The sequence below is a fragment of the Diceros bicornis genome, chromosome 21, assembly GCF_020826845.1.
Source record: "Diceros bicornis minor isolate mBicDic1 chromosome 21, mDicBic1.mat.cur, whole genome shotgun sequence".
Classification (NCBI taxonomy): domain Eukaryota; kingdom Metazoa; phylum Chordata; class Mammalia; order Perissodactyla; family Rhinocerotidae; genus Diceros; species Diceros bicornis.
The window spans coordinates 19,285,895-19,357,983 of NC_080760.1; the positions used below are offsets into that span (position 1 = coordinate 19,285,895).

A 72,089-nucleotide genomic window follows, 5' to 3' on the forward strand; every position below is an offset into this window, starting at 1 on the left:
CAGAGCTGGACGATGGATTCAGAGTCAGGGAGAAGGAGAGGAAACTGAAAAACAACTGAAAGTTTCCAGCCTGTCGAGCTGGGCTGATTGTGGTGCAATAAACACAGTATATCTGAAGGGAAGCCTTTCGGCTGAGGTCAACAGTAGGGAGGTGGGGACAAAAACGGGATGAGCTACGGTTTTGAAGTGCAAAGTTGAAGGTGGTGCAGGATGTTTAGTTGAAGGCTTGTAGGCAACCAGAGAAACAAGTCTAGAAAGAAGGTAAGAAGTCAGAGTTTATATTGTGTCATTTTTATTAACCTCTGACTCTCTTTCCCAAACTGCACACTTGCTGCCCACCCACACAGTCTCAAATGCTCTTTTCTTGGCAATTCACTATTGAGAAGAATTCACATTTATAGATTTGGATATTTCCTTTTGAACTTTTTCTATGGTAGCATAAAAAAAGAAAAAAGAAAAGGAAAGGATTTAAAAAATGCTTTAAGACTTTTCACCCTGAAACGATTATTTAGAAGTTACTTTGGTTTTAAAAAATAATATTCATTACTTTCAAATTCAAAATCTTGTGCTTAAGCTTTTGTATTAAATATATCCATTTTATTATTCTATTTATAAATCTAGCAAATTGATATCTGATCCACTTGGTTAATCATTTTAAACTGCATTTATTAGTTTAATAATTTGATTATTTTTTTCAAACACGTCAATTTTCTAATTAACAAACCCTCTCAAATTCCTAAGTAATTCTCATAAAACTAATAATTAAACAAACACATGGGGTAAGTGGTAAGTATTCTTAAAAGTTCCAATATAGCATATAAACTTAAAAATTTTTTGGTTTTTTTGGTGAGGAAGATTGGCTCTGAGCTAACATCTGTTGCCAATCCTCCTCTTTTTGCTTGAGGAAGATTGTCCCTGAGCTAACATCTGTGCCAATCTTCCTCTATTTTGTATGTGGGATGCTGCCACAGCATGGCTTGATGAGTGTTGTATAGGTCTGTGCCCAGGATCCAAACCTGTGAACCCTGGGCCGCAGAAGTGGAGCTCACAAACTTAACCACTACACCACTGGGCTGGCCCCTAAAAATTTTTTAACTTAAAATCAAAAGTCTAAATCAAGTAGCCAGTTATGTACTTTAAATCAGCATTACAAGATTACTTTTCAGATATTTTATTAAACATTACAAATATTTCTATTAAATACTATTAAACATTAAAAGTATTTAAAACATCAAGCATTAGATGCATTTAAAATACCAAATATATAGATTCCTTAATACAAAAAAAAATAACACTATGAGGTTTTATTTCCTTCATTATATCTCTGTTTAATTCTAAATCTTCCCGGGACTAAGAGATGTATATCCACTAAAACAATAATGTCATCCCAAGCAAATCTAGGAACACCTTCCCAAGAAATGTGTGGGTTTACATTCTTACCTAGGAAGTTTCTCTACGGTCAGAGTGTCTCTTGGCCTCTGGGGCTTCAATTCTTGCTTTCTCTCTTTCGTATCCTGAAGGAAGGGTTCAGCTTTCTCCGTGGAAGTGGAGTCAGCCAGACTCCAGTTCTGTACTTTCTTCCCAGCCACTTCCTTATAGGCTGGCTCCTTCCCTCTCTCAGGATTCCGGAGCGCTCGGGAAGCCTCTAGGCCCTGAACTCCTGCCTGAAGTCCTGGACTAAGCCAGATCTTGTTGATAATTCACTGCAGTCTGAACCTCGTGGATCCTTCATCAGCCTGTAGTGGGGAGAAAAAAATATGTTGTTAAGATTAAAAGCAGTCAACAGACTTCCCCTAAAAGAAAGAACTGTCTTTAGCTAAAGAATGAGACTTAGCAATGCCCTGTCTCAGGCCGTTGTGATTGTCAAAAGGTAATCCTAGGGGATGGCAGGAATAAGTGAGAGTCAAATGGCTTGACACGATGAAGAATAAAGTGTGAGTTCCAGAGGGCAGTCTGAGAGGGAAGGGGAGAAAAATTAGAGTGAATAGGGAGAGAGAGGAGCCAAGCTCTGGGGATAACGTGGTGGATGGACTCTATGGGAAGGGACCTGTGAAAATTCTTGGTGACAGGAATGGTTCCTTTAGGAATAGGGATATGTAATGTTCATGATAGTTTGTTCTGCAGTGTTCCCTCCCTGTCGGGACCATAGTGGTGTCTTGTGAAAATTAATCTGATAGTGACGAGTTGTGGCTGGATCAGAGCTAGGAGAGACTTGAGGTGGAGAACAGTTGAGAACCAATCCCAATTGTTCAGGAATGAAGACTTTAACTATTGTGGTGTTGACTGGAAAGAGGTGGAAGCAACAGATGGAGGAGACTCAGGGACATCTGTGAGAGTAGGAGGCGGAGCTAAAGTGAGAGAGAAGGAATTGTGAGAGCATTTCGGTCAGACAGTGGGGGTCAGGGTGGGTAGGAAGGAATGGAGGGGATAGAGGGCATGGGGTGGCCATGTTGAATATGATATGCCAGGACCTTCAGTGGAATTCTATGACTGGAAGTTATACCATAGCAGTGATATTTGAAACAGTGTGAATTTAGAGGGACTGAATTGAGGGAGGAAAGAACAGACTGTGCACATGGGACCTTTGAGAGCTCTGTACATTAGAATTAGGGAGATGGGGAAAGGAGAAAAGAACCCCTGAGGAAAGGAAAGAAATGGTGTGAAAGAGTGGAGATCTTGGATATTGCCAAATGGTAGAGACCTGGTGACAGAATAAATGAACTTATCCCAACATATGTAAAAAATGCAGTTCAGTTTAGTTCATTAGCCATGTGTTAAACAACTTCCGTGTGCTAGGACTAGAGAACACAAATATAAACAAAACAAGGTCCTTGAGGCTGACCCAGGTAACGCCACCTCCTAACATAAGGGGGAATCCATCCGGAAAACAGGTCAGCCTGAGTGTGGGTAGGGGTGTGTGCGGGGGGAGGGCATGGGTCAGTTCTCAGATTTTACTGCATATCACACTCACCCTGAGGGCTTGTTAAAACGTAGATTACTGGGCCACACTCCTAGAGTTTCTGATTCAGTAGGTCTGGGGTGGTGCCTGAGAATCTTCATTTCTAACAAGTTCCCAGGTGACACTGATGCTGCTGGTTCTGGGACTGTACTTGAGAACCACTGCTCTGGGTTGATGGTGGGATGGGGCTGGAGTGTGAAAGCACAGGAAAACCTGTGCTATCTTTTGCCTTCCTTCTCTACAGTTCTCAAGGTCTGACCACTGAGGTTCCACCACATCCTCTACTGTCTTCTCACCACAATGTTAGCAATGCTGGTGGCAACTTCTAACTCTAAAGGATTGTTTAAAAGGCTGTTGCTTCTGCACATTGTGCCGGGTTGGAAGTGGAGGAGGGGAATCACTCCTTAAACCTCCCTCTAATCCCCCTACCCCCTCACCTTGCTTCCCCTGCAAGGCCCTGGCCCCTGCTTCTGATAATGACAGATAAATGTGAAAGTTTCTAGTTTCTATTTGGCCGCTACAGAGAGGCCTCCATCAGAACCTGGAAATACAGTTGAGTTCTTAAACTATGAAATCCACTTTTAAAGGATCACAGCATAGACCACAAGGATGGCCTTTGCTACAGGCCTCTTCAGTCACTTCATTAAAGGATTAACGAGAGAGAAGCGCCCAGCCCAGGAGGCCGGGTGACTTAGTCAGCCAGGGAAGGGAAACAGGATTCCAGAGGCCAGCATTGGCAGTGACTCTCCAGGCTTGGCCTGGGAACAGGGACCATTAGTTAACTGACTTCTAACATTATGGTCCCATTGGCAAGCTCAGTCTTGACGTGGAGATAGAGGCTTCAAATTTTTTTAGCCTGATTCCACGAGTTGTTGGATTTATCCAGCTTCAGTGGTTCTGATTTTCAGTCATCTCCAAAGGTAGGTCTCTTTGCAGGGAAAGAATGCACAGGTCTCTCACACTCCAGTGTCACAGTCCTTAGGCAAGTTATAGTTCTTATTGTAGTTAGCTGTTGGTATTCTGACTTTATACATTTTTCAAGAAGTGAGTGAATTTGAGTCTGCCCCTAAGAGGTGGCTCTGTTCTCGATATGCTGATGAAATCAGGTTCTGAAACTGCCCAGTTGAGTACCAGACTCTGGACTGGTAAATTCACCAAGGGAACATCTTAGGAGACTGCTAGTCTTCCAGATTATTCCCTGGGACACATGATCACAGGGTATGATGACAGGGAGCACCAACCCACCATGAGAGTTTAGAGGAGGGTTCTTGGAGATGGTAACATCTGAATTATATCTTTAAGGCTGAGTAAGAGTTTTTAGGTAGAGAGGCAGGAGAGGGCATTCTCAGCATAATCCAGGACGACACAGAAAAGAGAATTAGCGTGGTGAGTTGTAGGAATTGAAGTATAAATTAGCAGGTGGCTGGAGAAATAGACAGCAGTCAAATCAAGGAGAGCCTTGAGTCTCATGGCTAAGAGAAAGTCATTTGAGTTTTTTAAGTAAGAGAATGACAGGGCAAATTTGGATTTATCACTCTAGCTCTAGGGTGGAGTATGATTTTAAGAAGGAGCTAGTCCGGAGGCAGTTAAGGCTTTATAGTCCAGAAGAAAGATAACTTGTTCTGGACTATTATAGTGGAGAAGAAACATTTAGGAAGCAAACACCAGCAGGATTAGTATTTGGACACACAATGTCAAAAGGAAGGAGAAGGGAGATAGAGGAGTCTAAGAGGACACCCAGGTTCAGGTTTGGGTATTGGAGTGGATGACAGTGCCATGAACTCATATGGGATACAGGGAGAATTTAGGGGGTGGGGGATTAAGTGGAGTGAAAATAATGAGGTTAGTTTTGAAAATGTTAATTTTGAGATATCTGTGGGATTTCCAAGTGGACATGTTTAGCATTCAGTTACGTATAGTTATGTATAGTTATGTATAGTTTCTGGGTGCTCAGAGGGGAAGTCAGTGCTAGCCATAAAGATTTGTAAGTTATCCACATGGAGGTAGTAGTTCAAGTCTGACACTGGACGAGGTTGTCCAGGCAAGACAGAGAAGGACAATGGTCCAAGCAAAAATCCCTGGGCAGCAACTTTTAGGGGGTGGGTAGAGGAAGAACTCATGAAGAGGAGCAAAAATCCTGACACCAGAGAAGGAGAAGCAGAATGGAAGAGTTTCAGGAGCCAAGGGAACAACTTCAAGGAAGAGCGGTGGCAACTCCTGAGAGAGATCCAGGAAATAAGGACTTAAAAGTGTCCATTGGATTCTGCACAAAGGGAGTCTTCAGTATCCCTGGAAAAGGAGGTCCCAGGGATGTGGCGGGAGTGAATGGGAGAGGAGGAGCCTTTCATAAGCCTTGCTGAGTTTCTCACCCTGAGATGCTGGTGTAGACCACAGTCATTTCGGTGGGCCCCCTTTTCTTTCTGCCTTCCCTCTTGCCTAGGAGCCAAGCGATTGGAAGCAAGAACTCTAGACAGGAAGAACCCCTGAGGGCAAGACTGGTAGAGGATTCAGGGTGATCCTTTTGCCAACGTCACTCCGCTTTCGCTAGACGGCTCTAACCTTCTCCATCTTTTGCTTCCCTCCACTGGTGGATGATGGATTGCAGTCTCTCACTCCAACAGAGACCCCTCTCCTGGGGGAGTAACAACCCAGGGGACTCCGCAGGCATGATTGCAGCTCTCAGTGATGCAATCTGGGTGGGAACAAGAGGAAGACCATCTGTCGACCCCCGGAATCAGCATGCTTTCATGAGCCCCTTTCCCTGAGGTTAGAGCCCCTGCTCTGATTTCCGCATACCTTGCCCAGCCCCCCACTTTCTAGGGTCTAGAGAGCCACCATATTGTGGAGTATGAGATTCTCCATCATTCCCCCGGGGCCCAGGCTTGTTCCTGCTCAGCCTTGGGGGAATGGCTGGACAATGGCTTTCTGGAGGAGAGACTGACTAAGGATGGGACTTGGGACTTATCTAAAGTAGGGTCCTCTAACTTCAGGGTGAAGAGGGAGCCCCAGGATGTCCTTCCCTCCCAGGTCAAACTTGAACTCAATCAAAATGGTGCGTATGACCCTTCAGAAAGAAGGCTGGTCTTTCACCTGGAATCTCCCCAGGCTATTAAAAGCAGGGAAGAATGAAGAGGAAGTGGGCCCCTTCCCTTTGTCGCTGGTCACTGTTGAATCCTTCCCACCCTGCTCCAGGCCTCAGCTGGAATCCAAAGCCTTCCCCACTAACCACCAACATGGAAAGAGGAGGGAGGTCTACTTAGCATGTAGCCTTCAGCAGATTCTGGAAGTTCTGTCCCAGCCTGAGGGGTGTGACCAGTCACCCAGGCTCTTTAAGTTTGTTTATTAAAACTTTTCATATTAGGGCTGGCCCTGTGGCTTAGTGGTTAAGTGCGCGCCCTCCGCTGCTAGAGGCCTGGGTTTGGATCCCGGGCGCGCACCGATGCACCGCTTCTCCAGCCATGCTGAGGCTGCGTCCCACATACAGCAACTAGAAGGATGGGCAACTGTGACATACAGCTATCTACTGGGGCTTTGGGAAAAAAAAAAATTATAAAAAAAGAAAACTTTTCATATTAAAAAAAAACTTGTTAGAAAAGAAGGCAAAAGAGTGGGAGGTGGTAAAGGACACAAGATTCACTGATAGACTTTTGTTTTTAGTGTGAAAGACTTGAGCAAGCCTGAGAGCAAAGAGCCGACGGACGAAAGAGACTCAAGATGTAGGAGAGACAAAGTTCATGATGGAAGCAGGTACTGGAGGAGACAGGTTGAGAGATGTGATGGGATCACCTGCAGAGGGGCTGGCTCCAAACAGGAAGAGAGAGACTCATCCTTAGAGACCAGCCGATGCTGATGTAACATAGAATCAGGTGGGACCAGTCACACAGGACACTCTTGGGAGAGGTCATCTGAATTTTAAATGGATCCTAAGTCATTTAACAAACCCGAGAATGCCTACTTGGTGAGAGCCATTCACATATCTTTACATTTAATCCTCACAACAACCCTGTGAGGTAGATATTGTTCTGATTTTACACCAGAGGAAAGAGCCTCAGAGAAATTAAGCAACATGTCCTAGGTCACACAGTTTACAAGAAGTAGACCTTGGCTTTGAATCTAGGCCTGTTGAGCGCATGTTTTTGGATGACCCCATGTCACACCCTGGTGCCTTAGAGCAAATTGGAGGGAGTTGTGCCTGTCATAGAAAGGCCATGTGGTGAATCTTTTAATCTCTGAGATCACCACAGGGGTGTTATCTAGGTGTAGATCTTGTTCTGGATTCCAGATCTTCTGGTTTGTCTAGAAATCTGTCCAACTTGAGCAAACCGCGCAGGCCTATCCAGGGCCTCAAAGAGTCTAGCAATGGCCTGGTTAGAATTTGAGTTAAAAATCAGTCAACTGCCTCCTGATTTTGTGCCTTATTTCCATTACAGAGTGTCTTTGTGATAGTTGAAAATGTGGGAAGGGCTGGAGAAAATATTTGCAGTCCTGAAGATTCTTAACCAGTACCCATGACTAAATCCCATGAATTAAATGATCATCTATCAAACTGGTAATAGTGGTTACATCTAGGAGAAGGGACCTAGGGGATGCCCAGGGGATATTGGCCTATGTACATATGTTATTGAATCAAATGCATTTAAAATCGTATCTCTATACGATGGCAAAACTTAGTTACTAAGTGCAGAGTCCTCAGGTAACACTATCAAAAGGCAGGACTTTTGTCCGTGGTAGTTCTCCTCAAGCACAGTTACTAGAAGAGCAGCCAGACACCACATGGGGCTCTGTGCTCCACAACACAAGGTGTGCGGAGTCTCGGGACTGGCATTCAAAGATCCTTAAAGTACACTGCCAAAACATCTCTCCCGCTCACGTCAGCATTTCCCACGTGGAGCAGCAGGGAAAGGTGGAGCGAGGAAGATATCCAAGTTTCCTTTTGGAACCCTGAGTGTTCCAGACATTAATGCTAGAAGGAGGACAGCCGGTTCCTGGGCTTACATGTTGTTATATGAGGCTCTCTCCTGAGGCTGGACTAGGGAGCAAGTGATTAAAGGGCTAAGGACGGGGAATGCAGGAATTTAGCGATAAGAAAGAGTAAGGACACTATGGAGAAAGTTTTTTAAGAAAGTGTCTGGAAATATTGGAAAAGCTGGCTAAAAAGGTAGGTTGGGGCAAGTTTGTGGGAATTTTGAACCTCCCCGAACCTCACCTTTTCCATGAAGCCTCTCAGAATTGGCCAGAAGAAAGAATTTTGCTTTCCTTGGCCTTGATGAGTCTAGACTTGGAATTCCATTAGTCACCCTCCTCCTAACCTCTAATTTATTCTAAAATATTGGGCAGCTCCTATGTGCTGGGCTCTGTTCTAGGTTTTTGGAATCCAGGCGTGAGTAAGAAGGACAAGGACACTCCTCCTTACTTTCTGATGCAAGTAGCTAAAAATAGAAAATATCAGGTGTTATAAAAAATGAAATCAAAATCAGAGTGATGAGCTAGAGAGAACTGGCAGGCTACTTTAAGATGGTCAGCAAAGTCCTCTCTGAGGAGGTGATGTTTAAGCTGAGACCTGATTGAGAAGAAGGAAATGGCATTTGAAGATCTGTGGGACGAGCATTCTAAGGCAGAGGGAACAGCAAATGCAAGCTCTTCCTAAGGTGAGAAAAGATAGAAGGACAATGTGGCTGGAGTGAAGTGAGCAAGGGGAAGAGATATAGGAGAAGAGATTGGAGAGATGGGCTCTGGCTGGGGTGAGGAATCTGGATTTTGGTATAAGGGCAATAGGGAGCCATTGAAGGTTCTAGGCAGAGGACAGACATGATCCTATTTGTGGGTCAAAAGCTCTCTTTGGTTACAATGTGAAGAAGAGATCATATGGGGCAGAGAATGGAATCAGAGGAATCAGGAGGTTATTGCAGTGTAATTCAGGTGATAGGCTTGAACCAGGGTGGAGGTGGAGGTAGAAGAGAGATGGTGAGATTCTGGATATGTTTTCGAGACAGAGTCAACACAGTCTTCTGATAAATTAGGTGCAGGAGGTAAAGGAGAAAGGAATCAGGGATCATGTTGAGGTTTGGAACTGGGCAACTATGAACTTTTCCTTATTTTCTATTGCTATTATATACCTTAAGAAAATTTAAATTTTTTAAATTTAAAAGCAGTATATCTTCATGTAGAACATCTAGAACACACAAAAAGTAAAATTAAGAAATATAAAATATTCATGAGCCCATAATTCACAGATAATTACTGTTAATCTTTGGTTCATTTACCTCTAACCTTTTTTCCTTTTTGTTAAGGAAAACATTTTCCTATGTAATAAAATAATACATATTAATAGGGGAAAATACAGAAAAAATAAACATAGAAATTAAAATCACCCAAATATAACCAGAATTAATGTTTTTTGTGAATGATATATACATATATATTCAACTCATTTTGAACATTCTTAATATATGGCTTTGTATTCTGCTTTTTTCTTTTAATTTGCCATGAACCTTATCTCATTATCATTAAAATTATTTTAAAATATTATTTTATTGGTTTGCAGGCACTTCTTCTTGATCTACATGGAACGGTCACATCAGCCACATCTTGCCAAAGGTCCCCAGGTTGCTAGATTTTAGGAACTTTGCCTTCACATTAACCTCCCCCCATGCCCCCCATCCCTATTTAGGAATAGCTGACTCGGAATCCTACACTTATCCAGAGATACCTAAGCCTGATGTAAGGTCTTCTCAATGACTCGTCTCAGCCCCCTCGTGCCGCCACTTGCCATTACCACCATCCACTCACCCCTACCGTGAAGCAGAGCAAGCCCTGCAGAGCCCTTGCTGGTGGCCTGCCCCGCACATTTTTTGCAATGCAGAAGGAAACCATACCTAACTGTGTTTCGGGTGAATCACTGTGTGAGCCCTCAAGTGTAACCTTTTTTCCAGGAATGAGTTCTAGGTGGCTGGTTTTGAGGCACACGCCTTCCCAACACTCTTGGGACCGTCTGCTAATGACACAGGCAGGGTCATGCCCACTCACCACCTAAAGCCACCTGGATCGCCCCAACCACATGGCTGCAGGCCCCCGTTAAAGAGGAACATGAGTGTTTTCTCCCTGGTCTGTACCCTGGTTCTGAACTGCTTTCTGAACTGCTCTCACATCCACCCTGCTTCTGACCCCGCCTCCCCCCTTTAATCTCGCCACCTGCAAACAGGCAGGAGATGATAAGGCTGACATCACTGCTCATTTGGGGGAGGTAGATAAGAAAGTCCAGTGCCACCTGAAGAGAGGTCCTCAGTGCCTGCTTCGTGATTGATTGATTGAAAAATACACCCTTTTCATTTGCATTGTAATTACTTTCTTACCATAGGCAAAGAGTGCCCCAGTTGTTATCCCAAAGAGAATTTGGTTTGTTTTTAAACGATAGATGAATCTGAGTTTTTCTAATCACCAGTCTGAGCAACTGCCACAAGCAAACACTTCAGCTGCATGAATCTGAGCTGCTGCAGAGTGGAAAGCCGATGGATAATCACACTTTATATTTGTACCACGTGGTGCACGTTTCCACGCTCTCTCCCCCAAATTATCGCATTTGCTCATTACAACAACTTGTGGAGACAGGCAGAGTTGACATTTTTATTTCCATTTCATAGGCTTAGTTCATCAAACATTTATTGATCCCTTTTTATATACCTGGCCCTATGCTGAGCACTGGTGATATTGAGAGGAAGATGATACAGTTTCTGTCCTCAAATTGCTCACAGTCCAGTGGGAGACACAGATATGGCAACTAACTAAAGTATGATGTGATGAGCATTACACAAGCGGTATGAGCAAAATGTTATGGGCATCAACAGGAAGGAAAAAGAAGGGGCTGGGAAATAAATATCATTGAGTACCTACTAAGTGTCAGGTACCGGGCTAGGGTCTTGCTACTCAAAGTGTGGTCCACGGACCACCAGCATCTATATCACCTGGGTGCTTGTTAGAAATGCAGAATCTCAGACCCCATCCCAGACCCACTGATTCAGAATCTGCATTTTTACAAGATGTTCAGAATACCTCTATGCCCATTAAAGGTTGAGGAGCAGTGGCCTAGGTGATTTACAGATTTTAATTCACAACCCAGTGAGGTAGTTATCATTAGCCCCATATTATAGGTAAGCGATGGAGTTACATAATTCTCTCCATGTCACACGGAGCTGGAATTTGAACTCAGGCCTGACAGATTCCCAGGCTCCCTTCACTACTCTATGCTATTCCTTTCTCTCTAGGGGACTCAGAGAGGCTTCACAGAGGAGATGATGTCTGCAGTAGACTTGGAAGGCCCTCGTTGGAAGGAGGGAGGGCATTCTATCAAAATACCACTTGAGCAAATGCTTGGTATGGCAGTGGAATAGGGCTTGTTATGGGGAGTGGTGGGAAGTAAGGTGAGCAAAGAAGACTGAAATCAAATTACAAAGGGCCTCAAATGCCACCCTAAGGAGTGTGAATTTATCCTGTGAGTAGATTTTGCAACCTGCTGTGGAATTGTGATGACGGGCCGGCTGCTTGTGTCAGAACCCAGCCTCACCACTTACTAGCTACATGACTCCGGGCAGTGTCACAGCTCGGGTTCTCTGGAAGCAGACACTGAGACGGGCTTTGGAATGCAGGATGATTATTAGGAATCAACACCCGTAAGAGAAAGAGGGCGGAAGCAGGGTTGGGCAGAGGAAGAAGTCAAAGAGTGACGCATCCAAGTCTCAGCCAACCTGACAGGAAGCTCTGGAGTGAGGATGGGCTGTCCCAGTTGTTCTGTATCAGGATGAAATGGCCAGCCCTTTATCCCCCACCTGGCCCAGTCACCAGATGCCCAGGCAGTGTGTGACCTCAGGTGATGTGGGTCTCTGCAGCTGGAGCAGCCCCTGGAGGAGGAAGCTGTCTGCTGTCTGCACGTCCCACAGCTGGGCAGCGAGTCCTTGCCTGGAGGGGCTCTGAGCTGTGCACCTCCGTGTCTACCATAGGCAGTTTCCTTACTTCTTTGTCTCTGTCCCTTCACTGGCAAAATGGAAATAGTAGTAGTAGACCCCCACAGGGCAGTTGCCAAGCATATAATCCCAAGGATGCTAGTTATTATTATTATCTGCTCTGACAAGATATTCACTGTATACTTTCTCCCTTGGGAGAACTCAGATTTTTAAAATCTGAGGAATATGAGAAGGTCATGCCCAATTCCCAGCTTGCCACATGGAATTCTGCCCCTTTCTCACAATGTCCCAGGTCTCATCATTTGTCAGGACATCCTGGTTGAGTTAAGCTGTGCTAGGCAATAGGAAAGATTGGAGGAATGTAAAGCAGGGGAATGACATGTCAGATCAGTGGTTGGAAAAGATCATGTAAGTTGAATCATGAAGGACGGACTAGAGGGTGTATTATTCGGGTATAGGCTAAGCTTCTGTAACATAGAGATTCAAAATGAGACACAAAGCAGAGAGTTTCTTTCTTTCTCATGTAACGGTCTAAAAGTGAGTGGTCAAGGGCCACAGAAGTGGCATTACTCCACGAAGGCCACTCAGGGGCCCACGTTCCTTTTAATCTTGTTGCTCTACCATCCCTTACAGCAGTGGTTCTCAAAGTGCAGGCCCTGGATCAGCAGCCGCAGTATCACCTGGGAACTTGTTAGAAATCCACATGGGTGGGGCCCACAGTCTGTGTTTTAACAAGCCCTTCAGGTGATTCTGATGCACGTAGAAGTTTGAGAAACACTCACCTAAGATTTTGTCCTCATCTGTCAGGTCAAAACTGTGGGACCAGCCTGTGGAAAGGTGGAAATAAAGCAAGAAGAAGGCAAACCATTTCCTTTTCAAAGACAGTGCCTGCAAGTTGATGCATCACTTCTTCTGCTGATATTCTATTGGCTGGAACCTAGTCATGTGGCCATGTGGTCACGTGGCTTACCTAGCTATGAGGAACCTTGGGAAATGTCTCTAATGAGGAAGCTGTGTGTCCAGCTAAAACTTTGGGTTCTATACTAAAAGAAAACTCAAGAAGTGAATACTGGCAGAAAATTAACAGCCTCTGTCACTATTGCAATAGGACAGGCAAAAAAGTGAGGGGCAGAACTCAAGTAGTGGAAGTGTATTGGAGAGGAAAGGATGTACTTCAGAAACAGATTCTATTTCCATGACTGTTTTGATCTTATGGTGAGAGAGGAAGGAGAAGTCGACAACTTTTAGATTTCTAGGTGAGTGGGTGGTGATGGTGTTAACTGTAGCAGAGATTCTAGGGGAAGAGACAGGAGAGGAGAAGATGAGCTTGGTACTAGACAATGAATTTGAGTTAACTGAAGAATATTGACGTAAAAATGTTAAATCCTGTAGGAAGTTAGAAAGACTTGTCCAAGGAGCCTGAGAAAGCTGGGTACTGGAGATAGAGACTTGGCAAGCATGGTGGTAGTCAGAGCTTGGATGTAAACAGGATTGCCCAGAGTGTGACATGGGAAGAGGAATCAGTGCTGGGGAACACTGGCATTTAAGGTGAGCGCCAGAAGAGAAACTAATGAAAAGGGTCCGAGTGGTAGGAGGGCCAGAGACCAGGAGATGAGAGAAGTCAATGGAAGGCGCTTTAAAGTCAGGGTGGGTACCAATGTCAAGTGCTACAGTGGTGACACGTAGGGCAAGGACTCAAAAGTGGGCTTTGGTGACAAGTGAGAAAAACTGAGACTCAGTTTAAGGAACATGCTCTATAGCTAGTAGGTGGCAGAGCCAGGATGAGCCATGTCCCCTGGTTCTAGCCTTCCCATTAGAAGGCGCCGAGGCAGCCGTTGTTGCTCTCCTCCCCACACTATCGCTGTGCAGGGAGCCTTAGCATTGTCTCCCACACCAAGCTGCGGTATGAAAACTGTCTTCTGTTTGTGGCTCTCTGTCCGTCTGTAGGACTGGTTTCCAAAATTATCGTGGTTCTTTCTTTATTTTATTTTTTAATTTTTTGTTTATTGCAGTAACATTGGTTTATAACATTGTATAAATTTCAGGTGTACATCATTATACTTCTATTTCTGCATAGATTACATCATGTTCACCACCCAAATACTAATTACAACCCATCACCACACACATGTGCTGAATTATCCCTTTCGCCCTCCTCCCTCCCTCCTTCCCCTCTGGTAACCACCAATCCAATCTCTGTCTCTATGTGTTTGTTTATTGTTGTTATTATCTACTACTTAATGAAGGAAATCATATGGTATTTGACCTTCTCCCTCTGACTTATTTCACTTTGCATAATACCCTCAATGTCCATCCATGTTGTCACAAATGGCTGGATTTCATCGTTTCTTATGGCTGAGTAGTATTCCATTGGGTATTTATCCAAAGAACTTGAAAACACCAATGCATAAAGATACATGCACCCCTGTGTTCATTGCAGTGTTATTCACAATAGCCAAGACTTGGAAGCAACCTAAGTGCCCATCAAGGGACGAATGGATAAAGAAGATGTGGTATATCGTGGTTCTTTCTGCCTCCTATTTGCTTGAGCTGACCCACCCTGAGTCTAATTGTGACACATCAGGCTGGTTTATGGGCTTTCTTTTCCTCCTAAGCATTCCACAGTCATATGCCTTTTGTCCTGTGGCGTGCCTTGCCTGCATCACAGCTTCAGAGCAATGCAAAGTGGTTGTTGTCACACCCCTCTACCCACCACACTCTGTAGGCCCAGTGTTGGAAAGAGGAGACTGATGACCAAAAAGCCTGACTGAAGTTCCAATCCGTGGCACTGCTGATCCTACCTTCCATTCACTTTAAGGTGCAGACAGCTTGATTTGCTGGAGATGCTGGACACTTGTGTCAAAGACAAATCCCACCAATGTGACCTTATTCTCTAGGCTCCCTTTTGGTCTGGAGGTTGACCTTGGACTCGGCACCATACAAAGTTGTGTATCTCCAAAGTGCCCAGTTTGATTTTTGTTCTATATTCCTAAATCTTTGACAGCTGTGCATCAGGGTGCTTTCAAGGTAGCTGAATTCCACGGCAGCTTTCAGCATCTTGCTATTGGTGAATGTTTTTGCCTGTTGGAAGGACTTTGCAGCTACAGGCAAACTCCCACCATCCACCAACGGACTTACTGTCAATTCATAATCGTGTGCTGACTGCAAAGTGGCCCCGGGTTTTTGCATATCTTGTGAGATCACTATGGGGACACAGTCATTATGATACAGCAGTTCCTGTCTTGGGTACTTTTGATAGTTTTATTTTTTATGGTTTCATTTCCTATTGATACGAAAGAGACTCTTGATAACCCAAAATAAATATAATCCACAAATTTCAGATCCCTTGTTTCATATATGAGCATGACTTCATAATCTAAATTGAGTGAGCACAGGTCTGTTATGCAGCTGTGTACTCTGGTAACAGGTGAGTCAGACAGGACTCTGGCAACTCGGATGTGTCAGATAACTTTGAGAATTTAGTGATTTTGTGTGACGTAGAACAAACCAGGTTAGTAGCTGCCAGCAGAAGCCAGGAGTAAATACCTCTAGCAAATGCTACTACTGGTTCTAAAATACATAATGAACCCACTCACATCTCACTTTCTGCTGCTGTCACCAAAGTCCATGCCATCATGACACTATCACTAACCTGGACTATTAACCAGTCTCTCTGCTTTCGTTCTGAACCCATCAATCTGTTTTCCACACTGAAGCTGGAGTAAATCGGATCATGTCACTCATCTGCTTAAAACTCATCTGCGTTCCATCTCATCTCAGAATAAAATCCAAGCTCATTCTCATGGTCTCTGAGGCCCTGTGTAATCTGGCCCCTGCCTGACTCTCCAATCTCATGTCATGCCACTCTCCTCCCCCATGTAATAATCTGTCTACACTGGCTCTCCCCGACCTTGTAATGATCTACCCACACTGAGTTTTCTGTTTCTCACACATGGGGCCATCACGTGCAGACATGCAGGTTGCACACTGCATAACTCCAGAAGGGGCGTTCAGTAGGTGAATGCAGGGTGAATGATGCCCCAGGAGATGTGCAGTGTGACGGCCCAGCTCACACATGCCAAACTCTTTCACACTGCAAGGCCTTGGCACCTACTGGTCCTTCTGCAGGTTCTTTGCACAGCTGGCTCCTTCTTGTCATCCACTCCACAAATATTCCAAAAAGCACTACTCTATACCAGGCAGAACTGGCTACACAATTTGCAGAGCCTAGTGCACCGTGAAAATCAGGACCTGTTATTCAAAAATTATTAGGAATTTCAAGATGGTACCTGCAGAGCATTAAACCAAGCACAGGCCCTTCTGAGTGTGGGGCCCTGTGTGACCACACAGTCACCCCGTGAAGTTGGCACTGGCCTCAGTCTCAGCTTAAATGTCACTTTCCCAGAGGGGTCTAACCACCCATATCAAAGGATCCTTCTGATCACTGTGTGAAGGCAAGCTAAGGACGCCCTTTCCTTTCCAGGTAAAAGAGTGGCATTTTAAATTGCAGATGAAACAAGTATCCTTGGTTCCACCAACACGGTGTTTTTAGGCTAAACATCCAATCAACATAAAAGGTTTGTGTTTCTCTTTAATGAGATCTTAGACCAGTTCTCATTTTTCTATAAATTAGCCCTGAAGACAATGACAGGCCTCATAAGCCGAGGACAACTTTGGTGTACAAAGATCAAAAAGGACCCATTACAACATTGTAAATTTGAAAAGGATACTATGTTTGGATTATTTTTCCTAATAAAAAACAACAAGGTACATTTTATGGAGCTAAGGATTTCATATATAATAATGAACTCAATTGTATTTTGAAGTTTAGTAGAAATTGCACAGTTACTAATTGGCTAGCATATATTTCCCTCTGCTTTTGGAAGTTAAAGTTTTTGCTTTTGATGAACTAAAACAAAATTATTTAAGTATAATTTCATCCTCAAAAAGTCAAAGTTTTGTTGTTTTGTAACACTGCGAAGTTTCTTGTTTACTTATTTATTTTTAAAATTTTTTTATTGAGGTAACATTAGTTTATAACATTATATAAATTTCAGGTGTACGTCATTATATTTTGATTTCTGTGTAGGTTACATCTGAAGTTTCTTATTTAAAATACAACTAGTTCAAAATATATTTATTGCTTTCATTCATAAGGCATTTATAAATATTGGATTTTAAAGTACCACATATGGTATTTGACTCAGAAAAAAAGGATACATAGAACAGCTTCTTTAAATATAAGATCTTCTCACCTTGTTATGGGTTTTTTCTCTTACTCCTAGGAATCCAATACTCTCAGTACAAATAATAGGAGAAGCAGAAAGTTCAAGGATCTGTGACAGTGAGATAAGGCAAGAACACGTAATTTTCAGAGAGACTGCCATTGCTGCCGCCGTCCTCAGGCCGGGCAGTGCCATCTGGGGCTTCAGATATGGTGTTCTGTGGTAGATTACCGGGAGTCACTGCCAGCAGCAAGGCAGCTGTAAAAATGCAACATCCTGAAAGCACTTGAAAACAAGGAAGAAAACAAGTTTCTGCCCCAATTTTTGCTAATTTTGTAAGCAACGATTAAAAGAGAAGAAGAGGAAGGAGAAAAGAAACAGGCCTATGAAGGATATTTGTTTACGCTTGTGTAATGTAAAGAATGAAAGCAAAGCTGGACACGCGTGAGGTCCCTCACCCTCGAAATCTAGTCCTGGACTAAATGAGGAAGGAAGCAAACCCTGACTTCCGCCTTCTTGTCCCACTCGCTCTCAGAAAAGTAGCTGATACACCCATTAATACTAAGGTATAAATGACTAGAAGGATTAATGGATTATCTCTGTAGGAGCATTTGCTTTAGAGCAGGGAAAAAGTCTCCTCTCAAAGAGCTGACAGTTTTAGTGGTAGAATTTCAGCAGAGCCCAAAACTCATCCACAGACAAGCTATTCTATCTTTAGAGAGTTGTCTATATTCGCTTTTCCCTTTTCATCTCTTCTCATTCTCCATCCTCTGCCCCCCACCAACTTTTTTTTTTTTTGTGAGGAAGATCAGTCCTGAGCTCACATCCATGCCAGTCCTCCTCTTTTTGCTGAGGAAGACAGGCCCTGAGCTAACATCTGTTGCCAATCCTCCTCCTTTTTTTCCCTTTTTCTCCCCAAAGCCCCAGTAGATAGTTGTATGTCATAGTTGCACATCCTTCTAGTTGCTGTATGTGGGACTCCACCTCAGCACGGCCGGAGAAGCAGTGTGTCAGTGCACACCCAGATCCAAACCTGGGCCGCCAGTAGTGGAGCATGCGCACTTAACCGCTAAGCCACGGGGCCGGCCCCTCAACTTTTTGTTTTGGAATAATTTTAGATTTACACAAAAGTTGCAAAGACAACACAGAGAGCTCCCATATGCCTCTCACCCAGTTACTCCTAATGTTAACATCTTATATTACTATGGAATATTTGTCAAAACCAAGCAACTAACATTGGTACTTTACTATTTGCTGAACTCCAGACTTGATTAGGGTTTCACCAGTTTTTCCACTAATGTACTTTTTCTGTTTGACCCAATCCAGGACACCACATTGCACTTAGTCCATTCTCTCTAATACCCAATCTAATCAGGCTTTCATCTCCAGAACTCCACAAATACAGCTCCTGTCAAGGTCATCAGTGACCATCATGCTGCCGAAGTCAGCATGATGCCGAAGTCAGCATGATACCGAAGTCAGCATGATGCCGAAGTCAGCATGATGCCGAAGTCTTTTCTTGGTGCTCCTTCAGCAGCTTCGTTTGACATGGCAGTTCACTCTCTCCTTCTGAGAACCCTTTTCACTCCACTTCTGAAATACACCTTTCTCTTGGCTCTCCTCCCACCTCACTGCCCAATCATTCTTGGTCTCCTTTGCTGCTTCTCTTATTCTTCCCTACTGCTGAGCAATGGACAGACCCAAGGCGCAGTCCTTGGTCCTCTTCTCTTCTCTATCAACATACTCCCCAGGTGTTCTCATCCAATCACATGTGGTAAAAATCACCCTTTTGATGACACTGGATTTATGTCTCTAACGCTGATCCCTCTGCTGAACCCCAGACTGATCTATCTAAAGCTGCCTGCTCGATATTTCTCTTGGTTCTACTAGGAGCCTCAAACTCAGCACCTCCCACACTGAACTCTGGACTTGCGCCCTTAAACCTGCTCCTCCCCTGGTCTTCTCCATCTCAGAAAATGGCAGCTCATTTCCACCAGTTGCTGAGGTCAAAAATCTTAGAATTATCCTCGACTCCTCTCTTTCTTTTATACTCCACATCCAGTCCATCAGCAAATCCTGTCAGCTCTACCTTTGAAGCTATCCTGATTCTAACCACTCTCCACTATATCCGCTGCCATCATCCTGGTCTAAGGCACCATCTTTCAACCTGGATTATTGCAACAGCCTCCAAACTGTTCATCCTGCTTCTGCTCTTATCCTGCCCCTGCCTCCCAACCACTCCAATTTATCCTTAACACAGGGATACATTTTAAATTGAAGTCTGATCATGTTACTTCTTTACTCAAACCATCCATTGGCTTCCATTCTCAGTCAAAGTAGAATCCAAAGCCATTACCAAGGCTGCAAGGCACTAAGTGATCTGCCCACTCCTCCAACTCTCTGCCTTAATTTCCTACCATGATCTCTCCCACTTACCCCACTCCAGCCACACTTGCCCCCTGCTCTTCCTTCCATTTACCAAATAGATTTTGTCTCAAAGCCTTGTACTTGCTATTGCCTCTGCTTGGAATGTGTTGCCCCTAGATGTATTCTTGGCTTCCAGGGAAGGGAGATAAGGTAGGGTGAGCAAGATAGGGTGACCAACTCCTCCAGGTTTTCCAGGAACTGTCTTGACTTAAAAACTGAAAAGCCCTATATCCAGGGAACCCCCTCAGTTCCTGGCAAATCAAGACAGTTGGTCACCTAGCAGGGGTAGGTGTGTGTAGGGGGTTTGCAAGCATTTCATATGGAGGTCAGAGCAAGCCTCGGAGACAGGGAGACATTTGGGCGAAAGCTTGACGGAGGCCAAGGATTGAGTTTGCCATTCCTCAATGTTGTATGATTTCCGAGGGCCTGTCTACAGAATCCAATGAGCACAACAGATAAGGGAAACCCAATGATTATCCAAAAATACATTTAAAAATGTTGTTTTTAATAATTGGATGCTCAGATTTTATGAGATCTGCAAAGAATAGTGGCCCAAAGATGCTTTGGAGCCCAGCAAATTTGAAGTCTTGGCTCTGCTGTATAACCTTGAAGAAGTTATTTAATTTCTCAAAGCTTGATTTTTCTCATTTGTAAAGTGAGGGTTATAAAAATCTCAAGGGCTATTGTAAAGATTAAAAGAGTTATTATATATAAAATGTTTTGAGCAATTCTGGCACATAACACTCAGTTATGATCTATTATTGTTGCTCTTTTCTCATCAGGTTTTTGGCAGGCCATCGATATTATTCAATGTAAGTGCTGTTGTGTGCAGGACACAGGATAATCAAGATCTGTGCAAAAGGAGTTAGGGAGAAAGAAGGCCACAAAAAGGGGGCCATAAAAATGAGTTAATTTCGGTGCTTACTTTTAAACGATTTTTGTTTTGAGATACTAGTAAATTTACATGCAGTTATAGGAAATAATCTAGAAAGATCCTATATACCCTTCACCCAGTTTCCCTCAATGGTAACACCTTGCATTACTCTGGTACAATATCACAACCAGGAAATTGATATTGATACAATCCATAGTAGGTACTTACCATTTTGTTACTGAAACTAAGACTGTCATTTTCATGGGATTGAATGACCAGTGCCTCCACCTTGGGGGCCAGGGGTGGGGGGAGTGGCTGGGGGCCAAAGAATGTAGGTTAAAAGTCCTGATCACTTAAATGCTGGACTATTGTATTGGTGCCTCACCTTGCTTGCCCTACTCCAATCCACTGTAAACCAGACTATGCTTTTGAGAGGATCACTTCCTACCAGTGTTCTGTTTTGCCTTGAGTGTAATCAGAGCTACCACTTACCGAAGCCACTCACAGGCTCTGTGCTAAATACTTTTCATGAGTTATCTCAATCTTTACAACAGCCCCATAGGGTAGGTGATAATACTGTCCCCATTTTATAGATAATGGAAGTCTAATAAGGTTAAGCAACTTGCCCAGGTCATATAGGAAGAAGAAGAGCTGGAATTAAAACACAGGACCCCCTGATTCTGAGGTTCACCTGCTCTTATTCTCCTCATACTCACAGCAGAGTGTAGTGGAAAGAGACTGGGTTAACTGTGGCCTATGACAGGTATTTTCTTTGAGTTGGAGAGGTAAAATGTAAAAACATAAATGACAATACAAAGCAGTATATGTAAAGCCCCAATTCAGGGTACTCTAGGACCCCAGGGGCAAGCAGTTGGGAGAGGCTTTCTGTGGGAGGCAGGAGAGGGAGCTGGGCTGGCCCTTGAGCGTGCGCCTGGATTTACACATGTGAAAATTTCTGGTTTCGCCCTACCTTCCCACATCCCCTTCTTCCCCTTCAACCAAACGGATCTGTGGTAGATTTTCTTCAGAATACATAAAAATCCTAGTAACTAACACATATAGAGTGCCATATTGTGTTAGTCACTGTCCTGAGGGCTTTACATCTGGTAGCTCATTTAACCCTCACGACAACCTATCACATAGGTCCTATTATTAGTCCCATTCTACAGATATTGAGGCACAGAGAGGTTAAGTAACTTGCTCAAGGTCCCCTAGTTAGTAAGTGAGAACCAAGATCTAACCCAGGCAGTTTGGGTCTAGACTCCCTGCTTTTGAGTTCCCTGCTCCAGCAGAGATTTTGTTTTCCTGCATGTAAGCCTCTGCAGAGGCCCTGGCCTCTACTTTGTAAGTCCTTTTACACATCTCTATTTATAAAATCTCGCCCAGTCAAAACTCAAGTTAAATAGCACAGCAGTCACCATAAGGGGAGCAAGTGCTTTCTGAACAACAGACCTCTCTGGTTGGCCCTGGGCCCAGTGATTCAGATTTCATTTTCACAACAATCCTGCAAGGTTTTTATAAATGAGTCTCAGAGACATTAAGTAACTTGCTCAAAGGCTGAGATTCCCACCCAAAACTTCCGCCCTCCTCTCTGTAGTTCATGTCTCTTCCTCCTTGCTGAAGCCTCCCTCCCCACCCATCCAACAGCTGTGCATCAGTTCCTGCTCTGTACTGGCCACGTGCATTCTGCACCTATTTAGAAATGTGCACACATGGCCTCGATGGTCCTTCAGTCACATGCCTCTCCAGCCAAGGGTAGCTCCAAGTGTCAGGAGCCATGGGGCACACTTCGTAGGGCTTATAAAATCCTAAGATGCTAGAGCTGGAAAGCACCCAGAGATAATCAGACCCACTACCCACCCCAGGCAGGGTCTCCTTGTACAGTGATCCTTGATCTGCATTCATTCGCAGTGAATGCCTACTGCGTGCCAAGCTCGTCTAAGCAATGGAATACAGCAACACACAGAACAGGCAAAATCCCTCATCTCCCAGATGTTCCATTCTAGTTGAGGGAGATTGACAGAAAACAAAATAAAAAAGTAAAATATATAGGATGTTAGGTATTGAAATATACTTAGGAGGAAAAATAAAGTACAGAAAGTTGAGATAGAGAATGGTGTGTGTGTGAGAGAGAGACAGAGACAGAGACTGTGAGACAGAGAGGTCTTAGGTTGGCCAGTGGTGACCTCTCTGGGAAGGATTTCTCCCTCAAAATCTGTCATGCACTGTTTGCTTGAATATGTCCAGCTACAGAGAGGTCATTCCCTTAAAAGGCACTCATTCCATTTTTAACAAGCTCTGATTGTTCTCAAGTTTGTCAGATCTTCTCCAGTGACTTCTACCCTTCATCCTGAGTTCTACCTTCAGTCGCTGTACCTAGTAAGCCTAACCTAGTCTCGTAGGACAGACAGCCCTTCACCTGTTTGAGGACAGCTGTGTTTCCTTCAAGTAGTTTCCCTAGAACCCTAACATCCTCAGTTCCTTCAACTGTCTCCTGAATGACTTGATTTCAATACCTATCACCCTGTTGGCCGCCCTCCTTTGAATGAACTGCCCTTTCTCTAAGAACAGAACATTTTGCTCTACAATGGGTTGATCCATGCAGAATATGCCAGATTATTGCTCCCTGGATATGGACTCAATACTGTATAAAAACAAAACAAAACATGCTTTTAAGATCTATCCTAATCAGAGCTCAGTCTTCACTGGAGGGACCCAGTCTAAATCTTCAGAACCTGGAAGCTATGGGGAAGTCCTGGGGCCAGTGGCAAGGCAAGCCTCTCCTTCCTCAACGGGCTTACATTCAGCAGGGTGTTCCTAGGAGACAAGAGAGGGAGTCCAAGGTGAAGAGAGGCAATGTGAAGAAGACCCTGCATTTGGCAGGGGCAGAGGTCCTGGCAGTGGGGAAGGCAGTGTCGGAGGAAGGCTGTAGAAGCCAAATAGCTTGTAGTTTTGACTTGTCTACCTGACTTCTTTTCTATGAATGAGGTTAAGCATCTTTTTATATGTTTTTTTTTGTGAAGAAGATCAGCTCTGAGCTAACATCCATGCCAGTCCTCCTCTTTTTGCTAAGGAAGACTGGCCCTGGGCTAACATTCGTGCCCATCTTCCTCTACTTTATATGGGACACCGCCATAGCATAGCCTGACAAGCAGTGTATCGGTGTGCGCCCGGGATCTGAACCCGGGCCGCCAGCAGAGGAGCACGTGCACTTAACCGCTACGCCACAGGGCTGGCCCCACTTATATGTGTAAGAGTAGTTTATATTTCTTTTAAATATCCTTTGCAAAACTTTCAATTAGTTTAAGGGTCTTTTCCTTGTTAATTTCTAGAAGATCTTAATACACTAAGGAAATTAACCCTTTGTGTTATTTGATACAACTACTTTTTTCCAGTTTGTCATTTGTCTGTTCATTTTGTTTATGTTATTTCTATGTAGAAAAGTCTTATTTTTTAATTAGTCAAATATATCAATCTCTTCATTTTGGGTTTCTTTTTTTCTCCTTCTCCTCCTTCTTTACATATATCACATTTAGAAAAGCCTTCTTCATTCTGATATTGTAAAAATACTCTCCTATGTCATCTTCAACTATTTTTATTATTTCACTTTTTACACTTAAATCTTTGATCCATCCGAAATTCATTTTGGTGTACCATTTATTGTTCATTTATTATATGTGCCAGGCATGGTGTTCAGCATTTTACATACATTATCTTATTTAATAGTAGTAATTATGGCAACCTTTATTTTACCAGTGATGACATTCAAGCTTAGCAAGATGAGCCCAGCCAAAATCTGTAGTGTCAGAACAGAACCCAAGTTGGCCTGAGTCCAATTTTTATGCTCTTCACTATAATACTTGTAAGAGAGACATTCTGTGTTGTTTAGAAATCCCCAACTTTATGACCACGCATTTCAGGAAAGATTGTTGTTGAATACATGATGACTACAGCCCATTCCATGAGGTGTAAAGAACCAGGAAGACTCACTGAGGTGGGGCTACTGGAGGTCAATTAGCCAAAGTCACTCTCCAGCTGGGTAACTGACGCATGCCCCTGCCTGGAAGGTGAGGATTCAAATTCTTCTCTTAGCAAAACTATGGATGATTAGATTAAATCACACCAGAGTAGACAGAGCTGTGACTATTAAATCCTTGACTGTAAGAGTCTATTGAACTTCTCTTGTCCTGGGATAGCGTGGATCCCAAAGTCTGGGTGGAGTTCACCCTGCAAGTAGAGCATAATTATTAAATTTTATTGATTCTTGGGTACACATCTTTACACATTTAACAAATCTGAAATTAGGATGCCTATTCTGATCAATAGTGTCTTATAGTTGCTGTCTGCCAGGCAGCAGACGTGACGTAGCAGTGGCTGCCTGCACGTGTGCCAATTTGCGTTTTATTTCTGATGGCACAAATGGACCGTGGCAACCCATCAGTTTTGCATTTAACAAAAAATTTAGGGACCATTTCAGCAGATAATATAATCCTGGTTGTTTTCTGAAATCCCCTGTTGACACCTTTTGAAAAGATGAAGGAAGAACCTGCATTAAAACTTTGGAGTTGGGGGGGTGGAGTCATAGGTTTAGAAGAAAATCCTTGAAAGCACTGTTTAAAGAAATCCTGCATAAGTGACACTCCTGGTGGCACAGACGACAATTGTGTTTGGGAAAACAGGATGTATATAACCAACTCTGAAGTGAAATGCCTTTCAGAAGACTAGACTCCAAATGAGAAGTTTGGGGAATACCTTAAGCTATTTGTTTCTCTTATATTTTCCTTATGTATTATGCACAATTTATATGTGATAAAATCTACGTCTATTAAAAAAATTTTTTAGCAACTGATAATCAATTAATATTGTTGATTTAATCATCAGCAATGGTGACTTCAACCTGTACTCCTCGCTCTATATTGATGGAAGTAATCTGCTTAACAATCTCAGAACTGTGCAAATCAATGATCACTTGTGGATTCTCATCTGGAAACGATCCTAAATCTTAGAACCTTCAGCCTGAGGAATTTTTCTCCTAGTGATTCTCAGAGTCTTGGTAGAAGACCACGTCCTTTCTCTTGGCGGTTCTTGTACTTTGTGCCTCTAATCAAGTCTTCCCACACCTTTTGCAGGGGTTTTATGTTGCAGCTAGTTAGTGTGACTCTAATTCAGTGAATCCTCCCTTCTGGCTCCTTGGGTGTCTTTCCTGATCCTTGCAAACTCTCTGACCAACCTGTTCCTGGGTGAGAGCAAACAGCTATGAGACAGGAGCTGCAATGGTGACCATGTCTTCCTCCAAGAGCTATTAAAGTTTAAAAAATTCTTTCAATCATTATAAAATAAAAATGCTAAGTGATATGAAAGCATTGTGTACTAGTTTAATTAATGTCATCCCCTCCCCCTTTCTCAGTGGTACTAAGACACTGATGCATCTTGTAATCAATGACATCTCAGATTTGATGAAATATGGTAGCTTCAGCTTTGGAGGGGTGTGGGTCAAGCAGCCAGTTGGACATAAAAGTCCATCAGGTCATTTTGTTGTTATTGTTGCATGTTTATCATTTTGAGCTCAATCTATAGGAGACTGACTGTATCAATGGATGTAATTAACCTCCTAGGTTTCTACATTTTTTTGTATGCTCTTAAACTGGGTGTTCCTAATTGCATTAACTTTTGAAACTAGGGTATAGGATTTTACCACGGTCCTTATTAAATTTCATCTTGTTGGCTCTGGCCTGTTGTTCCCATCTGCCAAGATCATTCTGGATCATGATTCTCTCATTTACAGTATTAGCTATCCCTCCCCCTAGCTTTCTGCCATCTGTAAATTTGATAAACCCAATTTCTATACCTTTATCCAAGTGACTAATAAAAATGTTGAGCAGCTCTGGAACAATTTTGGAGACCCAGGGCAGCCATTAGTGATTCCCTCTGGTTGGCAGGAATCCATAGATCAACTCCTTCTGGACATGGCATTTTCCCCAGTTGTGACTCCATCCATTAGAAACAAAGTGCAGTTGTTAGGCGCCCAAGCTCTGATCTCAGAGTAGACTCCTCAAATCCCAGCTTCACCATATCTTAGCTACATGATCATGAGCAAGTTACTTGATGGATCTCTGCTTAGTTTCCTCATCTGTAAAATGGGACAACTGTTTTCACTTTATAGGGATGGGCTGAGGATTAAATGAATTGTACTCACAAAACTCTTAGCACAGTTCCTGACATAGGGTAGGCTCTCAATAAATATTAATTGTTAGTTCTATCAATTTTCTCAGATTTCTCCATCTTGTCCAATGTGCATCATGAGATACTTTGTCAAATGCTTACCAAAAACTCAACAGAAGCTAACTTCATCATGCTATTGTTTTAACAGGCTTACAAAAAAAAAAAAAAAAACAGAAATGAGATCAGTTTAGTATGTGCAGTTTTTTATTCATAATGCATAACTTGACTATTTTCAACAAAGGGTTGATGCAGCTTAAAATAAAAGACACAGATAGATTTATTTGTGGTGACTCCAGGCTGACTCTTAAAGATCAACACTCCACTTTTAAGTGCTTACAAATGCTTTTTGTTAACTCTTTCCAAAGTTTTGCTAGGAATCCATATAGAACTGACAATTGCATACTTTCTTGGTCTTCCTTTTTGCCACATAATGGCAACTAATATTTGCCTATCTTCAAGCTTCTAGCAATTTCGCCATTCTCTGTAATTTCTTAAAGATTATTGTTGATGTTTGTATGATCATGTCTGTAAATTGTTACGCGATCCTAGATACATTTCATGGGATTTGCAGAACTAAACTTATTTGAAGCAGCTGGTACTCTCTTACCACCTCTTCATTTACCTTGGACTTCATTTCCTTGTAGCTATTGTCATTCTGTCCTTAAGAGGAGTGGTTTTAAATCTTTAGAGTACATCAGAATCGCTTAAAGAAGGCAGAATGGCTTAAAGGAGGCGCAGCATGTTAAAAATGCACATTTCCAGCCTGCTCCCTGAGATTTAGGCTTAGTAGACCTGAGAGGGGACTGGGAATATACATTTGAACAAACACTCCAGGTGATTCTGATGCATCACCTTGTGAGAAACACCTTATATGGAGGAAAATGATGGGAAGTAATTCAGTAATTATGATTTTTTCTTACAGTGTTATTATATATGTTAGCATTATGTATCTTTCCCAGGAAATTGATCATAATCTTACTTGGTTGGTCATTTTGATCTAAACATAGCTTGTAAAAAACCCTTTTGTTTAGCATTTTTCACAAGCCTCAGATTATTCTGGATTTTGACCTTCCTGACACTACTTACAAAGCTTGTTCCCTTTAAAAATAATTGCTCTTGGTTATGAGTCACTCCTGTCGTTGTTAGCCTGTGTGCTTTGAAAGCCGGAGCCCGTTGGAGAGCTCTCTGTGCAGTCCTACCTAGGCTCCTTCACATGCCCACAGGGCAGTGGTCTATGCCCTTATGGCATTCAGCTGGGATTCACTAATAATGAGATGAAGGCTATGAACGGCAGAGAGAAGAGCTATAGGGGCTACTTATTAGGATGCCTATAGGAAACCTATCCAGGAACTGGCAATATACTGGTGCTCTGCCATTTGGAAGAGGTTGAAGTGAAAAGGGGTGGATTCAGACCAAAGCTGAGGCTGTCCAGCCTTCTGAAATTGCTTGTGTCTGGCCTTCTCCTAGACTGCTTCCCTGATGCCGCCATCCCACTTCTTCCTCTCTGACCTTCTGGACCTCATGTAGGCTTTCATTATTACATATGCCACACTGTATTTTAGTTGTTTGTTCATGTGTCTGCCATTTATTACAACTTCGTAAAGGCAGGAAATTGTCTTCTTTATTTAAAACAAAAACAACACAAAACAAACGAGAGCCTTCATTTGACATACTACTTGGCATATAATAGGCATTCAATAAATGTTTGTTGGACTAAGCCAAGGATAACAAATACTTGACAGGCGTACTGCAGTCCCTGGGCTGTGTTGGGGCAGACCTTGCTAATAGATCTTCCAGCTCTTTCCTCCTGAGCCTGGGAGCACTTTCAGTATTCTTCAAAACATGGTTTTCCATCAAATTGACCAGAACTGGCTTGCAAAATGAAAACTATTTACCAATTCTAAACAAAACGGAAGTCCTTTTCTCCTACAGTTCAGTTATTAACTTCATTTGTGGAATAAAAAAAGAAAAAACTTATAAATATAAATTAAGTACTTAAAAAGTCTCAAGTTGGTATGATAAACACTAAGGGGAAAATACAGGGAATTGCACCCGAAGGATGTGAAGTAGCCAGTGTCTCTCAATAAGCCAGTGTCTGAGTTTTCCAGCTTTTGAGACTCTGGAATGATGCTAACAATATAATAATGAGAATGATACTAAAACTCACCACCTCTTCTGATGGGATCAGCAAAGTCTGAAACCTTTCAGGTAATGATTCTAATACCACAGGAACAGAGTGCACAATTTCAGTTGGATCCAAAATCAATGTGTAAGCTGAGAGCCCCGGCTTCTAACATACGTCGGGAGGCAGAGATGGCATCATCTGTGCTGAAAGGGAGATAAACAAAAGCAAGGCCATCCGAGGAGAATTTTTTTTCCTCCCGCTCCCTTCACCTCCCCTTCCCCATGCACCCTTCGAGCCCTGATTACTATCTATCACTTAACAATTTTGACATTTCCATTTTGCACTGATAAAGTTCTCCTTCTGTGTCTACATAACCTGCCTGATGTGGGGCTGTTCTGAAATAAAGCCAGATCCTCTCTACCTCTGACTCTCTCTCAAATGTGGCCCCTCTAGTTGTTTTCTCTTAAGTTCCTGTGCCACAACTCAGTGACACTGAGAAAAATACCCCTTCTTTTAACTCCTAGATTGAAGGCTAAAGAACTTAAAGGCACATTTAGGCCGTTTATAGCTCTGAAGTTTCTGGAGTCAGTCTCAGAGGGAAATTGGGTTTTAAGAGACTACAATAGAAAAATGCTTATTTACTGGACCCTGCTAGTGTGCGATTCTCCAAATCAGAAAAAAATTTGCCATAAAGTAATTTTTACTTTTAATTCCTTATAAATATAGAAAATGGATTAAAGACATTACTCTCCCTCCAGAAACAGCCTCACTGGTTTCGTGCTGCCGCAGGATCGACACCAAGAGCGGAGATGTCCGTTCACTATGCCGCCAAATGCCGTGAGCCTCCCACGGGCTGTCGTAGTAAGTTGGGCAAAATGTCTCCATTTTGCCTCTTCTTGAGTTTTTTGCACAGATTTTTATAGTCCTTCTACTCTCTCCTCATGGAGCTGTCAGATGCTATACCTTGCTCTTACAATGAGCCCACCTTTCAAAATGTGTGTCTTCCTTCAAGTTATCGTTTCTGAATCTTTATGGGCTACAAAGCCAGAGAATAAGGTTTCTTTGAATTGTGTGTAAAATAAGAGTTAATAAACTCTGAATGAGGCCTTAGGGACTTTCTGATGAATAAAGTCCATTAAATTAGGTAACGAGCCTTTTGTCATCTAATTGGACTGTGTAAAGTCATTTTATACTTACTCTTGGATTCTTGGGTGGTTGGGTTTCCTGGAAAAGTAATTTCTGGATAAAGTGTTGTAAACTTAAAATAATTTAGTAGTGGTTAGAAAATTAAATTTTTTTTGAAAACATTCTCAGAAAATTTTAGATATATTCCTGAAAAGTTTTATGCAGTTCAATTTTTGAGGTCGATGTAAGGGAAACTTTGCAAGGATTCTGTTCCTGAAGTTCTGACTTAAAAAACATATGCTTGCTTTTCCATATGTTAACTTGCTTAGAGCAGGTCATGTTGGCTTATAGTTTCTAAGTGTGAAGTTCAACCAAGCCTAGGAAGATCAGGAAAGGACTTCCATTTCCAAGAATAAGGAAGGATAAAGATCAGACCAATCTCCCGCTAAAAATAACCAAAAATACTGACTGAAAAAAAAATTTTTTTAGCTTCTTAAAATCATCAAAGATCTGGCAAGATAGTAGGAAACTAAAGTCCAAAATCAAAGGGAAAACAAGATCTCTGAAACTTGTGGCACCCTAAAGCTTTTTTGAACTAAGGGCATTTGCCAATTTGGGCAAATTTGAACTTTAGTTTTCAGGGCTTCTCAGGACATAGGGAACGGAAACAAAACCCCAGGACCTGCCCCTCCCCTCACTAATATGGGTCAAACCCTCAGAGCAAGGATGAAACGAAAGTAAATGTGCCTCCACCTTCAGGCCCAGGAGATTACAGGAGAAATTGCCCTTATGATGAGCATAGCAAGACAGCTGGTAATGGCAGGGAACTACTCTGAGGAGGTGTAGCTTCAAGTTGGTGCTTTCACAGCTTCCAAATCCATATTACTTTGGTGATCAAAAAATAAATAAACAGAACCAAAAACAATGACAAAAGAAACCATAAACTCCTCTTAAGTTGTGATTTTAGTTTAAAGTGCCCCTGTGTGCCTAGTAAAGGCAAATGAAAGTTCTTTCTGGAAAAAATTAGCATCATCCTAGGCTTCAAAGAACTCCCCCTCAAATAAGTTTTCAGGACAATGAGCAGCATACAGTCAAAAACAACTAAGCCTATAAGGAAATAACCCATCAAGAATGACAACTAGAAGAAAGACACTTCTAAAGACTTTAGATTTTGAAATTATTTTTTAGAGTCTATAAAAGCAACTATGCTTACTAAATTCAAAGAAAAAATAGAAAATATATGTACAGAAAAGGAAATGATAAAAAGCGACCTAGCAGATTTAAAAAAGAACCAAATAGAACTTCTCAAAATAAAAAATACAATAACCAAAATTAAAAACTCAATACACATGTTTAACAGTATGGCGATTCCTCAAAAAATTAAACATAAAAATACCCTATGAGCCAGCTATCCCACTACTGGGAATCTATCCAACGAATCTAAAATCAACAATCCAAAGAGGCTTATGAGGACCGGCCCCGTGGCTTAGCGGTTAAGTGTGCTCGCTCCACTGCTGGCAGCCCGGGTTCGGATCCCCCGGGCCGCACACTGATGCACCGTTTCTCCGGCCATGCTGAGGCTGCGTCCCACATACAGCAACTAGAAGAATGTGCAGCTGTGACATACAACTATCTACGGGCTTTGGGGGAAAAAATAAATAAATAAATAAAATTACAAAGAGGCTTATGAATGCCTATGGTCATTGCAGCATTATTCACTATAGCCAAGAATTGGAAGCAACCCAAGTGTCCCTTGACTGATGGTTGGATAAAGAAGATGTGGTATATATACACAATAGAATATTACTGTGCCATAAAAAAAGACAAAATTGTCCCATTTGCAACAACATGGATGGCCCTGGAGGGTATTATGTTAAGTGAAAAAAGCCAGAGAGAGAAAGACAAACAGCACATGATTTCACTCATATGTGGAATATAAACCAACAGATGGACAGAGAGAACTGTATGGTGGTTACCAGGGGCAAGGAGGTTGGGAGGTGGGCACAAGGGGTGAAGGGAGGCATTTATATGGTGACTGACAAACAATAATGTACAACCAAAATTTCACAATATTATAAACTATTAGGACATTAATTTAAAAAAACTCAATAGACATGTTTAAGGAGTTAGGCACAACTGAAGAGAGAATTAGCGAACTAAAATATAGATCAGAAGAAATTATTCAGAGAGAGACAGAGAGACAACAATATAGCAAATATAAAAGAGAAGCTAAGAGACATGAAGAATAGAGTGAAAATGTCTAGCATTCATTTAATCAGACTCCCAGAAGGAAAGGAGAGAAGGACTTGGATAAAGATAGTATTTGAAGAGATAATAGCCAAGAATTTTTCAGAACTGGTCAGACATCAAGCCACAGATTCAAGAAGGGGAAGTAGGAAAAATATAAAGAGATCTACATCTAGACTCATCATTGTAAAACTTTAACAAACCAAGGACAAACAAGATTTAAAGTCAACCAGAGAAAAAGATGATCTTCAAAGTAGTGGCAAATAGACAATAGCTGAATTCTCAATAGTAACAAAGGAAGCCAGAAGCCAGTGGAATGAAACCATCAATGCACTTAAATAATTGCCAACCTAGAATTCTATACCTAGCAAAAGTACCTTTCAAAAATGAAGTCAAAATGAAGTCATTTTTAAACAGATCAAAGCTGAGAGAGTTTTCCATCAGCATGTTCTAATTTAAGACTTTTGTTTAGGTAGAATACAAGTGATCTCACAAGGAATACCTGAGATAGAAGAAGAAAGAGCAAAGAAAATATATGGCTACATCTAAGTGAACATTAACTGTATAAAACAACAATAATAATGTCTTGAAGGGTAGAACTCACAACAATAAAAACAAGATAGAATTAAAATATCTGACACCAATAACATGTCAGGAAGGGTAAATGGAATTAAAATACTTTAAAGTCTTTGAATTTTATGGGAGAAGGGCAAAGGCATTGATGAATTTCAGACTTTAAGTTAAACATGCATATTAATTTCTATGATCAGTAATCATAATCAGTGAAAAATAGAAGATAAGTAATTTCCATACCAGTAGAAGAAAAACAATGGAACGATTTAAAAAAAACTTTTTTTTTTTTTTAGAGACAAAGTGCTCTGGTGTCTCTCTCTCTCTTTTTTTTTTTGTGCGGAAGATCAGCCCTGAGCTAACATTCATGCTAATCCTCCTCTTTTTTTTTGCTGAGGAAGACCGGCTCTGAGCTAACATCTATTGCCAATCCTCCTCTTTTTTTTCCCTAAAGCCCCAGTGGATAGTTGTACGTCATAGTTGCACATCCTTCTAGCTGCTGTATGTGGGACACGGCCTCAGCATGGCCAGAGAAGCGGTGCGTTGGTGCGCGCCCGGGATCTGAACCCGGGCCGCCAATAGCGGAGCATGCACACTTAACCGCTAAGCCACGGGGCCGGCCCTAAAAAAAACTTTTTTTTTAAACAATCCAAGAAGGCAATAAATGAAAGAGAAGGCAACACACAATAGATGGAACAAATGTAAATGAGATAGTGGTTTTAAACTCCAATATGTAAATAATTACATTGAATGTAAATAGACTATATGACCAAAATAATATATACAATATGATTCCATATACATAAAGTTATAAGAAATTATTTAGAGGTTGTGATAAGCTGAAAAATGGCCCCCAAAGACATCAATGTCCTAGTCCCTGGAACCTGTGAATATATTACCTTACATGGCAAAAGGAATTTTGCAAATGTGATTAAGTTAAGAATCTTGAGATGGGGAGATTATTCTGGATTATCCAGCTGAGCCCCATGTAATCACAAGGATCCTTCTAACAGGGAGGTAGGAGAGTCAGAGTCACAGAGAGAAGAGAACAGAAGCAGAGGGCAAAGAAGAAAGAGGATGCCATACTGCTGGCGTTGAAGATGGAGGAAGGGGCCACAAGTCAAGGAATGCAGGCAGCCTGTAGAAGCTAGAAAAGGCAAGATAACAGATTCTCCCCTAGAGCCTCTGGAAGGAACATAGCCCTGCAGACCCATTTTAGACTTCTGACCCCTAGAACTATAAGATAATTTTAAGCCACTAAGTTTGTGGTAATTTGTTATAGCAGCAATAGGAAACTATTGAAGGATATATCTCTATCTCTATCTCTATATCTATGTGGCAAAGCCACAAATAAAAGCAAGGAAACGATTACCGCAGAAATCAGGATGGTGGTTCCTCTAGTGCTGAGGAAGAGAAACAGGTGGGCAGGGCTCTAAGGCCCTGTCAATTCTATTCTTGACTCGGGTGAGGGTTACACATGTAATTATTATTCTTCAACCATACATATATTTTATGCACTTTTTCTGTAATAGCAAATATTTCATGGTAATAAAAAACATAAAAAGGAAAAATAAAGACCAGGAAACCTGAAATTTAAGCGAGATTCACAGAATATTTAATTAGCAATGAGTTTCTAATAATTGGGAGACACTATGCAACCTGCGGAGTATCCCTGCTCCTTATAGGGCCCCCTTAATGCCTCCTGACCTTTGACCTCTCCTCTGCTCATTAATACCCCCACTGAGTTGAGAATGGAAAGAATCCATAGGAACAAAAACCATGTGTGGGGTCTATCACTTATTAACAATGTGGACTTGGGCAAGTTACTTAAACTCTTGATTTCTTAATGTATAAAATGGAGGTAATAGTACTATGTTCCTCTTAAAGTTGTTATAGGAAATAAATGAGATAAAGCACTTATCACAATGCCTATCTAGAAATGTCGCCTTTTTAAATTTCATTTACCCATCCCTCTCTCCCTCCCAAAATAATGTTTACGGAGCACTTGCTTTGTACCAGGCCCTTTGCTAGGTCCTAGAGATTTAAAGCCAAATAAACCATGGCGTCATTTTCAAAGAAGTTCTTAGATTATTAGAGGAAGATGAAAAATACATAATTGTAATGCAAAGAGTTAGCAGTGCAATTAGGGAATAAACAATATACTGAGTCATTGTAGGAGAAGGAGTCATTAACCCGGTGTGGGGTAGAATGAGGAAGGGGACCGGGCAGAGAAGCCTGCCCAGAGGTGACACTTGAATGAAGTCCTGAAGGATGAGTAGGAACTTGCCAGCTAGAGAAGATGAGGGAAGGATACTTCCATAAATGGATCAGTATAGGCAAGCTTGGAAGGAGATAATGGATTGGGAAAATGGCAAGTTGTTGGGTGTTAGAGTATGGAGGAGGGAGAAGAAGTTGGAATAATCAGCTGTGGTCAGAAATCAAAAGTCCACATTTGCAGTGTGAAAGAGTTGGGACCTTCTTCTCTAGGCAGTGGAAGGCTATTGCAAGCAGGGGTTAGGATGAGCTGAGCCGTGTTTTAGAAATACTGCTCTGTCTCTGTGTGGATGGATGGGAAAGATTCTGAAGACTACTATCTGCTATAGTCCAGGTGAGAGGGCTTGAACTAAGGCAGTAGCCTTGGAATGGATAAAGGGGATATTCAAGAGATATTTTAGGAGGTAGAACTGAGTGGACGTGGTAACCTGTTGATTCAGGGTGGAGGTAACTACCGCATTTCCAGCTTGTGCTAAGAATGATGGTGGATAATAATGCCATTAACCAGGTTTGAGGAGACCAATAGAGCAGGTTGTGGGGTAAAGACAATAGGATCTTCATTTTTGATTTACTGTTTGAGGTGCCTGTGGGACATCCGGGTGGAGATTTCTAGTAAGGAGTTGGAAATTTGGTTCTGCGACTCAGGAGAGAAATGAAATGTGGACGTGGAGATTTGGAAGCCATAAACATATAAATGGAGGTTGAAGCCAGAGAAGCATATGGTATGGCCCAAGTGATCAATATGTTTATTGAATCTACTTGAAAAGAATGAGTAATGTGTCCACATAAGTGCCTTTTTCCTTAGCATGTATTTTTGGGCCTAGGTTAAGAATGTTTCCATAAAATATCTTTCTTTACCCAAGATCATTTTGATCTCTCCTTAGAGTAATTACTAATGACTTGAGTCCATGTAACAGCTTCAATTTAGAATGTTGGATTTTACCAAAGTCATTTAAGAATGAGAGATATGTGAAAAATTCTATTAGAGTATTCTGACAGGCAAGTCTTGTACCGGGATACTAATTAAGTAAAAAGTTTGCACAAAATATTTAATGTAACAGCAAGAGTTCTTAGGACGTCAAGATTTGTACTCTTCTCAGATGGAAATTCGGTAAGCAACTTATTAAAAATTTTCAGCATAAATAAAAAATTCCTGATGTTTAGAAATTTTTTTCCATCTAATATTGTGATTTTTCAGTAACATACCTCAGAAGGTTCAGACCGTTTGAAGCTAGAATCATTGACTTTTTAACCCTAGAAGGGACCTTAAAGGTCATTTAATCTAATTCTTTAAGTTTTCAAATAGAGACTAAAGAGAGAGTGCTATACCACGGCCACTTGGCCTGGGATAAGTGACCAGGTCTCTTGACCTCTAGATCATTCTTTTCTTTTCACACTGTCCTTCCTCTCAATGGAATCCAATCTTGCTAAAGTTTCAGGATAAAAATGAACCAAACTTCAGCTGTCCAAATGAAAAGTTTTCATTTATTTATGAATTTGATGCATATCTGTGACGCTGGGAGCTAGATAAGAACAAAAAGCCAAATGTGATTAAGATTCTTCCTTTGCCTCATTCTGGCTCAATCTTCTTGGCAGAATGCATTATCGGAGTCCCACAAGGACAGACCCAAAGGACAGGACAACGACGAGAGTATCTCTAGGGTTGCCAGATTTAACAAATAAAAATAAGAGGATGCTCAGTTAAATTTGAATTTCAGGTAAATAATGAATCATTTTTTAGCATAATTATGTCCCACTCAATATTTGAGACATGCAGGTACTTACACTAAAAAAGTATTCATTGTTTATCTGCAATTGTAATTTAGCTGGGAGTCAAGTATTTTATCTGGCAACCCTAATCTTGAGGTCAAGGACACAGACTTTCAAGCACTTAGAGATGAGTGAGGCAGATGGAGTTAGCCCCACTAGAGGTAGCTGATGTTTTACAAAATTGCAAATTTCAAATCATCCTAAAATCTGCTACTCTTTGTGCAGAAGCGAAGGTGTCATGCTGCGCCATTGCCATTCCCCCCAAATGGTAGTATAATGCCAGACTCATCTTTCACGAGATTAGCGGGGATGGGAGTGGGAGGTATAGACCCAGGGTCTCCAGCTCTGTGTGTTCTGAAGCAGCGGCGTGCTCTCCTGTGCCTTTAATAGTGCAGACCAATTTTGCAGGCACAGAATCAGAATTCATTATATAATCAGTGATTACAAAACCAAAGCTAAAGTGTGGAACAATACAATGTGCCAACACAGAAAGCCATAAAAAAGAGACATTCTGCAAGACAACACCTCACCCTGGCGTCCGAGGCCGGGACCCGGCACGTCAGCCTCATTTAACAAAAGGCTGAGTGGGCGTTCACGACTCACCAGGCAGCGAGGAGCCTCTTGACAACCCCAGGGCTGAGTAACAAGGGCGATGGAACACCAGGCGCGAGTCAGCGCATTAGCGGAGTTCGGCCACAAGCTCGGCAGGGTCAGATGTCATCGCACTGACTCGGAGAGGGATTTCCACGCTCAGCCACAGCGGCCACACAGCAATGCCAAAGCCAGCCTGTGAGACGAGGCATGAGATTACCTCCCCAGGTGGCTCTGTGTCCTCAGTTGGCAGTGATGGCAGCAGTGGCAGTGGAGGTGGGGAGAGGTTAGAAGTGATTGGGCAAATCCGGGGAGAAACACAGTTTAATTAAGCAATAGAATTGGGGTACAGTTGCAAGCCTCTTTGTAAAGTTGCAGCTAGAGCCGTGGCCAGATTTCCTCAGAGCAGCACTGCGGGTCATATGGTCCGTCTCAGTTTTATGTTATCCTAACCGGAAACGCTCTTCCAGGACATTTGAGCCTAATATTTCTAAAAAATTCATCATTCGGTCTTAACGTTGCATAGGGCAAAAAACAAATGTTGAAAACCAGGCCACAGTGGGGTTAAGAATGTGGTTAATTATAAAAATCATATGTGGCTGCCGCTGCCAAAAATCCCATTGAATAACTATATAATAGTTCTATTTTCTAAGACTTTAGTGAAGGAGGAAGCTAATGCTGTCTGAGTGCCCACCATGGGCCGGGGCTTTATAGGAGCTTTTTACCATCTCACCTAATTCGTTTATTTTTTTTTTTGGCATGTTTTAAATTGTGGAAAGATGTACATAACATAAAATTTACCACTTTAACCATTTTTCAGTTTACAATTCAGTGGCATTAAGTACATTCATAATGTTGTGCAACCATCACCGCTATCCATCTCCAGAACTTTTTCATCATCCCAGGAGAAACTCTGTACCATTCAACAACTCCTCATTTCTCCCTCCCCCCAACCCTTAGTAACCACTATTCTACTTTTTGTCTCTATGAATTTGCCTATTTTAGGTACCTCATACAAGTAGAATCATATTTTATTTTTATGTCTGGCTTATTTCATTTATGATGATGTTTTCAAGGTCCACCCATGTTGTAGCATGTATTATCTCTTCTAATTCTTACAAGCTGCAAAATAGGTTCGATTATTACTCTAAGGAAATGACCCTGCCCCCAGGCATTGCATGCTCTGTCTCTGGAATTAAGGTTGAATGGTTTATTCTGGTGGGATTAATCTATTGACACCATAAAGTCTGGCCACATCCTGGGGGTCTGCACCCAAGCCCTTAGAACCATCCTGGATGTGTTATGGCCATGCAGGAGCAGGTGTTTCTAAGTTCTTTCAACCTCCAAGGAGGGAAGACATGGGCTTGGGTGACGAATAGAGCTGCTTGGGGACTTTCTGGGGACAAAGCTAATTTTCCCAGAGCAGCGTTTAAATGCCCAAGCCCTGAAATTATTCTAGTGCCTCATCTTCCCTCTCCCTCCCCTAATATGGATTTCACAATAGAAATGATACCCAACAATGTGAGAAGTTCAATGACAGTCCTATTACTTTATGCTTTTTTTTAAAAAAACACACTTTTATTTTGACATAATTTTAGACTAACAGAAAAGTAGCAAAAATAGTACAGAGTTCCTCTATGTGCTTCACCCAGCTTTTCCTGTTAACATCTAGTGTAACCATAGTACAGTGATCAAAATTCAGAAATTAACACAAGTGCAATACTGTTAACTAAACTAGTGACTTCAGATTTCACCAGTTTTTCCACTATTGTCCTTTTTCCGTTCCCATATCCAATCCAGGATGCCACGCTGCATTTGGTTGTCGTGTCTCGTTAGTCAATTCCAGTCTATACCAGTCCTGCTGTCTTTCCTTGACTGTCATGACCTTGAGAGTTTTGAAGAGTACTAGTCAGTTATTTTATAGAATATCGCTTAATTTGTGGTTGTTCAATGTTTTCTGATGGTTAAGTTGAAGTTATATGTGTTTTCGGCAAGAATACCTTTCTCAGTGCAAAATGTCAGGGGTACACATGTCGATGTGTCTTGATCCTGGTGATGTGGATCTTGACCCGTTGGTTAAGGTGGTGTCTGCTGAATTTCTCACTGTAAGGTACTACTTTTCTCCTTATAATTAATAAGTATGATGGGGGAAACACTTTGAGACTATGCAAATATCCTGTTTCTCCTCAAACTTTTGCCTGCTAATTTTAGCACCCATCAGGGGATCTTGCCTGCAGCAATTATTACTGTAGTGTTCCACTACTGATTTTCTATTTTCTTCATTCTTCCTACATTTATTAAGCAGGATTCTTTTGTAAGGAAGAGCTACCTTTTCTCCTACATTTACTTGTTTATACCAGTATGGACTCATGGATATTTATTTTATACTTCAACGCTTTAAAAATTTAACCAAGGGGGCCGGGCCGGTCGCGCAGTTAAGTGCACGCTCTCCGCTTCAGCGGCCCAGGGTTTGCAGGTTCGGGTCCCAGGCGCGCACCGACGCACCGCTTGTCAAGCCATGCTGTGGCGGTGGCCCATATAAAGTGGAGGAAGATGGGCACGGATGTTAGCCCAGGGCCAATCTTCCTCAGCAAAAAGAGGAGGATTGGCATCGGATGTTAGCTCAGGGCTGATCTTCCTCACAAAAAAAAACAAAACTAATCAAATGTTTAAAAACATTTCCTTTTCTCAGGGTCAGCCCCGTGGCATAGTGGTTAAGGTCGTGCACTCCGCTTTGGCGGCCCAGGGTTCAGGGGTTCAGATCTCAGGTGTGGACATACACACCACTCGTCAGCCTTGCTGTGGCGGTGTCCCATATACAAAATAGAGGAAGATTGGCACAGATGTTAGCACAAGGACAGTCTTCCTCAAGTGAAAAGAGGAGGATTGGCAACAGCTGTTAGCTCAGGGCCAATCTTCCTCACCAAAATAAATAAATAAAAATTCCCTTTTCTCTCTCCCATGTTGATTCTCCATCCCTTCTTCTTAGCCCCAGCTTTACTGGTTCCCTAACCACATGGTTGGTCTGCCTGTTGAGCCATCCTGCTCTGAAGAGATGGCAGTAAGTTCATGGAGAGCAGCCATTCAAAGGATGGTCCAGGAAGCCTCTTCATGCTGGGGAGGGGGGCAGGCACTGTGAAGGTGCTCACTCAGTGCTGCTGTGACTCAGCTGGAATGAAGAGCCAAAGCCCTGAGGCCCATAGGAGAGAGAGAAATGGGCAGGAAAGAGGAAAGGAGTGGTGCTTAGGAAAGCCGGGAGGTTGATAACGTCTTACACATGGTGTTTCTCAAGTCCTAGGGCTCAGGTCTGAAGAAAATGTGATGATGTAGGTCAAAGTCTCCAAATGCAGAAAACCAGACATTGGCTGGGGGTAATGTCCATGCCCCCTCTGTGTGAATATCTGTTTACTCTTTGTGTTAGTGCTGATCTGGGCTTGTGAGGACACGGTGATAATTTGGGTGAAAGGTCTCCTTCATGAAAGGATTCACTGTGAATGGCAGAAAACAACCCCTTCTCCTCCCGAGTACACTATAGAATTATTCCTTTTATGAGGGTTAGAGTCAAACTGGAACTTAGTAGTTCAGCCCCAAACTGGATTCAGGGTGTGAATGAGCCTGTGGACCATCTATGTATCCACAGACCACCTTGTGGTCCCCAACTTGATGTTGTGTGTGCTGTTCTTTGAATCACAGGTCCCCGCAGGAGGCACGGGTGACTGTCTTATTGGGAGAGAAGAACCTGGGCTCAGTTCCCACCACTGTGGGCTTAGAGCTCTTCACAGACAGAGTGCTCCTTCTGCTTGGCCTCTTAGCCTCACTTTTGCATGAAAGATAAAGTGTTAATCTTTCCTCAGGGGAGCCCTGGTCGATCTAGGGCAAGGCAGAACCGTATTTGGTAGTAACCTCGGTTTTCTTGTCGCTGTATGGTGTGTGCGCGTGTGTATCTGCCTGTCACTTGAGCACCTTCTATGTACCAGGCCCCACGCAGAGTGCTTTACCGTCATGATGAAAATTGCAGTGAGTATTTTTACCCCATTTCACACATGAAGAAAGTGAGACCCAGCAATTCCACCACTAGGGAGGGCGGGGCTAGGACTGAGCCTCCTTCCATCAGGCCACACCGCATTAGGGAGGGTGTCCAATTTCAGGCCCAGTTTCATTCCCCGTTCTTGGGATTCTCGGCTGTTGTGCCTTCAGAACGTTTTTCTTGGCTTAGGCTCTGGGTCTCAACTCCACAGCGCCAGCAGGATCATGATGCACAACCTTCCTACCAGGGAGGTTCTTTTCCCAACAAGTGTGGGCTCTTCAGTGACAGGGCCCTTGGAAGGGGAGTCAGAGCTTCAGAGTTTGATATTTCCCCCAAATGAATTCCAGAGTGACAAGAACAAGAGCAGAATCACTCCTTATTTGAGTGTTTTTATTAATAAATTCTAGCTTGTATTTCCTGAGCATTTACAAAGTGCCAGGCATTGTTTCAAACACCTCACACACATTATCTCCCTATACTCCCGACATCCCCACGAGAACAGGGCCTTATCCCTTATCCAGGTTCCATCCAGATCTTGGGCATGCTTCAGAATTCAGAATTGTTCTTATTTTTGAGAGAAAAATCTGTGCATATACTGTATTTTTCATAACACCCCCCAACAAAGTCTAGAGTACCATCCATCATCAAACATTAATATTTATGCAGCGAGCATATGGATAATCATGCTTCATGGGATAAAATGAAACTGTATAAAATCTCACATCAGTTCAGGTCAGGTTTTGCCATCAAATGAATTTCCTACAAGCTTAAAAAAATCTGTTTTTCAGAGCTCTTTGGATTTCACAATTGCTGATATAGGATTGTGGATTTGGAATACTATTATTCCCACTGCACAGATGAGAAAACTGACGTGTAGGTATACTAAGAGCCTATCCAAGGTCATATCGTATGTGGTAGGGCCAGGATTTGGAGCTGGTCTGATTGTGCCCACACTAGGGCACATTTAAGCTCTGCTTTAACTCCAGACCTCCACGTGGCAGGAGAGGAAGGTGCTCGGACTCCATCTACTTCACTTCCGCCTGAGAAGCCACTTATTGCTGACATTCAGATACACTTTCATGGGAATGCCTAATAGATTTTCTTAGGAACTTACAGGCTAGGGAACATTTCCATAGCGGACACCTTCTCAGAGAGGTTAACAGAACACAACGTAACACCAGTCCTTTTGGGGGCGGGGGGAGAAGGGTGTGTGACTTTCTCAGTCTCACTAAGGAAGTATCTTGTCCTTTTCTGTTGTTTCCAACTTGGTGTGCTTTCTTCTTTGGTTCCGCTTCTGCTCTGGTTAATGGACTGCAGGCCTCTGCTTTCGGCTCACACAGTCTCCAGCAGCTGCTGGCGGTTCCCACTGCTGGCTTCCACCGCCGCTGCTCGGCTTTGCAGCCTCTTCCTCTTTCCTAGGTTGGCTCTCTCTCTTTACCATGTCATTAGCCCCATTGTTCAAGGTTCTCACCAATCTTCTGTCATCCACTGATTTCATTATGTGAACCCAGTCTCAATAGCTCCCTGCTAACTAAATAGCAGAGAAATAGGATAATTTCACACAAGCATCCTCAGCCTCATTCTAGAACTTAAAAGTTTGTCACTCCAATTGAAGTGAAAGAGCCTGTTTCAGGGAATTGTAGAGGACAGAGATGAGGGGGGTGTGTGTGTGTGTGTGTGTGTGTGTGTGTGTGTGTGTGGGTGTGTGTTATTGCTGCTTTACCAAGGCTCCTGCCTCCTCCAAGTCACCAAGAATGTGAATACCTGGCCAGCTACTCAGCAAGACATCAGATTCCAGGGAGCAGAGGAGAAAAGCAGGGACAGACTTACGTTTTTGGCACTCAAATCTCTGCATGTCAGCTGGGCTGGGCCGTGGCTAAGTTACTGGCCCCGGCCACCCGCGCTGGATAACGAAGTCTGAGATCGCGATGAATTGAGATGTACTTGGTTGACCTTGTCTTTATATTTTTTCAATTAAGTATATTGTCCTTCTTTGGATATGTTTGAAGCACATCCAAACCTTGGTGGCGCAGAGTGATTGCTGGTGTGTGTTCAGGTTGTTTGGTGGAGTCTGAGCACGGGCAAAAAAAAAAACTGAATAGAAAGTGGATCTGTCTCCTTGTAAATTTTGTTTTTTCACAGAAATCTCTCTTCTTGTGAAATCTTGTTTACCCCTGATGGTACAATGAAAGATACTCTTTTGTTTTTCAAGTTATGAGAAAATAAACCATGGGAAGTAATGGGAGAACTCCACTGACTTTCATTAAGGGCTGATGAATGCTTGGGTCAAATCTCTTAATTACAGAGATCAAAGGAGAGTAATACATTTTAACTGAAAGTTGTTTTTTTCTTCAAAAGAATAGACCTCCATGAAAACAAGTATTTCCTAACCCAATAAAGAAATCTACGACAATCTGTTCTAGTAGCTAATTTACTTAGAGTTTTGTGTTTGTTTAAATTACAGGTGGTGTGGTGGGTCTTGCACTCCCTGTGTTTTTTACAACTCGAGCCAGTGAAATACCAAGGATTTTCATGGGCACAACTTCTTCTGACAATGAAGCAGTCCCTCATTTCTTTTTTGTTTATGTTCTGAGGTGACTAGTATCCCCGCTCCCCACACGCACAGCTCCCCTCAGAGCCTCTCTTCCCTCACCTTCGCTTCCAGCTCATGTTTTCTGCCCTCGACATTGCAGACTTGGTGACTCATGGTTTTACTCTCAGCTTCCCTATTTTCCTACTGTATACACTGTCGCTCTGTGATTATCCATTGCTGTGACTTGATTGCTCACCTTGGAGCTGGAGACCCCAATGTGTATCCAGCCCTGTTGAGCTCCAGAGCTGAGAACTCAACTGCCTCCTCTTGGACTTCCCTGTTGGGATATTCCCCAGGCACCTCAAACTCAACATGTCCCGAAGTGTACTTGTTACCCAGAGCCGCCCTTCTTCCCGCCATCGCTGCCAACCTCTCCTCCTCTTCCTCAAACCCACTTTCTCTCAGACTTCAAGCTCAACCGATGGTCCTGCCGTTTACCCGTCCCCTGAGCCGGAGTCAGCCTCCAGTCATCCTCCATGACTCTCTCATTCCTCAGATCCAGTCAGGCATGCTGTTCTGTCAACTCTGCTCCACGACAGCTTCGGAAGCCATTCCTCTTCTCCATCCCACTGCCATTGTCTTAGTGTAGATCCTCCCCGTCCCTCACCTGCGCTACAAGACCACCCAGCACTGAATCCTACAGCCCTGGGTCAGCCTCACTCCCATCCATCCTAACCCTCACCCCAAATCAGCCTTCGCTTGCTCGCCACTGGAGCTAACTTTCTCAAACACAAATCTGATTTTTTTTTTTCGCGTCCTTAAAACTCTTCAAGTGTTCCCCTTCATTTACAAAATAAAGTCCTATCGCCTTAGCACTTTATTCAAGGTCCTCCACGTTCTGGCCCCGTTGTCTGCCTTTTCTCTTGCCACGTCTTGCCTTGCATGTTTAAATAATCTGATAATCCTCACTGATCTTTGAACATAGCATGTGGCTTCAAACCTTTGGGCCTGTGTACATGAAATTCCCTCTACCTAGAACACTCTTTCCTCGTCTCTGCCTAGAAGACACCTACAAGGTCATTCATGTCAACAAACATTTATCAAGGGTCTACTATGTGCCTTAAGACTCTGAAATGTCAAAATGAGAAGGCATGGTTCTTTTCCTAAGCATCCAATTGAAATATCACTTCTTAAAGTGCCCCTTAAATATCCCCTCCCCAGCCCCACTACCTATGCAGAGTAGACCATGTTTTCTTTCCATTTTGTGCATTCATCTTTCATTACACTTACATGATACAACTTTTTGTTTGTCTGCCTAGGCCCAGAACCAATACTCATAACTTTGGGGAGAGGAAGTGAGTAGTTTAAAGAATATGTGGGCACTGACATCTGTGTGGTGGGCAGAATTCTAAAATGGTCTCCCAAGTTTCCTGCTCCTTGATGTGCATGTCCTTCCCTTGAATGTGGGCAGGACTTGTGAATATGATGGGATTTTTACTCCAATGAATAGGTTAGGTTATATAGCAAAGGTGAAGAGGTTTTGCAGATATAATTACAGTTGGTTTGGAGTTAATTGAAAGGAAGATTATCCTTGGTGGGTCTGACCCAATCAGGCTAGCATTGCAAAAGAAAATCCAGGCCTTCCCTGGAGGGAGAGATTCAAAGCAGCACAGATGCTCTCCTGTTGGCCATGTAGAAGTAATCTGCCATGTTGTGGAGTGGGCAACAGGGCAGAGAGTGGTGGGCAGCCTCTAGGACTGAGGGCCTCAGTCCTATAACCATAATGCCCCGAATTCTGCCAACAACCAGGGAACTTGGAAGAGGATCCTAGGCCTCATATGGATTGTGTTCCTGGCTGATATCTTGATTTCAGCCTCATGAGCAAGGAGCAGAGAGCCCAGCTAAACGGTGCCTGAACTTCTGCCCTTCAGAAACTGAGAGATAATAAAACTTTAAGCCACTAAGTTTGTGGTAGTTTGTTATGCAGAAAGAAAAAATGAATACAACCTGACAGACAAGTGCTGAATTCCTGGTTTCTAGTTACTATCCATATGATCTTGGACTTAACCTCTTTGAGCCTCAGTTTCCTCATCTGTAAAATGGGGGTAGTAATACCTACCTTATGGTATACCTGTGAGGGTTAAATGTGCTGGAAACATTGTGGTATCCAAAAATGTCAGTTCCTTGAAGGCAGGGGCCATGTCTTTCTCTAGTATTCTTGACACCTAGCGACGTGCCTGCACGTAGAGGGTGCTCAACACGTTGTGGTTGAATGAATGAACAGCGCTCAGAGTGTCTTTAAGGAACAAGTAGAAACCCAAGCTTTCTCTTCTTGAATTTTTTTTTTCTAATTTAGTGCCGAAACGATAATAGTTCACTCATATGTGAAGTTGGGAACCATCTAGACGATTTCTCAGGTGCCTTCTAGTTGCAAATTCTGTGATGCTGATGAATCTTGAGATGAGGTCCTGGAATAACAATCTTAAAGTTGCAAAAATATTAGTACTCTTAGAGAGTACTCCAGAGGAGTTCTTTGTTCATCAGGTGTTGTCCTTCCCCGAGCTGGTCACCAGCCCCCACCACAGTCCAGTGTCCGCATCCAGATGTCTGCGGGGACGGCTGACAGTGTCAGTGGAGTGCTTGGCCGGCTGTAAATGCAAAATATTGTTTGATAAAATGATAAAAAGACAAATTTGAGTTTCTTAGTTTGGATATTAATATAGGTTTCAATCATCATTTTCAAATTCCTAGTAATAGAAGGAATATTATGACCTAAAAGTAGAAATAAAGAACAGGAGATAAGATTTTGTTTTATTTTTTGCTCTGAAATGGCATGGGAGATTCAGTTACTGATACTTGGCGGAGGGAGGCAACAGAGAATCCTACTGTAGCTGTTGCTGCTATAGCTTGTACAAGTGGAATGTGTGTGTGTGTGTATATGTATAGATATTTAATATATATATTTAGTTATATAACATAATTATATTTATATTAGTATAAATTTAATTATAAATATTTTATTTATAGCATTTAATTTATAAGCATTTAATTATAAGTATAAATATAAATATGATCATAGATATTGACTTAACATTGGGACATTTGGCCACTGTCTTTGGACTAAGATCCCAGAGGGATCCTTGATTACTATCCAGGGATCTAATAGGATGTTTATCCTCAGAACTACATTTCAATGTCAAGGGATGTCCCTGGCTGATCTTGCCTCTAAACAAGAGGAAATAAGAAAATGCTCTCAAAGGAGCAAGCCTTGGGTGGAGGGCCATGGGAAGTTCCATACTGTGCACAGCACCACCTCTATCCTGAGCCATGAGTCTTATGTTAAACTTCTCTGTTAAGAGCAGGGGAATACATTCCCCCAAAGCCTCCAATAACCATACTATCTGAGCAACAGTTTGTGAAGAATGAGGTCCAGGAAGAGCAACTAGTTAACTCGTGTGTGTGTGTGTGTGTGTGTGTGTGTGTGTGTATGTGTTGTGTTTCTGTGCCTCTGGCTGGGGAGGAGTGTAGGTTGGGGGTTAACCAACTTTTACTAACCCACACCTGCTCCCAGCAGGCACATCCCTGGTTCATCTTGGCTGTCCCAGGGTGGAGCTGGGGCAACAGAGGGTCTTGCCATGATTAGTAGGGTCCTGAAGGAGGAAAAGTCTGCGTCACTCAAAATGGCACAGCCTTGCCCTCTAAGGGAGGAGAGGAACTGGTGGGCCTGTGCAGGGTGTAGAAAGAGGAATGTCTGTGATCATCAAGGGAGAGAAAGGAGAGGCTGAATGTTTTTAGGTCCCTAAAGATTCAGGAACCTCGAATAGGCTGCAAACCCCACCTCCACAGGGGTGACCACAGCCAGAACAGCCCAGGAAGCTGTAGCTCCTTCACTGCCTACTGTTCCAACCACTGGGGTCAGCAACCAGACCCGGGGAAACACCAAGCCTGAGACTTCCTTGATTTATGAAGGGCACTGCCTTCCCCTTCATGAAGGGGCACAGTGTGGAGTCGAAAGGCCCGTGTCCCGGGCTCTGGGATCTGAGTCACTTGTAGAGTGAACTTTCCCGTGCCTGGTCTCACTGAGTCAGCACAATAGCCCATGAGACAGAAGTTGTTATTCTTGTGATTATCATGCTAGAGAGGAGGAAACTGAGCCTCAGCAAAATTAAGAGGCTTTCCCAGGATGACACAGCCGGCAAATGGTAAGGATGACCCCTACTTCAGGTCTCCACAGCTTCACCTTCTTCTCATCCTGTGCTCTGTCCATCTGATGTTCTGGAGTAGGAAAGAGAAGCCAGAGTGGGGCGTCCATTCCCAGGCGGGGACCTCAAGACCCTCCTCATTGCCATGCTTGCCTGGGCCACACTGCAAGTCAGTCTGGGTGACAGCACTAGGGCTCATCCTCTGCCTGACTCTCTTCTCTGGCTGGTTCTGTGGGGTCAGGGACTGGAGCCCCAGGGAAGCTCTAAAATGGTCCCCAGTGTGCATGGTGAGAGAAAGCATCTGGGAGAGGTACCGGCCTCGTATGCAGTAGTGGATGGGAAGGTCTTCGCAGGAGCATCACCGAGGTGCCTACCGGCCTCGTATGCAGTAGTGGATGGGAAGGTCTTCGCAGGAGCATCACCGAGGTGCCTGCCAACCTCAGGTGGGTGTGTGGAGGGAGCCCCTCCCACTCTCATCTCAGGAGCGGGAAAGCCCAGGTCTAGAGCATGAACTGTGAGGCTGACCGGCCTGGGCTGAGCTTCACCTCTGCAGTTATTAGTTATGTGACCTTGAGCAAGTTATTTACTTTTTCTAAATATCTGATTCCTCAATAGTATAAATGGGAAACATAATTGCACTTCCCTTATGTTGTTAAGAGGATTACATGAGGGGCCGGCCCCGTGGTGCAGCGGTTAAGTTCACGAGTTCCACTTCGGCAGCCCAGGGTTTGCCGGTTTGGATCCTGAGTGTGGACCTACTCACCGCTCACCAAGCCATGCTGAGGCGGCATCCCACATAGAAAAACTAGAAGGACCTACAACTAGGATATACAACTATGTACTGGGGCTTTGGGGAGGAAACAAAGGAAAAAAAGAGGAAGATTGGCTACAGATGTTAGCTCAGGGCCAATCTTCCTCAAAAAAAAAAAAAAAGAGGATTACATGAGATAAGAAATGCAAAGCACTTAGTACCGTGCCAGACCCATTGAAAGAATTCCTTAATGATATATAACGCACACCATGGAACACCCATTCATTCATTCATTCATTCAGCAAGAATTTATTAAATGCCAAGACTATGCCAGCAGCATGCTAAAAACTCAATCCCTGGGGCTTTACCAACACTGGTCTTTTTAGAATCTAATCACACAAAGGGTCCTTAATCCATAAATATTATAGTATGTGCTGGTTTTATAGACATGGAAAATGGGTTTTGATGCTTAAGTTATTTCTGCCCTTTATTTCTTCTTCATTTCCAGCGGGAGGACATAGCTGGAAGCACATGGGATTTGGAATGAGGGAGACTGTGTATTAGTTGTGAACACCTGATCCAGCCGCCTCCCTCCCCAAGTCTCGACTTCTCATCTGCAAAATGGGGAGAATCATATCTTCCCTATAGGATTGTTGAAAGGAGTAAATGAAAAAGTGAATCAGGTAATGTACCTGACTTAGGGCAGGTGCTCAAAATATATTAGCTGTCTTTCTGTGTTTCAAAACATTTGCATGGAACTTCCGGTTGCTGGTCTGGCATGTAAGAAGCCACTCCATCCTAGCAACAAGTAAAAAGCTGAACAAACTGAAAAATTAGCAACTGTTTTTAGATCCATAATAGAAGTGAGGTCACAGGACAAACCACTGCCCCCCAAATTGGAAAGAGTGACAGGGGAATACAGAGAATCACAATTTTCCAAAGCAGAAACCTCCATGGGAAGCAGTGGCAAGGTAGGGAAACCTCAACTATAATTGATGAATTGCCAAAGGCTCAGTGTGAACACCTCCAGGGAGACCCAGTCATCAGGGAGTCCCCACGCTTTTGTGAGTTTTATTTTCTGGAGCTCCACCAGATTCTCATGGTGAATATTAGAGAAAAATTCCCTCAAGCTTCTGGCAGGGGAAGGAAAAAAGGAACAATTTTGAAATACTCCAAAGCATTCTGTTCTTCTTAACAAGGTCTACCCTCAAGAGAAATTAGTTAACCAGAGCCTCACCTGCTGGGGTTTTGTCAGATCCTAACTGACCTGGGGGAAGAGAAATATCCAACTCAAGCTGGCTCTAGCCTTCTACATAGGAGGAGGGAAATACCCAACTCCAGCCCCATTTAGCCATCCTCTCCCACTTAAAGTGGGGGGAGCGCTGAGAAGCACTTGTGAAGGTCACAATTCAGAAGTACAGGCTGAAAGACTGAGACCTAATTATAGGACTATAGAACACTTCTCTGCCCCCATACCTCACCACCACATCACTAAAGGCCTATTTACAGCAGTTCTTTTTAGCCAGTACATCATGTCTGGCTATCAAGAAAAAATTATAAGGCATTCTAAAAGACAAAAATACAGTTTGAAGAGACAGAGCAAACATCAGAACCAGACTCAGTTATGGCAGAATGTTGGAATTATCAGACTGGGAATTTAAAACAACTGTGATTATTATGCTAAGGACTCTAATGGATAAAGTAGTCAGCGTGCAAGAACAGATGGGCAATGTAAAGCAGAGAGATGGAAATCCCAAGAAAGAATAAAAGGGGCTGACTCTGTGGCACAGTGGTTAAGTTCCACATGCTCCACTTCAGCAGCCTGGGTTCATGGGTTCGGATCCCAGGTACGGACCTGTACCACCTGTCAGCCATGCTGTGGTGGTGACCCACGTACAAAATAGAGGACGATTGGCACAGATGTTAGCTCAGGGCTAATCTTCCTCAGGCAAAAAAAAGAGGAGGATTGGCAATGGATGTTAGCTCAGGGTGAATTTGCCTTGGCCAAAAAAAAAAAAAAAGAAAAAAGAAATGCTAGAAATCTAAAACACTGTAACAGGAAACAAAACAAAACAAAACAAAAATGCTTAACAGAAATTAAGAATGCCTTTGATGGGCTTATTAGTAGACTGGACATGGCTGAGAAAAGAATATCTCAGCTTGAGGATATCTCAATAGAAACCTCTAAAACTGAAAAGCAAACAGAAAAAAGATTGAAAAACAAAATCCAGAACAGAATATCTGAGAACTGGGAGACAACTACAAAAAGTATAACCTGTGCATGATGGGGACACCAGAAGGAGAAGAAAGAGAGAAAGGAACAGAAGAAATTGTTAAAATAATAATGACTGAGAATTTCTCCCAAATTAGTGTTAGACAAGAAACCACAGATCCAAGAAGCTCAGAGAACACCAAGCAGAATAAATAGGAAAAAAACTACACCTAGGCATATCATTTTCAAACTAGAGAAAATCAAAAATAAAAAAACATCCTGAAAAAAGGCAGAGGAAAAAAATCTCACCTATAGGGGAGCAATGATAAGAATTATATCTGACATCTCAGAAACCATGCAAACAAGAAGAGAATGGAGTGAAATATTTAAAGTGTTGAGAGAAAAAAACACCAACCTACAATTCTGTACCCTATGAAATTATCCCTTAAAAGTGAAGGAGAAATACTTTCTCAAATAACTAAAAATTGAGGGAAATTGTTGCCAGCAGATCTGCCTTGTGGAAATGTTAAAAGACGTTCTTTAGAGAGAAGGAAAATGATATAGGTCAGAAACTTGGATCTTCATGAAGGAAGAGCATAAGAGAAGGAACAAGTGAACATACAATAAAAACTATTCTTTTTCTTATTCTTAATTGATATAGTAGGTAACAGTTAAAAATAATGATAGCAACAATGTATTTGAATATAGCTGAATGGATCAATAAACTGTGGTACATCCCAACAATGGAATATTATTCAGTGCTAAAAAGAAATGAGCTATGAAGCCATGAAAAGGCATGGAGGAACCATAAATGTATATTACTATGTGACAGAAGCCAATGTGAAAGGCTACATACTGTATAATTCCAACTGACATTCTGGAAAAGGCAAAACTGGAGGCAGTAAAAGATCAGTGGTTGTCAAGGGTTAGGGTGATGGGAGGGATGAATAGGCAGAGCACAGAGCATTTTTAGGGCAGTGAAGCTACTCTGTGTGATACTATAATGATGAACACATGTCATTATACATTTGTCCAAACCATAGAATATACAACACCAAGAGTGAACCCTAATTTAAGCTACGGACTTTGGGTGATTATGATGTGTCAATGTAGGTTCATCAATAGTAACAAATGCGGGCCGGTCCCGTGGCTTAGCGGTTAAGTGTGTGCGCTCCGCTACTAGCGGCCCATGTTCGGATCCTGGGTGCGCACCGACGCACCGCTTCTCCGGCCATGCTGAGGCTGTGTCCCACATACAGCAACTAGAAGGATGTGCAACTATGACATACAGCTATCTACTGGGGCTTTGGGGGAAAAATAAATAAATAAAATTATAAAAAAAAAATAGTAACACATGTATGACTCTGGTGGGGGATGTTGATAATGGGGGAGGTTATGTGTTTGGGAGGTACCTGGGAAATCTCTGTACCTTCTGCTCAATTTTGCTTTGAACCTAAAACTGCTGTAAAAAATAATGTCTATTCAACCCACCAGCTGGGAGAGAATATTTGCAAAACATATATCAGACAAGGGGTTGATTTCCATAATATATAAAGAACTCACACAACTGAACAACAAAAAAACAAACAACCCGATCAAAAAATGGGCAGAGGAAATGAACAGACACTTCTCTAAGGAAGATATACAGATGGCCAATAGGCACATGAAAAGATGTTCAACATCACTAATCAAGGAAATGCAAATCAAAACACCACTAAGATATCACCTCACGCCCATTAGAATGGCTATAATCACCAAGACAAAAAACAACAAATGTTGGAGAGGATGTTGAGGAACAGGACCCCTCATACACAGCTGGTGGGAATGCAAACTGGTGCAGCCTCTATGGAAAACAGTATGGAGATTCCTCAAAGAATTAAAAATAGAAATCCCCTATGATCCAGCTATCCCACTACTGGGAATCTATCCAATGAACCTGAAATCAATAATCCAAAGAGGCTTATGCATCCCTATGTTCATTGCAGTATTATTCACTATAGCCAAGAAGTGGAAGCAACCTAAGTGTCCCTCGACTGACAATTGGATAAAGAAGATGTGGTATATATTTACCATGGAATACTACTCAGCCATAAAAAAAGAGAAAATCGTCCCATTTGCAACAACATGGATGGGCCTGGAGGCTATTATGTTAAGTGAAGTAAGCCAGAAAGAGATAGACAAACACTGTATGATCTCACTCATATGTGGAATATAAACCAACACATGAACAGAGAAAACTGTATTGTGGTTACCAGGGGCAATGGGGGTGGGGAGTGGGCACAAGGGGTGAAAGGAGACATATACATGGTGATGGACAAACAAAAATGTACAACCCAAAATTTCACAATGTTATAAACTATTAAAACATCAAAAAAAATCAGTATTCAAAAAAAAATACAAACCTTAAAAAAAATAAACAAAAACATTAAAAATAAATAAATAAAATAAAAAAAAATAAATGTCTATTTAGGGCTGGCCCCATGGCCTAGTGGTTAAGTTTGGCACACTCTGCTTCGCCAGCCCAGATTCAGTTCCCGGGCATAGACCCACACCACTCATTGGCGGCCATGCTGTGGCGGCAACCCACATGCAAAACAGAGGAAGATTGGCACAGATGTTAGCTCAGGGTGAATCTTCCTCAGCAATAAATAAATAAATAGTCTATTTAAAAATCAATAAATTAATGGGAAAGGAAAAAATAAAACATTTGGATGAGATTAAGTATTAACCCATGGCTGTTCTCAGCCTTTCCTCTCCGCCTATTGGCTAAAGTGGACTCCAGCCAGGCCTGCCCAGTTCTTTGTCTTCCCTCTGAGGCCTTACCAAACCCAGTGGGGTTTTTGCGATGGAGATTTCAGAAAGGAGGTGGAAAGAAGGAGGATAAGAGGCTGAGGGTAGAGAAAGCTGTTAGAGCTGCTAGTGTTTTGGCAGGAGAACTGTGGGCCACGCAGGAACAGCGTGCTTGGGGTGAGGACAGCACAGGGGAAAAGAAACTGAGGCAATTCCAACATGCCCTCCTTTCATAGCATTTGAGAAATAAGGAAAGGATCTGAGGAATTTGAAGTTATGTTCATTTGTATGAACTGTTTTTCACTTTTGTTTTGTGGTTATTATCTGATCACAGAATCATTCCGCAGCAGAGCCTTCTGGGTCATGGCTGCTTGTGCATTCTACAGTCATCTTCCTGGGGTCTGGCGAGGAATCCTAAGACAGGTTTCTGCTTTTCTTTAGTACTGTCCCTGTTGCTAGATATCGGTAGAGAACGTATGAACAACCATTTGGAAATGCTGGCTTCAAGTTCTCTTGGTTCTCCTTATACAAATAACTTCCAGATCTGTTGATTAACCTTTGACACATCTTTTACATTTTTCCTTTCCTGTCCATGTCACACTGCCAGATTCTGATGGTGGCCTCTCAGTGCATCTTCTCGCCTCTGCTCTCTTTATTTCCAGCCCGTCCTACACCCAGCTGCCCAGCTGGTCTTCCTAGAGCGTGGTTGGCAAACTCCCTCTAAAAGGCCACATAATAAACATTTTAGGCTTTCAAGGCCATTCAGTCTCTGTTACAACTACTCAGTTCTGCCACGGTAGAGCAAAAGCAGCTGTATTTTGGGATAACTTGTGATGCCGCAAGAGTAACCAAAACAATTTTTATTCAGGTCCTCCACCAAGAAGACTTGGCCTAGTTAATTTTTTTATTCAAGTCACCAGCCAGTCTGCCATCTGAGCTTGGGTCAGGTGCCCACCCCAATCCCATCACCTGTGGCTGGGAACCCTGAGTCATGAGAACCAGACCTGGGGCTTAGAAGAGGCTCTGGATAGGAGGCTGAGTAAACACGTGTGGCACGTGCTCCTTCACTGGCTCCAACTCACCTTCCAGCCTATTGCCTTTGGTGCTCTCAGCCAGGCACAACTTCTCGTACTTTCTTCACTCTGAATTCTCCTCCTTTGCCTTCTGCCCTAAATGTCCTCTCCCTCATCTCTACCTCTACGCATTTCCAAAAGCTGCCCATTTGTCAAGGCCCAGCTGAAATGGTTCTTTTCCTCACCTGGAAGTGACTGTTCTCCCTCTTCTGAGCACCCATAACAGTTATCTATATCTCTTTTAAGGTCATTTTCCATTTCTATCTTACACTTTGGTCACCTCTAGTATGTTGTAAGCTGTTTGAAGGCAGATCCATGTCTGATTCATAATTATATTCTACAACTTGTGCCTAACATCTGACTTAGACATCATAGATCCTTGGGAAATAGTTGCTCAGAGAATGGGTGGATGAATAAATGTAACTGTGATGGAGACTCATCATGTCTCCCATGACCCATTAGAAGTTTGGGTAGGAGACCAGTTAGCAGGAATCATGGAATATAATAGCTAACCGTTGTTAAATATTTACTATGTTCCAGGCATTGCACTAAGAGGTTTTACATGGATTTTCTCCTTGGGTCCTCACAACAGCTTGATAAGGTTGGTACTATTATTAAACCCATTTACAGATGAGGAACCTAAGGCTCAGAACGTGAAGACTTTGCTCAAGGACATCCAGCTAGTGAGTGATGGGGCTGGGATTCAAATCCAGGCAGCCTGACTCCAAGACCCACACTCCAAACCACCTCACTCTGCTGTCTGGAAGGTTCACTTGGGATTTACCAGGGGTTTTGGGATTCCTGCACATCATCATGCTGTAATTCCTACATGACATTGAGTCTTCAGTGCCCCCTGTTATTCCAGGGAGGCATGGAATGACTTGGGAAATCTAGCCATGGGCCTTTCAGGGCATCAGAATGTAGGATAATTCCCAGTTAGGTAGCACCAACATCCCTTTCCCAAGGGGTTGGAGGCTCTTGGCGGGGGAGGTAGCTGTGGAGCGAGGCCCAGATCAAAGAGCAGAGGCAGAAGGCCAGGAAGGAAAGGAATCTACACTCTGCAGAACCTCTCCCCACTGCCTTCCTTTTGCTGATCTGTCATGGTCTTCACCCAACATCCTTTACCAAGCTGCTTCACAGTGTATTTATGAAAATTAAAATGCTTTTCTTCATTCATTCATTGAATATCAGTTGAACAACTACTCTGTACCAGGCACCAAAATAATAAATTTAATCATCTACATCAACAAGAATAATGAGGAAAGAGGTTTGAGATCAATGGGGAGAGAGAGAGTGAGAGAGCGAGTTCTGATATGTTTCTTATGCTTATGCCAATAACTAAATCTTTTCTTAAGAAGTGCCTTCCTGTCCCTTAACTCTGCATTCCGGATGAAAGCAGGATAGAAACCTCACCATTTTACTTGGCTAAAGCTGAACACTTGGCTGCCCCGTACACCAATAAGTCCCATATATGTCTACCGAAGTGTCCTTGTGACAACTGACAAATGTTACATACTGCATTTCAGTATTTTTTTTCCTGAACCCACCCCTCTGCCATGCCCCAGCCATCTCTTAGTGGTTGGTAGGATGTTAATATTACTGAAAGCCTACCCCTGCCAACATTTTTGCTCCTACTTCTTCCCAATATTGGTGTGATTCCCTGACCCATCCTTTCAGAATATGCCATAGTCCCCACGCCCAAGTGCCTTCCATTTTAGTTCCTGAGAGCTAAAGGCTCAGGAACCCTTGTTCACCCTTCTGCTGGCCACCACCATGTTTATAACACACAGAGACACACACCATCCTAGAACTGACTTAGTGGAGGTTTGCCTAGGCTCCATTTTTACATTTACCCTTCATATTTTTTAAGGCAGATTTAGATTTGGCAAGAATGTGCACATGCACATGTGCATGCACGCCACTTTGGCATAAATTATATTTTGGGCCAGTCTCATAGATCATCTGGAACACACCCTAAACCACAGCTGCCATGGGCAAGTCACACTGAGAAGCAGTGCTCGGGGTGAGGGACAGTCTTGGCTGAAAGTGCATGCACAGGGAATATTTGGTCCTTGGGAGGACTGCGTCTCAGCTTTCTTTAATGCACGTCCTACCGAAGAATTCCACGAGCTTTCCTGGCCCATTATATGCCCCACTTACTGTTGTAAATAGGTATGTAACATGGTGACCCTACTCCAGATCCTATTTATAGCAACCCCATACCTAATAACTAAGGGATAATTATACTATCTTGCCCTTTTGAAGAACCTTCAGCAAAAGAGTTCAGGGAATTTTACCAAACAAACAACCCCACCCTGTCCTCCTCCCATTTGACAGGTGGAGAAGCTGAGGCCTAGTGAGGCCAGAAGATCATAGGCAAAAAGTGAGTCAGAAATGGAGCAGGGCTGTACCTGGTTACACCTGCTTCCTCACCCCTGGCTTAACCCCTGCCGTCACAGATTCCTGGAAAGGTCTAGCTTCCTTATGGTTTATCTGTTCAGTAAACACTGCTACCAGCTTTCAAATGTTTTCCCAGGTTGGAGGAAGTTTTGTCTTTGAGGAGGAAGTTAGCTGTGTGTGATTGAAAGGGCACCTTGGTCAACACTGGTTTCTCTGTGCAGGTTTATTTGCGGTTCTCAGAATCCAGCCTCTTCCTATTGTGATCTATTGCAACACCTTTCTGCGGTTCTTTGGCAAATTACTGCTTAGGAGTCCCACAGTGTCCTGTGCCTTTCCCCACCCATCTGCTACCCCAGTTTGTGGCAGCAAAACTATTTGGGATGGTGGAATCATCTGTTTCACCTGCTGTCGTAATCTGTCATCTCCATGAAGATAAACTTTGGTAAACTTTCTGCCCCTCCACTTTCCGCATTGCCACCAGCTCTATGCCTGGATTCTCTTTCACAGGGAAGCTCTTTATTCTGCCCTAGTCTGAAGGGAAAATTTGGAGCAATGACACTTCTCCCTCTATCAAGAATGAGACTTGTACATGTTAAGATCTCACAGAATTTAGAGTTTTATAGAGTTAGGGACAAAGGAGCGTGGATGCAAACAATCCATAATCAATCTATAAATCAAAATTGGGGTGAGTTTATTGCGCCAGATCTGAGGACTAGCCTGAGGCCTTCCTTCCCCAAAAAGTGGGGTGTACAGAGTTGTTATATACCATCTTAGAACAAAGAGCATACATCCCATATGACAGGAATGTCCCTTTTACAATTGTCACGAGATTGCTTTGCCGGCACAGCAATTCAGTGAACACAGCAGGCCAGTGGTCACGAGATGGGTGGTTACAAGGTGAGCACAGCAGGTCAGCAATTAATCCTTAGTTTAGGGAGAGAGGCTTATCCTTAAAGAAATGCCGATGTTGGGGAAGTTATATCCTTATCTTTAAGGGCATTGTTCTTGTCTTTGGGACATAGTAAATATTTAAAGCAGATGTACAATGCATGCTCAACAGGCTATGTCAGGCCCTTTCAGAAAAACAAGGTCAGGCTGAATTAGTTTTAACCCAAACAGCTTCCTCATATACTCCAGCGTATCCTATTGCTTGTCATTTATTCATCAGGGGGAATATTCCCAAGGATAAGAAGACAGAGGGACCTCTGATTCCATCAAAACAACCATTACACTAGACTCCAAAACAACTGCTTCTGCTGCCAACTGGCGATCATTCCTTTCATTTTCACAGTGAGAAACTGTATGAATATATTTCTAAAAGGTAGGTGTGAGTGAAAGCAGGTTTGGTTTCCATTTTTACTTTGGTAGATAATAAGCTATGAATGGTTTCTTTAAGAATATTTGTAAATGTGCCCAGAGGTTAGTGAAAAATAAGAACATTTGATACAGCAAATAATAACAGCTTTGTGTGTTCTCCCGGAAGTCCCCTAAGCTGAGATCCTAAGTTGGAACCATTTTCTCCAATATCCCAAAAGACTACATAAAATAAAAGACAGAGAAACTTGGTATAACCTAGGAAAGTAAAGTTTACAAATAAAGGAACTCCTCAATTATCTGTAGATAAATGGACCTTTAGAAAAAAATCACATTACAAAAAAACTCTCTGAGCATCTAAAATCGTCGTGACAAAACCCAAGCACTTAAGCATTGCTAACTAAGAAAGAGGACCTTCGATCATCTTTCAGAGCCTAGTGACTCTTAGCACACATTTCTACCAGACACAGTTATCTGGCTTTTTGGAACTCAGCCAATAGGAAATGGAACATTTGAAAAAGGAAGACTGAAGCAAGCAGGGATCAGATAACAGAAGTGACAGCTAGGAGTGACAGCCAGAAAAGAGACAAAAACAATTGTTAAAGCGCAATTAAATAATTATTAGCCATAACCGTAAGCATGTTTCATTAAGAAAAAGTCAGATCGTGTTCATCGTCCTCTGTGTGTAATCCCTTTTGGGTCTTCTGTGGAAAGATGGTTAGGAGGGTGTAAGCATCCGAAACATTCCCTAAGCTGGAATGTGACGCTGCTCAACAAGGAAGGATTCCCGGGTTTACTTAACATCCTTCCTCCCTCATGCTGATGGGTGGGCGGGGCGCTGGCTTCCGGCCTGACTCACTGTAGGCAGCCGCTGGCTTCTCAGGCCGCTTCCCCTCCAGTAAAAAGGGGGAAGAAGCTCACGAGTACTTGGTAGGGAGCCTCGGAGACCTTTGATGGCAGGTTCTAAAACAAGGCCCGGCTTCATAACAGGGCAATTACCCTTATGCTGACTGCTGCAGAGACGCTGTAAAAGCACCTTTTTGGAACACAGACAAAAAAACACTGTCTGTGTTTGGCAGTAATGCTACAACACCTAGAGGCACAGGGGAAGCCCGCTCGGAGATGCACATCCAGCCCTCCGCACCAGCCCCAGCAAAGGGGGACCCTTGGTGGGGGGGGCAGCTTCCCTGCTGACCCCCTGCGAGCCTCTTTGTCCATCGACACCCCCTGCACAGCCCAAGCTGCCTGCCAGACACCCTGTGGGGCAAGCGTCTTAAAAGCAGGCAAGGCAAGCGTGCAAGAGTGGGGTCCCGGCCAATTCCCTCGCACCCACCCAGCTGCCCATCCCCTGCCCACTCTTCCCCCGCCTCCCGTGGCCATACTATCTTCTGGGCTGTGTGTTAGATGTTGGAGACCAACGAGAGGGTGGGAGGAGGCGTTTTAAAATACCAATGGAGATTTTTCTCCCCAGGTGCTTTGCTCTAGTCTGCGCTGTCCAACAGGAAGCCACCTGCCACGTGTGGCTACGGAGCACTTGAAATGTGGCTAGTGCGAACTGATGTGCTGTGAGAGTAATATATACACCGAAATTCGAAGACTTAGTACAAAAAAAGTAAATTATTTCATTAATAACTCTTTCATACTGATTGTGTGTTGAAATGGTAATATTTTGGATATATCAGGTTAAATAAAATGTGATATTAAAATTAACGTCGCTTGTTTCTTTTTACATTTTTTAATGAGGCTGCTAGAAAATTGAAAATTATACATGTAAGTGGCTTGCCTTTGTGGCTTGCATTAACTTTTTACTATGGCTCTGCCCCCTCAGGCAGCTCAGCCCCACGGTCCTTGGCTAACTGCCTTAGAGACGGGAGGGACTCAGAGAGAAAGAGGTCTTTTATGACCTTTCAGTCTCAATAATTTGGGCATATGGAGAAAAGGAAGCATGCTGGAAAAGGCAGATCCAGAAGAATCGTCCACAGTGATATAGGGGCAAGGCTCCCCAGCCACCCTCCCACACCTCCACCCCATCCCTCAGATCAGTTTGGAGGGAAAGACTGGAGACGGTTGGTGGGGAAGTGAGGAGAACTTAGGTTCTGGTGTGTCCCTGAGAACGGGAAAGAGGATCAGCCACACCACAAATATATATTGAGCACTTGCCTAGGTGCTGATGGTCCTACAGTGAAAAGCAGAGTCCCTGTCCCCAAGGCTTGTGAGACAGAGAATAAATATGTGAATAAATAAATAAGAAAATATCAGGTATTGCTAAGTGCAATTTAGTTAAGTGCAGGTATTGCTAAGTACAAAGACTCTCTGATGGGTCTGTGGGACTAGAGAGCACGTACTGTGTACAGGAGGAAGATATATCCTCTACCCACTTTGGGTCCTTCTGGCTGGGCTATGAATTAAAATGACATGAGACAGAATAACAGGAGAAAATCAAACAAAGCTTTGTAACATGTATACCTGGGAGAAACCCAGGAAACTGGGTAACTCTCCAAAATGGTGGAGGTTCTCATCTTAAATAGTATCTTCAGCTAAAGACAAAGGAAGGTGTTGGGGGTAGTGGTTTGGAACTTCAAAGGGGAGGAAGGCAATTCACATGGAAATGGAAAAGCAAATGTTTGGTAAACAGAACTTTGATAGGAATGGGCTTAGCAAGGACCCTCCCAGTCTATTAATACCCAGAGTTATCTATGGTGATGGCCTGTCCTGGGGACAGGCCTTCTATCTTAAATTTCTTTTACTCAGTTAGTAGGGGGGAGCTCAAAGTTTCTTTCAGAGTCTTTCGTTCTTGAAAATCATGAAGGTAAAGAGACATATTTTGAGGTGGCCAATTCTGCTCCCCCACAACTACTTGGGCCCCATTCTCCTGCCCTTCCCGCTAAATGAACTTTCTAAGAATGCCTGTTCCTAGTGATTTTAGCCCTTTACATTCCTTTTTTAAAAGACTTTTCTAAGCAGTTTTAGGTTCACAGCAAAAATGAGAGGAAGATACAGAGATTTCCCATATACCCCCTGCCCTCACACATGCATAGTTTTCCCCATTACCAACGTCCTCCACCAGAGCAGTACATTTGTTACCACTGATGAACCTACATTGACACATCATAATTACCCAAAGTCCATAGTTTACATTAGAGTTCACTCTTAGTGTTGTACATTCTATGGGTTTGGACAAATGTATAATGACATGTATCCACCATTACAGTATCATACAGAATAATTTCACTGCCCTAAAAATCCTCTGTGTCTCCACCTATTCATCTCTCTCATCCCCCTAACCTTTGCCAACCACTGATCTTGTTACTGTCTCCATAGTTTTGCCTTTTCCAGAATGTCATATAGTTGGAATCGTACACTATATAGACTTTCACATTGGCTTCTTTCACTTAGTAATATGCGTTTAAGTTTCCTCCATGTCTTTTCATGGCTTGATAACTTATTTCTTTTTAGCATTGAATAATATTTCATTGTCTGGATGTACCACAGTGTATTCAACCATTCACCTACTGAAGGTCATCTTGGTTACAAGTTTTGGCAATTATGAATAAAGCTGCTATAAACATCGTGTTCAGGTTTTTATGTGGACATAAGTTTTCAACTCCTTTGGGTAAATACCAAGGAATGTGATTGTGGGATCATATGGTAAGAGTATGTTTAGCTGTGTAAGAAACCCCCAAACTGTCTTCCACAGTGGCTGTACCATTTTGCATTCCTACGAACAATGAATGAGAGTTCCTGTTGCTCCACATCCTCACCAGCATTCGGTGTTGTCAGTGTTCCAGATTTTGCCATTCTAATAAGTGTGTAGTGGCATCTCATTGTTTTAATTTTCATGTCTATGATGACATATAATGTGGAGTATCTTCTCATATGCTTATTTGTCATCTGTATATTTTCTTTGATGAGGTGTCTGTTAAGGTCTTTGGCCTACTTTTTAATCAGGTTGTTTGCCTTCTTATTGTTGAGTTTTAAGAGTTCTTTGCATATTTTGGTGACAGTCCTTTATCTTTTGCACATATTTTCTCCCAGTCTGTGGCTTGTCTTCTCATTCTCTGGACAATGTCTTTTGTAGAGCAGAAGTTTTTAATTTTAATGAAGTCCAGCTTATCAGTTATTTCTTTCATGGATTGTGCCTTTGGTATTGTACCTAGAAAGGCATCACCATAACCAAAATCGTCTAGGTTTTCTCCTACGTTATCTTTTAGGAGTGTTATAGTTTTGCACTTTACATGTAGGACTATGATCTATTTTGAGTTAATTTTTGTGAAGGGTGTAAAGTCGATGTCTAGATTCATTTTTTTGCATGTGGATGTCCGGTGTTCGAGAACCATTTGTTGAAAAGAACATTTATTTTTTCTAATTTCATTTGTTTCATTGATTTGTAAATGTATTTCATTTATTTGTATTTTTCAACTTGTGCCTCTGAATGTAATTTCTCCTTGGAGGTTTTTACTAACGTGCCAACCCAGGGAGTCTACCCTTTAAGCTTTAACCAACATTTAGGTTTTCTTGCTGTAATTAAAGTTAAAAATATGTTGTTTAATCTTCCTTGCAGAGAAGCAGGAGCCCTGCTGGAATTCTTAAAATGTTTTGTAATAATCTAGTTAGCTTGATATTAGAATTTTCCCTCCTGTTTATAATTTAGATTTTTTTCCACTTAACTTTATTTCATTATGTCTGATTATATCTGCTATACAATGCTATTTAATTCCTCAGTCTTTCTTTGTGTTATGAACTAATACATGTTTAACTACTGCACAATTATTGTTCATCCCTCCAACTGATATTAAACCACCGCTGCTTCTCCAGGTCTCCTACTTCAGAGCCAGCAGGGGCATCTGTGGGCTAAGCTTTGGTCCCTCTCTCATGTGTGAGTAACAGGCCTTTAGGGCTTCCTCAGCGGGAAATGAGGCCTGTTCCCCACCAACATTCACACAGTGGGCAAGTCCCTAAACATAGGAGGCGGTTAAAATGTTTGGCCTCTTGTCCCTCACCTGCCGAAGCATGACTGTGCCTTTTGTGGCAGGCCCTGAAGGTACCATATGACAGAAGGCTGAGGGACAGTGTGTGATCTGGGTCTTTCTTTTCCACCTCTAACTTCTACTTCTGGGGAAGTAGAAAATGTACAATGGAGATTGTATACCTAAATGTTTAAGGGAAAGAGGTGGAAGTAGCACACATAACTTCTGCTCATAGGGTCATGGGAGGAACCTAGTCACGTAGCCACTTAGTTGCAAGAGAGACTAGGAAATGTAGTCTTTGCCTGGGCGTCATGTACTCAACTAAACCCTGTTATTGTGTAAAGAAGGGGACAATGGACAGAAGGACAACTAGCGGTCAGCCACAGATATCAAGAACCATTCCCAAGCAGAACTAAAAACCTGAAGTCCAGGAGTCAGGAGCCCAAGTGATAGGTGGAGTCAGACAGGTTCTCTGAACATCTGCTGCTGCCTCCACCACCTTGCCTAGTGTCGTCTCAAAGACACCATGTGGCCTCTGATACTATGGCTACTGGAGGATCATTTTCAGGAGTCCACGAGGGTCAAAGAACATGTTTCCCACCAAGGTTTTTTGAAGATTTAAATTCTTTGGCATATCTTAGGCTTTTGGCACACTTGATGAATTTTAGCTGATCTTCCTTTGCCATAAATTTTAGCTGGTCTTCCTCTGTCTATAGTTACCTTATTTTCAGGGGGGAAAAAAGGACATGCATTCTGACACATGGTTTTCAATGGAACAGGATACCTAAAAATTTGGACAGTCCTGGAAAAACTGGCATATATGGTCACTCCGCCCATGCTCATCTACTATGTCCTACAGTCCATTGAAGGGTCCTTTGGGAATCATCTTCTTTCCCAATAGAGTTGTTATTCACATAGCTCCACACTCCTTGGGAAGCCACCCTTGTGCAGAAACACATGGCTTGAAAGCATGAAAAAAACAATAGTAGCCTAAAATAGATTGCTTTCCAATTAAAATGTTTACACGTCAATATAGAATGCATCCTTTCCAATATAAAGAGAAAAGCTGAGTTTGCAGCCATATCTTCACAAGAGTCCCTAAACAACACTGTCTGGAATAAGACAGAGTCAGAGACATTCAGCAACAGAGAGCAGAGACCCAGACAATTAACCGAAGATAAATTCTTATCACAGGACTGGCCACGATAAGATTTTCAAAGGTGGTAAAAATATTAATCAAAGCTTCATTGTTCTACAGCCTTCCTCAGCAAAGAAATCCTGACTCCTTGACTGGTGAGTCAAGGAACTTCAAAATGAAGGTCCTCATCTCATTTATGAACATAGATGCAAAAATACTAAATAAAATACTTCTTTAAATAGTGCATTACGACCAAGTAAGTTCAATTTTAAGGATTCAAAGTGGTTCAACATCAAGAACTCTGTTTGTTAGTACAACTGAATATGTTAATAGATTAAAGGAGGAAAACCATTTCCTTATTTCAGTAGATACTGAAAAAGCTTTTGACTAAATTCAATACCCACTGCTATTAGAAACTCTTAGTAGATGAAATAGATGGAAACTTAGCTCCTGGGAACACATAGCAAACATGATACTTAGTGGTGTAAAAGTAGTATTTCCACAAAACAGGGAGAAGATGGTATTATCTTCTACCTCTGCTACGATTCACTGGAATCTAACAAAAGTCTTACTAAATCAATAAAATTGGTACAAGAAAAGTGGTATAAAGACTGCAAGGAAGAATTCAACTGTCACTATTTGTAAATAATATCATTTCTTGATAGAAAATAAAATATAGTTAAATGAGAAATTATTAGACTAATAAGAAAGATACAAAGTCAACCCACTAGAATTCCATTCATTTTTGCCATACACACAAAAATACTAAAATACTTAGGCATAAATATTATCAGAAGTATGCAAGATATGAATAAAATCATAAAAATTTATTGAAGGACATTAAGACCAAAAGAATGGAAAGACATTCTAGTTGCTGAATGAGATTTGTTATTGTATAGATGTCAATTTCCTCTCAAATTAATCTATAAATTCAATGTAATCCTAATCAAAATGTTAATTGAATTTTTTGGTAGAAGTTGATAAACTTATTTTAAAGTTCATATGTATGAACTATTTCTAGAAGGGCAGATAAGAAACTGGTAGCAGCAGTTGCCTCCTGAGGGAAAACCGAATGATTGGACACAGGCGAGGGAGACTTATTTACTCACTGTTTACCCTCCTGTGTCTTTTATGTATAGTACCATGTGTGTTTATTCCTTAGACAACAAACTAAATAAAATTAAAATACAGGCTGCACATGGGGAAAATCTGTTTTAAAAAAACCAAGATGTTCTTGAAAAAAAAAAGTGTAATGGTATCCAATAGGAAAATATACAATCAATAAATCCATAATAAGAGGCTTTGGTATTGAGGCCGAGATAGTTGAACACATCGACGGAGCAGAATCGAGAGTCATGTATATACGACAATTCACTTTATGATAAAGGTGGCATTTTAAATCGGCGGGTAAAAGAATGGACTATTGCATAAATATTGAGCCTCTCAGGTTCCTCTCAGTAAATGGGGAGAATGACTTCACAGGATTCCTGGGAGGATTAATTGAAAGGATATGTGTCAAGTGTTAGGCAGAGTGCCTGACTTAATAAAGGCAACGGGTAGTGGTAGTCATAGTAGTAGTGTGATTAGAACTATTAATAGGAGACAGAATAGTTTAAAAACCAAACCATACGATATATATTATTAATATTTATAATTCTAGGCTGTTGGAAGACAGAAACAAGCCCAGAATGTTTAAAGTGGCCTTGCATTTCTACAGTGATTTTTGCTTTTTTAAGGCACTTTTCTGTACGTCATCTCATTTAATCCTCTCAACATCTGAGCAGAAGTTTTTTTTTGAACCCTTAAAGTATCATAAACAGGGCATGGAGAGCGAATACCCAGGTTCAGCAGGGCATCGATTTAACAACAGGATCTAGTACAAAACTGTAAATCCCTTTGCCATTCTTGCTTGAAGACTTTCCCGGGCAGTCTCAGAAACTGCTTTTTTAAAGGTGGAAATGGGGTGGAGAAGGGGCTTACATGGTTGGCATTTTGAGCAGTGTTTGGGCTGCCTCTGTAAGAAAGCCGGGTGACCAGGGCTGGGCAGGGACAGGGACGGGTGTGGGTGTTGATGGCAAAAACAGCCGTGGGGATGGGTGGGTGGGGCAGCAGCGCCAGGCCAGCCCCCTCTCAGCAAGGCTGTGATGGACTCATTAGCGTATAGGACAAGGGAAGGCGGAGAAAAGAGCAGGCGTTTGTCAGGACTGCCCCTTTTGTGTCACTTCTTTGTATCATCACCTTCCCGCCTTATTCAGTTTTCTCTCTGGGCACTGAGTTTCTTTGCCAGGGTCTCTAGGAATAGGTGAAGAGTAGGAAACAGGCATCTTCACTCCTGTCTTGACTTTTCTCCTGGTGTAGGACTGTGTCCATTCATGCCTCCGGCTTCCTTCTCCATGCTAAGTGTCAGCTTCCCTGTAGCCTACCTCCTGCTTCCTAAGCCGTCTCACCTATGGCCAACCCACATACAAGGGCCCTATCCCGCCTCTCATTGGAGTAGGAGGTGAGCTCACAAAGGCTCTCTGGCCACGTGTCCCAGGGCCACGGAACTCTGTGGACTAGAGGATTTCCACAGTGCTGAAAGCTGTTGGCTATACTCAATTTATAGTGGGGTGGGGAGTAACAAAATGAGTTGAAAAATAATTGCTCTGGAATCTTTTCTTCCACTAAATGATATTCTCAGCTCTCGGCAGGGAGTTGAACTAAACCCAAAGTAGGAAACTGATATTTTAATTTGAATTGAAACTGACCTCAAATAACAATATTGTTCTCTCTTTGAAGTTTGAACTGGATCTGACCTGGACAAAATCCAGAAAATTACTTACCCTATTCCTTCTCTCCAAAAACAACCCACAAGACTAGCCTAGATCTTTCTGAACGTGCTTCATATTTTGCTATATTTTTTCCGAGTAGAGTAATATGTTAAACAATTTTTTTAAAAAACTATTTTATTACTATGATAGAAACATGACCTTTTAAATACAGATTCTATCTTTGCTTTTGAAAGAATAATAAAATGAATGGGTAAGCTTCAAGAGTTTTTTTGTTTTTTTTGTGAGGAAGATCAGCCCTGTGCTAACATCTGTCAATCCTCCTCTTTTTTTGCTGAGGAAGACTGGCCCTGGGCTAACATCTGTGCCCATCTTCCTCCACTTTATATGGGATGTGGCCACAGCATGGCTTGCCAAGCGGTGCATCGGTGCACGCCCAGGATCCGAACCGGCGAACCCCGGGGCCGCCGCAGCGGAGTTCACGCACTTAACCGCTTGCGCCACCCGGCCGGCCCCAAGAGTTTTTTTTTTAATTAAAAAAATTTAAAAAACTGATATTAAATTTGATTTGAAGTTTCATGCTGTGTTTCCAATTTTTGTGTTTCTTTTTTCAAGCGATGAGTTAAGCAGCTACAGAAAAAAAATTTTGAAGCTTGGTGAACATTATATTGCCATATTTTTGTCACTAGGTCTTTAAGGAATTTCAGTATGGAGGGTAAGGTGGTAGTAAATGTAGATTCTTGAGTCAGTGGTGAAATCCCCTCAAGACCTGGCATCTAGAACCTAACCAGAGCTCAGTACCTATTTGTTGAATGAATGAATCGAGAGAGAGGCCCCTCAGCCATCTTCTATTCAAGGGCATATTTGCCTCTGTTGCATTGTAGACCTTTGGTCTTGATTTCAGATGCTTCTCAGATCAGCCTCTTAGTCTTCTAGACTTGTCCATGGGTCTTTCTCTCTCTCAGCACTGCAACCGCCTCCCTCGTTCCCTGTGAATATCTATGTTGTTCATTTTCTTCCTGACTTGTTAATTCATCACAAGAGTTTGTGTGTGTGGCATTTGCTGAATATTTGATCTCTAACATGGTCTTTTCTTTTTTGAAAAAATCTGTTTTAGAAGCTTCGCTTTTGTTTTCTTCTTATATGGAGTTTTGTATTATTTAAAATATGCACAAGAATAAAGAAGGACTATGTATGATTGAAGAAGTTTATTTCTTTCTTCTTTAGACACCTAGACATAGGCTAGCTCTTATGCTTTGGCTCAAAGTTTGACTTCGCAGGTTTTTTCCATTGTTTCTTCCACATTTATCTTTTATCTATGGTTAGCACTAGTGTCTTCCCCTGGGCATAGGTAATTGGGGCATTTTCTCCAGATTGTACATGGAAACTCCAAAGACCAGTGAACAGGAAGAGAAGTAACTTTCCCTCCTCTTCTCACACACGTCCCTCAGCCTCCAGGTTGCTCTTTGTGACATTGCCTCTTGTTTCTTTCCTCCTGCAGTACTTTCTCTATTTCTGTTTCTAGGATTTCCAGTATCAATTCTAATGATGAGTGCTGCTATAAAATTCGCTCCAGTGAGAGCCTACTTGTACATCTCCAGGGAAAGCCCGGGTGAGTAAATACACATGTGGACATCCCTTGCACAGCATCCGTGTCTCTATTTTCCATGGAGACACTGCCCCCCATCCATTGCATGCAGTCTTGGTGGGGCTGTCCCTCAAGGCGCCCCACTCCCAACCAAAGGTGAGCACATGATCCAAGGTAAGCAAACAGGAATCTTGCCCCGTGGAAATTAGGTCTCGAGCCATGTGACACAAGGAACCGAAAGGGCAAAAGAGGTTCATGCCAAAGGACAGGGCTGCTCCCTGGATCTCTGGAGCCGCCCTAGCACCTGGCCCTACTGAGGTCTTTTCCTGTGATTCTCTGGGCTGCTCATAGTCTTTCAGTACACTTCTTTTCGTCTTCAGTTTTCCAGAGCTCTTCTGTTGCTTGCAACCTGAGAGCCCTGAGTGACACAAGGGTATGCAATCATCTGAGAACTTTCTCTGTTTCTTCTTTGTGTGCTTTGTCCAAGACTCTTTGCTGCTGCCACATAAATCAGTGTGGATCCTTAAGCCTTGGCACCAAATTTTTGGTCTCTTAAGTCCACTTTCACCAGCCCCTTTCCGGTACCTGAGTGCCCATCTTTGCTTCTCTTGATCACCATTGCCTTTGGAAGATGTGGAACTAACCGTCCTGTTTATACTAAAATCTGCTATCACTTTGGGATGACAGGGTACATTTCGCTGCCATCTGGAGACTAGGTGGAACTCTAGCCCTATTTATTTACTTAGAAACCAGCCAAACCAGAATGAAATCAGCCTATTAGAATCCCTCCCACCTCACTTTCCACCTGGGCTCCCTCTGACAACAGGTGACCTTTGGGTGAAGTTGGTGCAAAACGGCGAGACAGGACTCCCAGTTGGATGGTATTTTTAGCATAAGCAAGTCTTTGTGAGGCAGCACTGTGGAGAGCTTTCGTTAGGAATGTCAGGCATCTTGCCTGGGACCAGCACTCTGCCTGTGTCTGCCCCTCCCTCTTACCTCCTTCTCTTTTCTGGTCTCTATTTCTGCCTCTCTGTACCTTTGGCCCTACTGAGGTTCCCTCTGCAGGCATTGCCTCTGGGGAAGGCTCAGGGACTCCACAAAGGCTCCAGGTCAGAGTCAACACAACCCTTCTCCTTGGCTCTTAGCTGGGCCTAACTGCTAGGCTGGTGGCCTTAAGCAACAATGGTGGTGGGTTTTGTTTTCAGTAGTCAGATGGCATCCACCCTGGCAGTCCTGAAGCATTCAGAGCAAACCACTCACCATAGCCTGGTGTGAGCTTCTGGAGGGAAGGGTCCAGTCTGGTTCCTCTCTCTACCCTGGCTGACAGAATGAACAGTTGACTGAGCAGAGCACAAATAACCATTTAATTTTAACCCCTGACCAGCACCAGGACACAAGAGTCCTCTCGGCCAAGTGGAGAGAAGGAAGGTTTCCAGAGCCTTCCAGAGGAGGAAGGGTTTCACAGTGAGTGGCTAAGAACATGAACACTGGACTCAAACAGATCTGGGTGTAGGGTCCACTCTGCTACTTAGCTGTTAATTTAGGCAAGTTACTTATGTTCTCTGAGCCTCATCTGTAAAGTGGAGATAGTATTAGTACTTATCTTAAAGGATTCTTGTGACAATTAAATGAGATAAACCCTAAAAAGCCTCCAGTATGGAGACTGTCCCATGGTAAGAGTGCGATAAACATTAGCTATTGTTATTGGTAGTAAAATCATCAGTAGCTACTACCAGGGGAGGAGAAATCTATGTGTGTTTGGCCAGCACTGGGACCTTTCTGGAAGCAAAGGCTGCAGGAGCGCCTCCCAGGGGAGTCAGGACTAGAGACCACAGTGGAGCTCCATCCTCTGTCCCCACCCCCTCATATCACAAAGGAGGCCAGCGTAGGACAGACCAAAACCAAGCACAGTTTGCCCTTCCCTGCCCACATCACACTATTGCACAAGGTTTGAGATTTAGAACTAAGCCTAGGGAGAAGAGGAGAAGGTGAATCTTATAGTTACATAAGTTTGTGGATGGAAAATAGTTATACTTGCTACAGCAGTAAAGGTCTGTCCTGGTGGAACTGAAACAGAGATGCAGAACTATTTGGCATGTGGAGTGAACAAGCCACCTCCCACCTGTACCCTATATCCCTGACCACCACTCTATGCTATCGCCCTTCTCTCCTCGAGGGGAGAATGAAACTCTGGTCAGAGGAACAGCAGGACGCTACTGGAAAGTTTCACCGGCATTCAAATATGAAGAACTAAAACTCTGGATTTGATCCTGCAGGTGTGCACTCTGTTGCTGGTGTTTGAGCAGGAGCCTAGTGTGGCCATGCTGAAGCTGATGACTGGCTTGCTGGCAGAGCACAGGGCAGCTTGATGAGTACAGAGGCAGGATGGTGGAGATGTGAAACGAGAGGTGGGGGGAGCGGGGATGGAAAGGAAGAGATGGATTCTGCAGACACTCCTGAGTAAACAAATTGTAGGAGATGCACAGAGGGGAGAAGTTAGAGAGGATGGGGAGTTTGAGCCCGGGCGGCTGAGAGAATGATGCCGGAAACTGAGATGTCAGGAGGAGGAATGGCTTGAGAGTGAGTGGGACTGATGACTATACTGTCAGTCAGGTTGAGTTAAGGTGCTGAAGGGACATCCAAGTGCAAATATCAGGAACACTATCAAAAAAATGACTATAGGGGCCCGCCCCGTGGCTTAGCTGTTAAGTGCGCATGCTCTGCTACTGGCGGCCCGGGTTCGCATCCCAGGCGCGCACCGATGCGTTGCTTCTCCGGCCATGCTGAGGCTGCGTCCCACATACAGCAACTAGAAGGATGTGCGGCTATGACATACAACTATCTACGGGGGCTTTGGGGAGAAAAAGGGAAAAATGGAGGAGGATTGGCAATAGATGTTAGCTCAGGGCCAGTCTTCCTCAGGAAAAAGAGGAGGATCGGCATGGATGTTAGCTCAGGGC

General features: G+C 42.8%; 1 pseudogene; it reads right to left on the bottom strand.

Annotated features, from left to right (window-relative positions):
• Positions 1-25,312: 25,312 nt before the first annotated feature.
• On the bottom strand, positions 25,313-29,674 carry LOC131419409 (small ribosomal subunit protein uS10-like; annotated as a pseudogene).
• Positions 29,675-72,089: the final 42,415 nt, after the last annotated feature.